The following is a 72,089-nucleotide window of genomic DNA, read 5'->3' on the forward strand; positions in this document are numbered from 1 at the left end:
GTGCGTTATACATGATTACATTGCGAGTGAAATAATAGGCCTTAAAACTATATATACCATACTAAGTCATGCATAAAAAAAGGAATAATACGATATAAATTGAAAACGTTCAAAGTGAACATTAAAAATGAGTAAACTGTCTTTTTTCGGCATCCTGAGGACCTGAATGGCAAGAGACTTTCTGAGAGTGTTGATGTTAGGGTCGTTTTAGGGTGATCTCGAGAATTTCAGCACAATCTAAAACCAAAGGTTATGCGCCGCCAAATGGTACTCCATTTGGCGGCGCATATTAGTGATTTAAAATGCGTATTTAATGAAGTGACACTAGATTCAAAATTATATGCGTTATACATAATTACATTGTGAGTGAAATAATAGGCCTTAAAAAATATGTAGCATGCTAAGTCATGCATACACAAAAGGAATAATATGAAACAAATTCAAAACGGTCAAAAATAGAAAAAGGCAAAATTGAAGGCTTTCGAGGTCTCGTTTAGAAAAATATTTGGGATGAACTGCCTACGGTAGTTTCCCAACGGATAGATCTCGAAAAAATACACTATTTGGAAAAAAACGGTGATTAAATCGGAGGTACGAGTCAAAAGATACGATAGATCTATCATTTTGGCCAAAGACACAAAACACCAAGCACAACGAACCGTCGGTGGTGTTTGGTGCGTGGTGCGAATTTGCGAGGAAAAATGTCTTTTTATGAATCTAGATGACCTCGAATGGCAAGCACGTTCATAGAGTTTTACTCGTTCGACCGTTTTAGGGTGATCTTGAGAATTTCCGCACAATCCGAATCCCAAGGTTATGCGCCGCCAAATGGTACTCCATCTGGCGGCGCATATTAATGATTTAAAAAGTGTGTTTAATGAAGTGCCATTTCATTCACAATTATGTGCGTTATACATATTTACATTGCAAGTGAAATAATAGGCCTTAAAACTATATATACCATGCTAAGTCATGCATACAAAAAGGAATAATACGATATAAATTGAAAACGTTCAAAGTGAACATAAAAAATGAGTAAACTGTCTTTTTTCGGCATCCTGAGGACCTCGAATGGCAAGAGACTTTCCGAGAGTGTTGATGTTAGGGTCGTTTTAGTGTGATCTCGAGAATTTCAGCACAATCTAAAACCAAAGGTTATGCGCCGCCAAATGGTACTCCATTTGGCGGCGCGTATTAGTGATTTAAAATGCGTATTTAATGAAGTGACAATAGATTCAAAATTATATGTGTTATACATAATTACATTGTGAGTGAAATAATAGGCCTTAAAAAATATGTAGCATGCTAAGTCATGCATACACAAAAGGAATAATATGAAAGAAATTCAAAACGGTTAAAAATAGAAAAAAGGCAAAATTGAAGGCTTTCGAGGTCTCGTTTCGAAAAATATTTGGGAAGAACCATCTACAGCAGTTTGCCAATGGATAGATCTCGAAAAAATACACGATTTGAAAAAAAACGGTGACTAAATCAGAGCTACGAGTCAAAAGATACGATAGATCTATCATTTTGGCCAAAGACAAAAAACACCAAGAACAACGAACCGTCGGTGGTGTTTGGTGAGTGGTGAGAATTTGCGAGAATAAATGTCTTTTTATGAATCTATATGACCTCGAATGGAAGGTACGTTCATAGAGTCTTACTCGTTCGACCGTTTTAGGGTGATCTCGAGAATTTCCGCACAATCCGAAACCCAAGGTTATGCGCCGCCAAATGGTACTCCATCTGGCGGCGCATATTAATGATTTAAAAAGCGTGTTTAATGAAGTGACATTACATTCACAATTATGGGCGTTATACATATTTACATTGCGAATGAAATAATAGGCCTTAAAACTATATATACCATGCTAAGTCATGCATACAAAAAGGAATAATATGATATAAATTGAACGTTCAGAGTGAACATTAAAAATGAGTAAACTGTCTTTTTTCGGCATCCTGAGAACCTCGAATAGCAAAAGCCTTTCTGAGAGTGTTGATGTTAGGTTTTAGGGTGATCTCGAGAATTTCAGCAAAATATGAAACCAAAGGTTATGCGCCGCCAAATGGTACTCCATTTGGCGGCGAGTATTAGTTATTTAAAATGCGTATTGAATGAGGTGACACCAGATTCAAAATTATATGCGTTATACATAATTACATTGTGAGTGAAATAATTGGCCTTAAAAAAATATGTACCATGCTAAGTCATGCATACACAAAAGGAACAATATGAAAGAAATTTAAAACGGTCAAAAATAGAAAAAAGGCAAAATTGAAGGCTTTTGAGGTCTCGTTTCGAAAAATATTTGGGACTAACTGCTTACGACAGTTTGCCAACGGATAGATCTCGAAAAAATATACGATTTGAAAAAAACGGTGTCTAAATCGGAGCTACGAGGTAAAAGATACGATAGATCTATCATTTTGGCCAAAGACACAAAACACCAAGCACAACGAACCGTCGGTGATGTTTGGTGCGTGGTGCGAATTTGCGAGGAAAAATGTCTTTTTATGAATCTAGATGACCTTGAATGGCAAGCACTTTCATAGAGTTTTGCTCGTTAGACCTTTTTAGGGTGATCTCGAGAATTTTCGAACAATCCGAAACCAAAGGTTATGCGATGCCAAATGGTACTCCAATCGGCGGTGCATATTAATGATTTAAAAAGCGTGTTTAATGAAGTGACATTAAATTCAAAATTATGTGCGTTATACATAGTTACATTGCGAGTGAAATAATAGGCCTTAAAACAAAATATACCATGCTAAGTCATGCATATAAAAAGAAATAATACGATATAAATTGAAAACGTTCAAAGTGAACAATTAAAATGAGGAAACTGTCTTTTTTCGGCATCCTGAGGACCTCGAATGGCAAGAGACTTTCCGAGAGTCTTGATGTTAGGGTTGTTTTAGGGTGATCTCGAGAATTTCAGCACAATCTGAAACCAAAGGTTATGCGCCGCCAAATGGTACTCAATTTGGCGGCGCGTATTACTGATTTAAAATGCGTATTTAATGAAGTGACACTAGATTCAAAATTATATGCGTTATACATAATTATATTGTGGGTGAAATAATAGGCCCTAAAACCATATGTACCATGCTAATTCATGCATACACAAAAGGAATAATATGAAAGAAATTCAAAACGGTCAAAAATAGAAAAAAAGGCAAAACTGAAGGCTTTCGAGGTCTCGTTTCGAAAAATATTTAGGACAAACTGCCTGCGGCAGTTTGCCAATGGATAGATCTCGAAAAAAATACACGATTTGAAAAAAAAAAACAGTGACTAAATCGGAGCTACGAGTCAAAAGATACGATAGATCTATCATTTTGGCCAAAGACACAAAAAACCAAGCACAACGAAACGTCGGTGGTGTTTGGTGCGTGGTGCGAATTTGCGAGGAAAAATTTCATGTACATAGAGTCTTGCTCGTTAGACCGTTTTAGGGAGATCTCGAGAATTTCCGCACAATCCGAAACCCAAGGTTATGCGCCGCCAAATGGTACTCCAATCGGCGGCGCATATTAATGATTTAAAAAGCGTGTTTAATGAAGTGACATTAGATTCAAAATTATGTGCGTTATACATATTTACATTGCGAGTGAAATAATAGGCCTTAAAACTATATATACCATGCTAAGTCATGCATACAAAAAGAAATAATACGATATAAATTGAAAACGTTCAAAATGAACATTAAAAATGAGTAAACTGTCTTTTTTTTGCATCCTGGGGACCTCGAATGGCAAGAGACTTTCCAAGAGTCTTGATGGTAGGGTCGTTTTAGGGTGATCTTGAGAATTTTAGCACAATCTGAAACCAAAGGTTATGCGCCGCCAAATGGTACTCCATTTGGCGATGCATATTAGTGATTTAAAATGCGTATTTAATGAAGTGACACTAGATTCAAAATTATATGAGTTATACATAATTACATTGTGAGTGAAATCATTGGCCTTAAAACAATATGTACCATGCTAAGTCATGCATACACAAATGGAATAATATGAAAGAAATTCAAAACGGTCAAAAATAGAAAAAAGGCAAAATTGAAGGCTTTCGAGGTCTCGTTTCGAAAAATATTTGGGACGAACCGCCTACGACAATTTGCCAACGGATAGATCTCGAAAAAATACACGATTTGAAAAAAAAGGTGTCTAAATCGGAGCTACGATTTGAAAGATACGATAGATCTATCATTTTGGCCAAAGACACAAAACACCAAGCACAACGAACCATCAGCGGTGTTTGGTGTGTGGTGCGAATTTGCGAGGAAAAATGTCTTTTTATGAATCTAGATGACCTTGAATGGCAAGCACGTTCATAGAGTCTTACTCGTTCGACCGTTTTAGGGTGGTCTCGAGAATTTTCGTAAAATCCGAAACCCAAGGATATGCGCCGCCAACTTGTACTCCATCTGGCGGCGCATATTAATGATTTAAAAAGCGTGTTTAATGAAGTGACATTAGATTCAAAATTATGTGCGTTATACATAATTACATTGCGAGTGAAATAATAGGCCTTAAAACTATATATACCATGCTAAGTCATGCATACAAAAAGTAATACGATATAAATTGAAAACGTTCAAAGTGAACATTAAAAATGAGTAAACTGTCTTTTTCGGCATCCTGAGGACCTCGAATAGAGACTTTTTGAAAGTCTTGATGTTAGGGTCATTTTAGGGTGATCTCGAGAATTTCAGCACAATCTGAAACCAAAGGTTATGCTCCGCCAAATGGTACTCCATTTGGGGGCTCGTATTAGTGATTTAACATGCGTATTTAATGAAGTGACACTAGATTCAAAATTATATGCGTTATACATAATTACATTGTGAGTGAAATAATAGGCCTTAAGAAAATATGTACCATCCTAAGTCATGCATACACAAAAGGAATAATATGAAAGAAATTCAAAACGGTCAAAAATAGAAAAAAGGAAAAATTGAAGGCTTTCGAGCTCTCGTTTCTAAAAATATTTGGGACAAACCGCCTACAGCAGTTTGCCAACGGATAGATCTCGAAAAAATACACGATTTGAAAAAAAAGGTGACTAAATCGGAGATACGAGTCAAAAGATACGATAGATCTATCATTTTGGCCAAAGACACAAAACACCAAGCGCAACGAACCGTCCGTGGTGTTTGGTACGTGGTGCGAATTTGCGAGGTAAAATGTCTTTTTATGAATCTAGATGACCTCGAATGGCAAGCACGTTCATAGAGTCTTGCTCGTTCGACCGTTTTAGGGTGATCTCGAGAATTTCCGCACAATCCGAAACCCAAGATTATGCGCCGCCAAATAGTACTCCATCTGGCAGCGCATATTAATGATTTAAAAAGCGTGTTTAATGAAGTGACATTAGATTAAAAATTATGTGCGTTATACATAATTACATTGCGAGTGAAATAATGGGCCTTAAAACTATATATACCATGCTAAGTCATGCATACAAAAAGGAATAATACAATATAAATTGAAAACATTCAAAATGAACATTAAAAATGAGTAAAGTGTGTTTTTTCGGTATCCCGAGGACCTCGAATGGCAAGAGACTTTCCGAGAGTCTTGATGTTAGGGTCGTTTTAGGGTGATCTCGAGAATTTCAGCACAATCTAAAACCAAAGGTTATGCGCCGCCAAATGGTACTCCATTTGGGGGTGCGTATTAGTGATTTAACATGCGTATTTAATGAAGTGACACTAGATTCAAAATTATATGCGTTATACATAATTACATTGTGAGTGAAATAATAGGCCTTAAAAAAATATGTACCATGCTAAGTCATGCATACATTAAAGGAATAATATGAAAGAAATTCAAAACGGTCAAGAATAGAAAAAAGGCAAAATTTAAGGCTTTCGAGGTCTCGTTTCGAAAAATATTTGGGACAAACCGCCCAGGGTAGTTTGCCAACAGATAGATCTCGAAACAAATACACGATTTGAAAAAAAAGGTGACTAAATCGGAGCTACGAGTCAAAAGATACGATAGATCTATCATTTTGGCCAAAGACACAAAACACTAAGCACAACGAATTGTCGGTGGTGTTTGGTGCATGGTGCGAATTTGCGAGGAAAATTGTCTTTTTGAATCTAGATGACCTCGAATGGCAAGCACATTCATAGAGTCTTGCTCGTTCGACCGTTTTAAGGTGATCTCGAGAATTTCCGCCTAATCCAAAACCCAAGGTTATGCGCCGCCAAATGGTACTCCATCTGGCGGCGCATATTAATAATTTAAAAAGCGTGTTTAATGAAGTGACATTAGGTTCAAAATTATGTGATACATAATTACATTGCGAGTGAAATAATAGGCCTTAAAACTATATATATACCATGCTAAGTCATGCATATAAAAAAGGAATAATACGATATAAATTGAAAACGTTCAAAGTGAACATTAAAAATGAGTAAACTGTCTTTTTTGGGCATCCTGAGGACCTCGAATGGCAAGAGACTTTTCGAGAGTGTTGATGTTAGGGTCGTTTTTCTAACGACCCGTCCTAATCCATTAGGACGAATACATTACATTTGGTTACATCGCGAGGTACTTGACCTCTATATGATACATTTTACAAACATTGCATTCGTTTTTAAAAGAAAAACTTTCATTACATCTAAAGTTGACGGCATGCATACCATTTCCTAATATATCCAACTATAATTGACTTAGAAATAATCTTGATGAACTCAACGACTCGAATGCAACGTCTTTTGAAATATGTCATGAATGACTCCAAGTAATATTCCTAAAATGAGAAAATGCACAGCGGAAGATTTCTTTCATACCTGAGAATAAACATGCTTTAAAGTGTCAACGAAAACGTTGGTGAGTTCATTTGTTTAACATAAATAATCATTTCCATCATTTTAATAGTCCACAAGATTTTCATTTTCAGTTCTCATAAATATACGTCACATGCATAGAGACAAAAATATCATTCATATGGTGAACACCTGATAACCGACATTAACAAGATGCATATAAGAATATCCCCTATCATTCCGGGAAATTCTTCGGACATGATAAAAATAACATCGAAGTACTAAAGCATCTGGTACTTTGGATGGGGTTCGTTAGGCCCAATAGATCTATCTTTAGGATTCGCGTCAATTAGTAGATCGGTTTACTAATTCTTAGATTACCAAGCAAAAAGAGGCATATTCGGCATCGATCATTCACCCATATAATGTAGTTTCAAGTACTTGTGTCTATTTCGTAAAACATTTATAAAAATTGCGCATGTATTCTCAGCCTAAAAATATAAAGGGTAAAAAGGCAAATGAAACTCACCATACTGTATTTTGTAGTAAAAATACATAAGACGATATTGAACAATGCAGGGTTGGCCTCGGATTCACGAACCTATATCAATTGTATATCTATTAAAACATATAATGAAAATCACATAATTTCTTTTATTAATTATATATTATTTATGTGTTTGTAGTTTATATAATTTATATTAAATTCCATTTAAAAATATATACTTATATTATATCTTAAGGTATATGTTTTATGAGTTGTATTCCCTTGAAACCAAACATTTGCTTGAAATTCAATGGACCAATCAGAGCGCGACATGTGGCGCGACAATCACATGTGATTGGAAAAAAAATTAAAAATTTTTTAAAATTTTTTTTTTTAAATTTAAAAAAAAAAATTTCGAAATTTTTTTTTTATGAATTTTTTTTTTTTAAAATTTAGCATGTCAAATTCAATCACATGTGATTGTAAAACCCAATCACATGTGATTGTGGAACTCAATCACATGTGATTCTGCATATCAAATCCAATCACATGTGATTAAAAAAAATTACAATTTTTTAAAAAAAATTTCAACCGGAAACATACTTTAATTTGGTGATTTGATCAAGTTTGTTAGCGTTTCATGATCATTTCTTCAAAATTTTAGACTTTAATTCGGTGATTTAATCAAGTTTTGATCCAAAACTTGGTGTTTGAAGGTTTTAGCACAAATTTAGTGAAATTCGTTATTATTCGTCATTTTACTGAATTTTATTTTTCAATCACATGTGATTGGATTTGACATGCAACAATCACATGTGATTGAGTTTTACAATCACATGTGATTGGCATGCCCAATCACATGTGATTTACTGCATGTTAAATTTAATCACATGTGATAGAAAAAAAAAATTAAAAAGAAAATTTCAAAAAAATTAAAAAAAATTCGAAAAAAAAAAAATTTTTGAAAATTTTTTTTTTGGAAATTATTTTTTTTTTAAAATTTTTTTTCAATCACGTGTGATTATCGCGCCACGTGTCGCAATCTGATTGGTCCCTTAAATCTCAACTTAAAGTTTGGTCTCATTTGAATATTCCTCTATGTTTTATATATATTTAAAATGATTAGAATCAATACATTTAGTTATATATATATATATATATATATATATATATATATATATATATATATATATATATATATATATATATATATATATATATATATATATATATATATATTAGTATTATATTAAAAATATCGACTTTGTTGTATGTAGGTATTTATATAAGAAATGTTAATATGTCTTATATATAGTTATATAGATTAGTAATATAATTGTAGTATATGTAATATGTAGGTTTTATGTACCAAATATCTATTTGTTAAGAATGATAGTTTTGATATTAATGATTCTACTAATAATAAAAATGATAAAGATAATAATGATAATACATATGTTAATAATGATTCTAATAATACTAATAAGTACATAATGATACCAATACTAATATTAATAATAATAATAATAATAATAATAGTTTGTGTTATTTTGATAATAATAATAACCTTAATCATAATAATAGTAATAATACATATATTAGTAATAATAATAATGATAAAAATTATAATTTTAGTAACAATAACATTAATAATAATAATAATAATTTTGGTAATGAAATCTACCTTCCAAAGCTTTTCAAAAAAAAATATGTCCCGAACAGGGTTCGAACCCAAGACCTCTCACTCACTCATCAACACACTTAACCATTCCTCCATTTCAGTTTTTATGATTTATAATACAAACCCAAATACTTATCTATTACATGTTTCAACCCACTTCATCTTCTTCACCAAATCTAAACAATCAAACAACTTCATTCTTAATAGTCAATCATCAAAATGGTTTTAGGACTTATAAACAAACATGAAACAAAAAATAAAAGTGTTCTTGTAATTAAAAATATTCAAAAAAAAAAAAATTAAGAAAAAGCCTACTGCTGAAGCGGGTAGCTTATAAAAAAATTAATGTTTTGAATTTTGAGTTCATTTTGGACAATCTTTACAACTTGAAATATGTTTCAAATCATTCCTAAAAACTATTGGAATCGTCAATTGAACTTAAAACATCAAAACAAGCTCTAATTTCTCGATGAACAAATTAGTTGACTTTTGACAAAATAACTTTGACTCGCAAATTCGAATTCGTTATTAAGAATTGAAACTTGAGATTTTACAGAAAGTTTATGAAAGGACCCGTTCATATACATTATAAACGATTCACAATAGTTGATTACATCGCGAGGTATTTGACCTCTATATGATACATTTTACAAACATTGCATTCATTTTTAAAAGACAAACTTTCTTTACAACGAAAGTTGACGGCATGCACACCATTTCATAATACATCCAACTATAATTGACATAATAATAATCTTGATGAACTCAATGACTCGAATGCAACGTCTTTCAAAATATGCCATGAATGACTCCAAGTAATATCCTTAAAATGAGCTAATGCACAGCGGAAGATTTCTTTAATACCTGAGAATAAACATGCTTTAAAGTGTCAACCAAAAGGTTGGTGAGTTCATAGGTTTATCATAACAATCATTTCAATATATTAATAGACCACAAGATTTCCGTTTATAAATATATGTACACTCGCAAGTGTATAAAAGTATTCTATAAGTTGTAGGCACCCGGTAACAAGCCTTAACGTTCATGTTTTACCCTCTGAAGTACACCAGATCAGGTGTGTTTAAAATAACCTCGAAGTACTAAAGCATCCCATAGTCAGGATGGGGTTTGTCAGGCCCAATAGATCTATCTTTAGGATTCGCGCCTACCTTACATAGACAAGTAGTTTAATGTTACCAAGCTAAGGGTGTATTTCTGGTTTTAACCCACGTAGAATTAGTTTTAGTACTTGTGCCTATTTTGTAAAACATTTATAAAAACAGCGCATGTATTCTCAGTCCCAAAAATATATATAAAAGGGAGCAAATGAAACTCACCATACTGTATTTCGTAGTAAAAATACATATAACGTCATTTAACAAGTGCAAGGTTGGCCTCGGATTCACGAACCTATATTAATTATATATATTTATATGTTGGTCATTATTTGTCTAATAATTTTTGGTCAAGTCATAGTGTACCACAATCCTAATGCTCGAGACTAATATGCAAACGTCAACAAAAGTCAACTTGACCCAAAATGACTTCTAAAATTTATACGTGTTTATTATATAACTTAACTATAGTCGTTTTATATATTTAAATATATTTATTAGATTTTATAATAATAAAAGTCATTTATTAATAAAAATTTATATTAACGTTTATATATGATAAAATATACTTTTATATATTTTAAGTAGTAAAATTTATAAACTTCACTTAATATCGTAAAACTATAGTGGTAAGTATTATTAATGTAATTATATTACGCGTGGTGAAAAATATCTTTGTATCCCCTATTTATTTGATAAAATAATATTGATCATAATAATAATAAGTAAAAGTTGTATTATTTTGTAATAATAATAATTATTATTCTATAAAAAAAACAATATTTATATTTACTAAAAATTTTATTATGATAAAATGATAATAAAATGATAATACTAACATAATAGTAATAATGATATTTTATAATAACAATGATATTTCTATTTTCTATTAAAATAATATCGACGATAGTAATAATAATCATTTTAACAATAATACTAAAATTCAGTTGACTATAACTTCTAAGCCGTTCATCGAAACCATTCGATATCTAAATGAAAAGTTCTTAATTTTTTGCTAGCTTTCCAATGACATACATATCATATACCCTATCTCAGTAGCATATGTATCTAATTCAGGATTCAACAAACATATCTAAGGACAATATCGAATGTACAAGCATGCATAATCCTATATACTCGAGCACTAGTCAGGGATACACTATTGATATATAAAAGTTAAGTTATGAGTGCTCACGTATCAATATTGAGATTCAATATTGCAGGAAAGTACGTAGACGCAACGGAGATGATAAACACTAGATTGACCTCACGAGCATACCCATGAACCATACCCATCACCTCCATAGTTATAACCCATAATTTCCTTAGCTTCGACTCATTCAAAAAACTATTTTGAAATCACTCGGACATCACTCCATCGTAATATTTTATGTATACTAATAATATCTTGAAATAATACAGAGCAAATATATATATATATAGATATATATAAATCGATTGAGAGAGTTTAGAGAAATATATTTTCGAGTTTCTATGAAATAATGAAACCTATTGAATTCTATTTATAATAGATTTTTGAATTATTAAAGTGAATTATTAAAGTATGAATTATTAAAGTGAATTATTAAAGTATGAATTATTAAGGTGAATTATTAAAGTATGAATTATTAAAGTGAATTATTAAAGTATGAATTATTAAAGTATGAATTATTAAAGTGAATTATTAAAGTATGAATTATTAAAGTGAATTATTAAAGTTAAAGTAAAGTAAAAGTAAAGTAAAGGTAAAGTTAAAGTATAGTAAAAGTATAAAAACTATGTATGTATAATATGCGTATAAATATATATAATATTAATTTAAATCGTTATACATATTTAATGAAATAAAATATAAATATCGTTATATTTATTATACTGGTTAAGTAATGAGTTGTCAAAAGTGATTCTAGATATTTATAAAAGTTATATATGTTTTAATAATAAAGTTCTTTTTAAACTGAAAACGTTTTTGTACGTTTGAAAATAGATTAATAAAATATTATGGAAACCAATTCTCCACTAGCTTTTGTCTAACTTTCGTAAATGACACTTTTTATTTTTATTTATAAATAGCTTTACAAATTATTCCGAATATCGTTAAGAGGAATAGATTTTCTCAAATCATAGTGGACCTCTCAAAAGAGACTTGTAATCATAATTCAATGTTTCTGATAATTCAATCATTTAATATATATTTTTTAATTTCATCGATAATCATATTGAAACAAATACGTTCATATAAAGCATTATACGTTTAAATACTTTGTTGACATTTTCAATTTATAACATATACACATATACATACATATTCATATATGTTCATTTAATGGTTCGTGAATCATTGGAATTTGGTCGAGGTTTAAATGAATGTATAAACATAGTTTAAAATCCTTGAGATTTAACTTAACAAACATTGCTTATCGTGTCAGAATAATATAAAGATAAAGTTTAAATTTAGTCGGAAATTTCCGGGTCGTCACAGTTTAAGTAAATGATTCCTAACAACTCTGAATTTTTAGTTTTTGAAATTTGTTTCGAATTCAAGTTTGTGTATCTCACTGTCAAGAACACAAGAACTCAAAAATTGATTTTTAGATTAAGAGTGTTATAGGTTATGATTACACCATGGATTGTGTTGCAAATCATTCCTATATTCTTTATGGATCATCAAATTAGCTGGAGATATCAAAACAAACTCGAATTTGATTCAAGAACACTTGGTTGACTTTTAAAACCAAAACTTTGACTCTCAAATTAGAAATTAATAGAAAGAATTGAGGATTGAAAAATTACAGGTAGTTTAGATAGACGATACCTAACAAGACTGCATTATTACATTTTGAAAATTTGTTATAGATCAAAATATGGTGAAAAAGATGAATGTACAGAGTGTTGAGCTTATTTTTGTGATTTTTCTATTTTTTTTTGCAAATAGCAGTGGATAACTCAATGAATTGGTTGTGGTACTTATAATCAATTGAGTTTGTTGTGTTGTGATTATTTGAAATCGACGTCTAACGGATTACAGACAATCTCTGACAGGAATAAAAATGGAGAAGAAAAAATTATAAAGTTTGGTTATTATTTTCAACTAATTTGTACTATCAATATATGGCTAATGATTTCAGAAGTATGATACAAAATTGTTTACAGTAAATGAGATGTGAAAATTGGTTCCTGATTTGTATCTGTATCTGTATCTATATCAATATGTATATATATATATATATATATATATATATATATATATATATATATATATATATATATATATATCTATTTTATAGTTTTTATATGTTTGTATATATATTTATATATATGTATTTATATATCGTATGTATATATCTGTGTCTATATATATTATAATTCATCTTATTAATTAATTATTACAACTATAATAATAATACTCTTACTATCATAAATAATAGTAATACCAATATAATAGTAATAATAATAGTATTATGACTAATAATAATGATAATAGCTATTATGGAGTATATAACAATAATATTTGTAATAACAATAATACTAATCATACTAATAATATTATTGATAACAAGAATACTAATGATAATATATCAATTTTATATATATCAATTTTATATATATCAACTTTCATATTTATATTTTATCTATTAATAATAATAATATCTAATACTGATTTTAGAATTGATAAAAATAATAATATAGCGATTATACTTAACTTGTATTTAAATTTAATAGGTTACAATTTATTGACTATTTATATATATTATAATATATTTAATATTACATATGTATGTATGTATGTATATATATATATATATATATATATATATATATATATATATATATATATATATATATATATATTACATATATATATATTTTACATATTTATTTACACACACTTGTTCGTGAATCGTCGGGAATAGTCAAAGATCAGATGAATTCATGAAAACAGTTCAAAAATTTTAAGATTCGGTTTAACAGACTTTGCTTATCTTGTCTAAATCATACAAATATTAAGTTTAAATTTGGTCGGAAATTCCCGGATCGTCACAGTACCTACCCGTTACAGAAATTTCGTCCCGAAATTTGAGTGAGGTCATCATTGCTAACAATAAAAATGTTTTCATGACAAATATGAGTTGATAAATAGAGTTTTATCATCATTGAGTAATGTGGATAAAACAATTCGATTATTCGAAGAGTACGAATGAAGCTATCACAAAAGATTGAAATAGGAAAAGTAAAGATTCGTCTTAACTTTTGGCAGGGTTAGGGTTGAATTTCGGAATTCAAGGGATTTAAAGAAAATCTTCGAAATCTAAAAGATTTGGTTTTTCGGCGAATAAAGAAATTAAGATCTCTTTAACTAAATGCGGTCATCTGCTTCGATTGCTTTGTCGGATACTTCCATTATAAATCCACCATCTTCATTTCCTTTATGTTTTTGGTTCCATACTTTTGTTTTCCCTTCTCGACTTTAAGTCAAGCGAATAATGGTCTAGAATTCGTAAGTATAGAGTTTCGAATAGACATGACTAATGTTCTAAGAGAGAAATTGTAATAGCACGATCTTAATTGGTTAAATTACCAGAATTCAAGAGAGAAGATAGAACTATCAGGAAAATAGGTTCTTGATATGTTTATAGAATAGATAGAATGTAAGAGTCGTGTAACATGGCACATGATGACGTTATAGTCTGTGAATCATCATGTATCATTAGAAACTCAGCATGACTTACTGTAATATAATCACGTTGATCAAGTGTCATTATATTATACTAACCCATGCTTCAGTTCCCAACACTACTTCAAAAGCATTCATATTTTAAATTTGAATTTTTCAGAATATAGAAACCAAAACATTTTCCTTTTATGAGATAACACATATAGCGCGGAGAGATAATTAATATCGGATGAGAATATTTATGAAGATATCTTCAGAAATATTGAAGATATTAATAAAGAAAGATACGATGATATCTTAGAATTTTTAATATCGAGGGATGATGATGAAGATTTGTCCATAAAGGTTTAGAGTCAGGAGCAAGATATTCGCTAAAGACTTCAGCAGACACTGAATCAATTGAATTCTTTGAAGGCAGGTTTAGTCTTTGTGATTTGTCCACAGCCTCCTTCATGGTTTGCTTAATCCATTTTCCAGTTTCAACTTTTCTGAGCTTTGTCAACACACTTATTCTTTATCATTATACCTTCGACTGATAAGGTCATGTACAGTTTTTGCTGCTGTATTCAGCTTTTCCAGAATTCGAAGTAGACTGGGTGCTTTTCAAAATTTTAGAATGGATGATCATAATTCTAAGAGATAAATGTTATACTTATAACTGTTGATGTAGACATGCTGCGAGATTTCAAAGTATTGATTGCTGATTTCCGGTAATTGGTATGGCAATTCTCGTTACAATATGCGGATGAGTATATGATAGGGTTTTAGTGAACAAATATAATGGTTCTTCGGAGAGACTTAAGCCAATGAGTAATGCAGTTGCTGGTAAGTTTACTGCTAATGTGGTGGGATATAAACGGTTCTCCGGTAACGATGATGAAAGGCAACTTATATATCGAGGTTATAATAAGGCTAATCCAAATGAAAAGTCAAAGTTGACTTGCTGGAGCTGTGACAAAATTGGCTAATTTGAAAAGGGGTTGCAAAGTTATTTTTTGTAATAACAACGCCAAAGGAGCTAGCACAGATATGTGTTAAATGTTTACTCAGGTTCGAGAGTTTTTCAGGTGCATAACTATATGCATAAATCTTTCCTTCCGTAGATGAAGTGCGGTTGGTTCATCCTCTCGGTTGAGGTGTTTTCAAGAATCATGAAAGGTTTGAACGCAGATTGTAATCGTCAAGATACAAATGAGGTTTAAGATGAATTCAAGTGGCAAGCTTGAAGAAATGTTTAGTTTCATATATTATTATCAATATTTTAATTCATTTTAATTGTCCAATGTTATTAGTCCACAGTTAACAGTCCAATAATTCATATACAGTTTAATATATAATATTCGAATTAATTAATACATATCGTGACCCGTATACATGTCTCAGACTCGATCACAACTCAAAGTATATATATTATTATAGAATCAACCTCAACCCTGTATAGCTAACTCCAGCATTACTGCATATAGAGTGTCTATGGTTATTCCAAATAATATATATCGATGCGTCGATATGATATGTCAAAAATCTTGTATACGTGTCCCGATATTTAAAGTGCGTAAAATAAATAACAGAAATTAAATGACGATAAATAAAGTGCGTAAAGTAAATAACAGAAATTAAATGACGATAAATAAAATTGCGATAATTAAATTGCGATAAATAAACTGCGATAAGTAAAATGTAATCAGTTAGCTAGGAACAGTTAGCTGGAAACAGTTAGCGTGGATTCTTAACAAAAATTTTCATAGTTAATTTGTTTGTTTCTATCAAATTTTTATTTCGTCAAATGTGTTCTTCATTATGCCACTTGTTGGATTCTGATAGGTCAAAATCCAAACATGAAATTGAATGAAAATGGTTATTCTACGGTGAACAGATTCGTATATCTGTAGATGTAAGTAGGATAGTAAATGACTGTTGAATCAGATTGGAAGAATGTACAGTGTAAATTATTAATGTGAAATCTAAATATTCCTCGGGTATTACCTACCCGTTAAAATATTTTCACCATTAACACTTTGTACAAAAGAATTTTTAATTACAATCCTTATGAAAACATATATACATATATATTTTCTTCAGATGTAGTCAGGGATTTTAATGAGTCAATATGATATTAGACTCATTTGATTTACCGTTAGAATAAGAATATATAATCTCTAAAACCTTAGAGATTACATAATTGCATGTCGAACGAAGATAAATGATGTAGAACGATTCGTAGAACGATAATTATACTCGAGGTACAGAATGAGATGTTGAGGCATGGATTGTTGATGGTACTGGTGCTGCTGGTGCTGTTGCTGAAGCTGGTACGTTTTGTGTAGTGACCCGAACTTTTCCATGTTTATATATATTAATTGAGATTGATATTTACATGATTAAATGTTTCCAACATGTTAAGCAATCAAACTTGTTAAGACTTGATTAATTGAAATATGTTTCATATAGACAATTGACCACCCAAGTTGACCGGTGATTCACGAACGTTAAAACTTGTAAAAAGTATATGATGACATATATATGGATATATATATATATATATATATATATATATATATATATATATATATATATATATATATATATATATATATATATATATATATATATATATATATATATATATATATATATATATATATAGTTAACATGATACTATGATAAGTAAACATATCATTAAGTATATTAACAATGAACTACATATGTAAAAACAAGACTACTAACTTAATGATTTTTAAACGAGACATATATGTAACGATTATCGTTGTAAAGACATTTAATGTATATATATCATAATAAGAGATATCCATACATGATAATATCATGATAATATAATAATTTAAAATCTCATTTGATATTATAAACATTGGGTTAACAACATTTAACAAGATCGTTAACCTAAAGGTTTCAAAACAACACTTACATGTAACGACTAACGATGACTTAACGACTCAGTTAAAATGTATATACATGTAGTGTTTTAATATGTATTCATACACTTTTGAAAGACTTCAAGACACTTATCAAAATACTTCTACTTAACAAAAATGCTTACAATTACATCCTCGTTCAGTTTCATCAACAATTCTACTCGTATGCACCCGTATTCGTACTCGTACAATACACAGCTTTTAGATGTATGTACTATTGGTATATACACTCCAATGATCAGCTCTTAGCAGCCCATGTGAGTCACCTAACACATGTGGGAACCTTCATTTGGCAACTAGCATGAAATATCTCATAAAATTACAAAAATATGAGTAATCATTCATGACTTATTTACATGAAAACAAAATTACATATCCTTTATATCTAATCCATACACCAACGACCAAAAACACATACAAACACTTTCATTCTTCAATTTTCTTCATCTAATTGATCTCTCTCAAGTTCTATCTTCAAGTTCTAAGTGTTCTTCATAAATTACAAAAGTTCTAGTTTCATAAAATCAAGAATACTTTCAAGTTTGCTAGCTCACTTCCAATCTTGTAAGGTGATCATCCAACCTCAAGAAATCTTTGTTTCTTACAGTAGGTTATCATTCTAATACAAGGTAATAATCATATTCAAACTTTGGTTCAATTTCTATAACTATAACAATCTTATTTCAAGTGATGATCTTACTTGAACTTGTTTTCGTGTCATGATTTTGCTTCAAGAACTTCGAGCCATCCAAGGATCCATTGAAGCTAGATCCATTTTTCTCTTTTCCAGTAGGTTTATCCAAGGAACTTAAGGTAGTAATGATGTTCATAACATCATTCGATTCATACATATAAAGCTATCTTATTCGAAGGTTTAAACTTGTAATCACTAGAACATAGTTTAGTTAATTCTAAACTTGTTCGCAAACAAAAGTTAATCCTTCTAACTTGACTTTTAAAATCAACTAAACACATGTTCTATATCTATATGATATGCTAACTTAATGATTTAAAACCTGGAAACACGAAAAACACCGTAAAACCGGATTTACGCCGTCGTAGTAACACCACGGGCTGTTTTGGGTTAGTTAATTAAAAACTATGATAAACTTTGATTTAAAAGTTGTTATTCTGAGAAAATGATTTTTATTATGAACATGAAACTATATCCAAAAATTATGGTTAAACTCAAAGTGGAAGTATGTTTTCTAAAATGGTCATCTAGACGTCGTTCTTTCGACTGAAATGACTACCTTTACAAAAACGACTTGTAACTTATTTTTCTGACTATAAACCTATACTTTTTCTGTTTAGATTCATAAAATAGAGTTCAATATGAAACCATAGCAATTTGATTCACTCAAAACGGATTTAAAATGAAGAAGTTATGGATAAAACAAGATTGGATAATTTTTCTCATTTTAGCTACGTGAAAATTGGTAACAAATCTATTCCAACCATAACTTAATCAACTTGTATTGTATATTATGTAATCTTGAGATACCATAGACACGTATACAATGTTTTGACCTATCATGTCGACACATCTATATATATTTCGGAACAACCATAGACACTCTATATGTGAATGTTGGAGTTAGCTATACAGGGTTAAGGTTGATTCCAAAATATATATAGTTTGAGTTGTGATCAATACTGAGATACGTATACACTGGGTCGTGGATTGATTCAAGATAATATTTATCGATTTAATTCTGTACATCTAACTGTGGACAACTAGTTGTAGGTTACTAACGAGGACAGCTGACTTAATAAACTTAAAACATCAAAATATATTAAAAGTGTTGTAAATATATTTTGAACATACATTGATATATATGTATATATTGTTATAGGTTCGTGAATCAACCAGTGGCCAAGTCTTACTTCCCGACGAAGTAAAAATCTGTAAAAGTGAGTTATAGTCCCACTTTTAAAATCTAATATTTTTGGGATGAGAATACATGCAGGTTTTATAAATGATTTACAAAATAGACACAAGTACGTGAAACTACATTCTATGGTTGAATTATCGAAATCGAATATGCCCCTTTTTATTAAGTCTGGTAATCTAAGAATTAGGGAACAGACACCCTAATTGACGCGACTCCTAAAGATAGATCTATCGGGCCCAACAAGCCCCATCCAAAGTACCGGATGCTTTAGTACTTCGAAATTTATATCATATCCGAAGGGTGTCCCGGAATGATGGGGATATTCTTATATATGCATCTTGTTAATGTCGGTTACCAGGTGTTCACCATATGAATGATTTTTATCTCTATGTATGGGATGTGTATTGAAATATGAAATCTTGTGGTCTATTATTATGATTTGATATATATAGGTTAAACCTATAACTCACCAACATTTTTGTTGACGTTTTAAGCATGTTTATTCTCAGGTGATTATTAAGAGCTTCCCCTGTCACATACTTAAATAAGGACGAGATTTGGAGTCCATGCTTGTATGATATTGTGTAAAAACTGCATTCAAAAAACTTATTTTGTTGTAACATATTTGTATTGTAAACCATTATGTAATGGTCGTGTGTAAACAGGATATTTTAGATTATCATTATTTGATAATCTAAGTAAAGCTTTTTAAACCTTTATTGATGAAATAAAGGTTATGGTTTGTTTTAAAATGAATGCAGTCTTTGAAAAACGTCTCATATAGAGGTCAAAACCTCGCAACGAAATCAATTAATATGGAACGTTTTTAATCAATAAGAACGGGACATTTCAGTTGGTATCCGAGCGTTGGTCTTAGAGAACCAGAATTTTGCATTAGTGTGTCTTATCGAGTTTGTTAGGATGCATTAGTGAGTCTGGACTTCGACCGTGTTTACTTGAAAAATGATTGCTTAACAAATTTTGTTGGAAACTATATATTTTTAACATGTGAATATTATGTGATATATTAATCTCTTAACGCGTTTGATATTATGTGATAGATGTCTACCTCTAGAACAAGTCCCATTGACTCACCTAATAATAATGAAGAGTCAAATGTAAATTGGAATGATTCGTGGACTGATTCACAAGTTCCCGAAGAGGAACCGGAAGAAGAGTCGGAACCGGAAGAAGAATCAGAACCGGAAGAAGAATCAGAACCGGAAGAGGAGGAACCGGATGAAGAAATAGAACCGGTGGGGGAAATAATAAAACGGTTAAGTAAAAGAAAATCCTCAACCAACCGACCAAGGTTAATTATGGTCAATGGTGTTTCCGCCAAGGAAGCAAAATATTGGGAGGATTACCAATTCTCCGATGAATCGGATTCCGACGAGAATTCCGATGATGTTATAGAAATTACCCCAACTGAATTTAAAAAGGCAAAAGAAAATAATAAGGGAAAGGGCATAAAAATAGAGAAATCTAATTCCAACAACGATGAACTTTATATGTATCGTCAACCCCCGAAGTCCTTAAGTTGTAACAATGACCCGGGAACCTCTAAACCACCAGGTTTTTCTAAACCAATGTGGAAAATTACGGCTCGTATTAGGGGAACATCATATATCCCTAGAAACCTGGCAAAACGAACCAAAACCGAAGAAGAAGAAACGAGCGAGACGGAATAAGATAGTTGTATTCGTGTGGTGTAATATATGTAATATAGTGTGCTTATGCTTTATGATATATGTAAAAATTGCTTGTATTAATAAGTATTTTTTTATGAATCTAACTCTTGTCTATTTTACAGTTTAAAAACACAAAATGGATAGACAACCCAATATTTTAAGAGACCTACACGGAGACATGATTGATGAAATCTTGTCTAGAGTCGGTCAGAATTCCTCGGCACAACTATTTAAGGCGAGATCAGTTTGTAAGACATTCGAAGAACGTTCCAAGAATGTCTTGGTTTATAAGAGACTTTCGTTTGAAAGATGGGGGATATCACATTGGGAAACCCATAAGTTACGATGTGTTTACTTTGACGCATATATTGCGGGGAACCCAAATGCTATTTTACGCAACGGGTTAAGAAATTATTTTGACTCAATATATCCGAATATTGGACTTCGTGATTTAGAAAAAGCGGCTAACATGCAACATAAAGAAGCATGTTATGCTTACGGATTAGTAATGTTCGCTTCTCACCAAAGTGAGAACAAGAACATCGGGCTACAACTATTAAACAAAACGTTTCCACAAGTGACGGAGTCGGTAATTGGGGTAAGAAATGAGGTTTTTAGATTGTTACGGGACTGTTGGACATTACGTAACCCTCGTCCCTTTGACAACGTTACAACACGCTGTCTTATCAACGGCCATAACGGTTATGTTCCACAAGACCAAGGATGGGAAGTAATCCTAGTAAAACCAGAATGCATGACTTGTTTCTGGACGTATGAATTACGTGTCTTTATTGCCTTTGCTGAACGACTTGTGTACTAGCTAGAATTATCTTCACAACTATCTTGTATCAAAGTTATTGTGTGCTATATTTCATGCTTTATGTAAAATAAGCGGTATTGTAAGTTTGTAAAATATTGTATAAAAGTTTGAACGCGAAATATTATTATAATCAGTTTTTCATATAGAATTGTAGTAGTTGAATTGTATATTAGCTACTAAGTATGAACTTAACGGGTAGGTACTACCCGAATAAACTTATAAAACGCTAATATGAAGAAAAAGCTTTTATAAATGAGTTCATATTATGCAACGAAATACTATTAACTACTTTTAATATTCTGTATGATTAACTTGTTCCATTTGACTATTTTGAAGGAAATGGCACCGACTACTCGACACACCGTGAATATGAATGAAGAGGAATTCCATACTTTTCTAGCTTCAAACATAGCCGCAGTACAGGCTGCGCTACATACCAACAATAACCTTGGATCTAGCAGTACAGGAAATCGTGTAGGATGCACCTATAAAGAATTCACTGCCTGCAAACCTTTGGAATTTGATGGAACCGAAGGACCGATCGGATTGAAACGGTGGACCGAGAAGGTCGAATCGGTGTTTGCCATAAGTAAGTGTACTGAAGAGGACAAAGTGAAGTACGCTACGCATACCTTCACAGGTTCTGCGTTAACATGGTGGAATACCTATCTAGAGCAAGTGGGACAAGATGATGCTTACGCACTACCGTGGTCAGCATTCAAGCACTTGATGAACGAGAAGTACCGTCCCAGAACGGAGGTCAATAAGCTCAAGACAGAACTTAGAGGGTTACGAACCCAAGGATTTGATATTACCACGTACGAAAGACGATTCACAGAATTGTGCCTATTGTGTCCGGGAGCATTCGAAGATGAGGAAGAGAAGATCGACGCGTTTGTGAAAGGATTACTGGAAAGAATCCAAGAAGATATAAGTTCACACGAGCCCGCCTCCATACAACAGGCATGTAGAATGGCTCACAAACTAGTGAACCAGATTGAAGAAAGAATTAAAGAACAGACTGCTGAAGAGGCCAATGTGAAGCAAGTCAAAAGAAAGTGGGAGGAAAACGGTGATAAGAATCACCAATACAACAACAACAGCAATTACAACAATAATCGCAACAATTATCCCAACAATCGCAACATCAATCGTAACTACAACAAACGGCCCAACAACAACAACAACAACAACAACAACTACAACAATCATCCCAACAACAATAATAACCGCAACAACAACAACAACAACAATAATTAGAAGCAGCTATGCCAAAGGTGTGAAAAGAATCACTCGGGGTTCTGCACCAAATTTTGCAACAAGTGTAAAAGAAATGGTCATAGCGCGGCGAAGTGTGAGGTCTACGGACCAGGGGTTAATAGAACGAAAGGAACAAATGGTGTCGGAACGAGTAATGGCGGAGCAAGTAGTGTCGGAGCAAGTTATGCCAATGTAGTTTGTTATAAATGTGGAAAACCGGGCCACATTATTAGAAATTGCCCGAACCAGGAGAACACGAATGGACAAGGCCGCGGAAGAGTTTTCAATATTAATGCGGCAGAGGCACAAGAAGACCCGGAGCTTGTTACGGGTACGTTTCTTATTGACAATAAATCTGCTTACGTTTTATTTGATTCGGGTGCGGATAGAAGCTATATGAGTAGAGATTTTTGTGCTAAATTAAGTTGTCCATTGACGCCTTTGGATAGTAAATTTTTACTCGAATTAGCAAATGGTAAATTAATTTTAGCAGATAATATATGTCGGAATCGAGAAATTAAACTGGTTACCGAAACATTTAAGATTGATTTGATACCAGTAGAGTTAGGGAGTCTTGATGTGATAATCGGTATGGACTGGTTAAAAGAAGTGAAAGCAGAGATCGTTTGTTACAAAAATGCAATTCGCATTATACGAGAAAAAGGAAAACCCTTAATGGTGTACGGAGAAAAGGGCAACACGAAGCTACATCTTATTAGTAATTTGAAGGCACAAAAACTAATAAGAAAAGGTTGCTATGCTATTCTAGCACACGTCGAGAAAGTACAAACTGAAGAAAATAGCATCAATGATGTTCCCGTCGCAAAAGAATTTCCCGATGTATTTCTAAAAGAATTACCGGGATTACCCCCACATCGATCCGTTGAATTTCAAATAGATCTTGTACCAGGAGCTGCACCAATAGCTCGTGCTCCTTACAGACTCGCACCCAGCGAGATGAAAGAACTACAAAGCCAATTACAAGAACTTTTAGAGCGTGGTTTCATTCGACCAAGCACATCACCGTGGGGAGCTCTTGTTTTGTTTGTCAAGAAGAAAGATGGTACATTCAAGTTGTGTATCGACTACCGAGAGTTGAACAAACTTACCATCAAGAACCGCTACCCACTACCGAGAATCGATGACTTATTTGATCAACTACAAGGCTCGTCTGTTTATTCAAAGATTGACTTACGTTCCGGGTATCATCAAATGCGGGTGAAAGAAGATGATATTCCAAAGACTGCTTTCAGAACACGTTACGATCATTACGAGTTTATGGTCATGCCGTTTGGTTTAACTAATGCACCAGCTGTGTTCATGGACCTTATGAACCGAGTGTGTGGACCATACCTTGACAAGTTTGTCATTGTTTTCATTGATGACATACTTATTTACTCAAAGAATGACCAAGAACACGGTGAACATTTGAGAAAGGTGTTAGAAGTATTGAGGAAGGAAGAATTGTACGCTAAGTTTTCAAAGTGTGCATTTTGGTTGGAAGAAGTTCAATTCCTCGGTCACATAGTGAACAAAGAAGGTATTAAGGTGGATCCGGCAAAGATAGAAACTGTTGAAAAGTGGGAAACCCCGAAAACTCCGAAACACATACGCCAGTTTTTAGGACTAGCTGGTTACTACAGAAGGTTCATCCAAGATTTTTCCAGAATAGCAAAACCCTTGACTGCATTAACGCATAAAGGGAAGAAATTTGAATGGAATGATGAACAAGAGAAAGCGTTTCAGTTATTGAAGAAAAAGCTAACTACGGCACCTATATTGTCATTGCCTGAGGGGAATGATGATTTTGTGATTTATTGTGACGCATCAAAGCAAGGTCTCGGTTGTGTATTAATGCAACGAACGAAGGTGATTGCTTATGCGTCTAGACAATTGAAGATTCACGAACAAAATTATACGACGCATGATTTGGAATTAGGAGCGGTTGTTTTTGCATTAAAGACTTGGAGGCACTACTTATATGGGGTCAAAAGTATTATATATACCGACCACAAAAGTCTTCAACACATATTTAATCAGAAACAACTGAATATGAGGCAGCGTAGGTGGATTGAATTGTTGAATGATTACGACTTTGAGATTCGTTACCACCCGGGGAAGGCAAATGTGGTAGCCGATGCCTTGAGCAGGAAGGACAGAGAACCCATTCGAGTAAAATCTATGAATATAATGATTCATAATAACCTTACTACTCAAATAAAGGAGGCGCAACAAGGAGTTTTAAAAGAGGGAAATTTAAAGGATGAAATACCCAAAGGATCGGAGAAGCATCTTAATATTCAGGAAGACAGAACCCGGTATAGGGCTGAAAGGATTTGGGTACCAAAATTTGGAGATATGAGAGAAATGGTACTTAGAGAAGCTCATAAAACCAGATACTCAATACATCCTGGAACGGGGAAGATGTACAAGGATCTCAAGAAACATTTTTGGTGGCCGGGCATGAAAGCCAATGTTGCTAAATACGTAGGAGAATGTTTGACGTGTTCTAAGGTCAAAGCTGAGCATCAGAAACCATCAGGTCTACTTCAACAACCCGAAATCCCGAAATGGAAATGGGAAAACATTACCATGGATTTCATCACTAAATTGCCAAGGACTGCAAGTGGTTTTGTTACTATTTGGGTAATAGTTGATCGTCTCACCAAATCAGCACACTTCCTGCCAATAAGAGAAGATGACAAGATGGAGAAGTTAGCACGACTGTATTTGAAGGAAGTCGTCTCCAGACATGGAATACCAATCTCTATTATCTCTGATAGGGATGGCAGATTTATTTCAAGATTCTGGCAGACATTACAGCAAGCATTAGGAACTCGTCTAGACATGAGTACTGCCTATCATCCACAAACTGATGGGCAGAGCGAAAGGACGATACAAATGCTTGAAGACATGCTACGAGCATGTGTTATTGATTTCGGAAACAGTTGGGATCGACATCTACCATTAGCAGAATTTTCCTACAACAACAGCTACCATTCAAGCATTGAGATGGCGCCATTTGAAGCACTTTATGGTAGAAAGTGCAGGTCTCCGATTTGTTGGAGCGAAGTGGGGGATAGACAGATTACGGGTCCGGAGATTATACAAGAAACTACCGAGAAGATCATCCAAATTCAACAACGATTGAAAACCGTCCAAAGTCGACAAAAGAGCTACGCTGACATTAAAAGAAAAGATATAGAATTTGAAATTGGAGAGATGGTCATGCTTAAAGTTGTACCTTGGAAAGGCGTTGTTCGATTTGGTAAACGAGGGAAATTAAATCCAAGGTATATTGGACCATTCAAGATTATTGATCGTGTTGGACTAGTAGCTTACCGACTTGAGTTACCTCAACAACTCGCGGCTGTACATAACACTTTCCACGTCTCGAATTTGAAGAAATGTTTTGCTAAAGAAGATCTCACTATTCCGTTATATGAAATCCAAATCAACGAAAAACTCCAATTCATCGAAGAACCCGTCGAAATAATGGATCGTGAGGTTAAAAGACTTAAGCAAAACAAGATACCAATTGTTAAGGTTCGATGGAATGCTCGTAGAGGACCCGAGTTCACCTGGGAGCGTGAAGATCAGATGAAGAAGAAATACCCGCATCTATTTCCAGAAGATTCGTCAACACCTTCAACAGCTTAAAATTTCGGGACGAAATTTATTTAACGGGTAGGTACTGTAGTGACCCGAACTTTTCCATGTTTATATATATTAATTGAGATTGATATTTACATGATTAAATGTTTCCAACATGTTAAGCAATCAAACTTTTTAAGACTTGATTAATTGAAATATGTTTCATATAGACAATTGACCACCCAAGTTGACCGGTGATTCACGAACGTTAAAACTTGTAAAAACTATATGATGACATATATATATATATATATATATATATATATATATATATATATATATATATATATATATATATATATATATATAGTTAACATGATACTATGATAAGTAAACATATCATTAAGTATATTAACAATGAACTACATATGTAAAAACAAGACTACTAACTTAATGATTTTTAAACGAGACATATATGTAACGATTATCGTTGTAAAGACATTTAATGTATATATATCATAATAAGAGATATCCATACATGATAATATCATGATAATATAATAATTTAAAATCTCATTTGATATTATAAACATTGGGTTAACAACATTTAACAAGATCGTTAACCTAAAGGTTTCAAAACAACACTTACATGTAACGACTAATGATGACTTAACGACTCAGTTAAAATGTATATACATGTAGTGTTTTAATATGTATTCATACACTTTTGAAAGACTTCAAGACACTTATCAAAATACTTCTACTTAACAAAAATGCTTACAATTACATCCTCGTTCAGTTTCATCAACAATTCTACTCGTATGCACCCGTATTCGTACTCGTACAATACACAGCTTTTAGATGTATGTACTATTGGTATATACACTCCAATGATCAGCTCTTAGCAGCCCATGTGAGTCACCTAACACATGTGGGAACCATCATTTGGCAACTAGCATGAAATATCTCATAAAATTACAAAAATATTAGTAATCATTCATGACTTATTTACATGAAAACAAAATTACATATCCTTTATATCTAATCCATACACCAACGACCAAAAACACCTACAAACACTTTCATTCTTCAATTTTCTTCATCTAATTGATCTCTCTCAAGTTCTATCTTCAAGTTCTAAGTGTTCTTCATAAATTACAAAAGTTCTAGTTTCATAAAATCAAGAATACTTTCAAGTTTGCTAGCTCACTTCCAATCTTGTAAGGTGATCATCCAACCTCAAGAAATCTTTGTTTCTTACAGTAGGTTATCATTCTAATACAAGGTAATAATCATATTCAAACTTTGGTTCAATTTCTATAACTATAACAATCTTATTTCAAGTGATGATCTTACTTGAACTTGTTTTCGTGTCATGATTTTGCTTCAAGAACTTCGAGCCATCCAAGGATCCATTGAAGCTAGATCCATTTTTATCTTTTCCAGTAGGTTTATCCAAGGAACTTAAGGTAGTAATGATGTTCATAACATCATTCGATTCATACATATAAAGCTATCTTATTCGAAGGTTTAAACTTGTAATCACTAGAACATAGTTTAGTTAATTCTAAACTTGTTCGCAAACAAAAGTTAATCCTTCTAACTTGACTTTTAAAATCAACTAAACACATGTTCTATATCTATATGATATGCTAACTTAATGATTTAAAACCTGGAAACACGAAAAACACCGTAAAACCGGATTTACGCCGTCGTAGTAACACCACGGGCTGTTTTGGGTTAGTTAATTAAAAACTATGATAAACTTTGATTTAAAAGTTGTTATTCTGAGAAAATGATTTTTATTATGAACATGAAACTATATCCAAAAATTATGGTTAAACTCAAAGTGGAAGTATGTTTTCTAAAATGGTCATCTAGACGTCGTTCTTTCGACTGAAATGACTACCTTTACAAAAATGACTTGTAACTTATTTTTACGACTATAAACCTATACTTTTTCTGTTTAGATTCATAAAATAGAGTTCAATATGAAACCATAGCAATTTGATTCACTCAAAACGGATTTAAAATGAAGAAGTTATGGGTAAAATAAGATTGGATAATTTTTCTCATTTTAGCTACGTGAAAATTGGTAACAAATCTATTCCAACCATAACTTAATCAACTTGTATTGTATATTATGTAATCTTGAGATACCATAGACACGTATACAATGTTTCGACCTATCATGTCGACACATCTATATATATTTCGGAACAACCATAGACACTCTATATGTGAATGTTGGAGTTAGCTATACAGGGTTGAGGTTGATTCCAAAATATATATAGTTTGAGTTGTGATCAATACTGAGATACGTATACACTGGATCGTGGATTGATTCAAGATAATATTTATCGATTTATTTCTGTACATCTAACTGTGGACAACTAGTTGTAGGTTACTAACGAGGACAGCTGACTTAATAAACTTAAAACATCAAAATATATTAAAAGTGTTGTAAATATATTTTGAACATACTTTGATATATATGTATATATTGTTATAGGTTCGTGAATCAACCAGTGGCCAAGTCTTACTTCCCGACGAAGTAAAAATCTGTAAAAGTGAGTTATAGTCCCACTTTTAAAATCTAATATTTTTGGGATGAGAATACATGCAGGTTTTATAAATGATTTACAAAATAGACACAAGTACGTGAAACTACATTCTATGGTTGAATTATCGAAATCGAATATGCCCCTTTTTATTAAGTCTGGTAATCTAAGAATTAGGGAACAGACACCCTAATTGACGCGAATCCTAAAGATAGATCTATCGGGCCCAACAAGCCCCATCCAAAGTACCGGATGCTTTAGTACTTCGAAATTTATATCATATCCGAAGGGTGTCCCGGAATGATGGGGATATTCTTATATATGCATCTTGTTAATGTCGGTTACCAGGTGTTCACCATATGAATGATTTTTATCTCTATGTATGGGATGTGTATTGAAATATGAAATCTTGTGGTCTATTATTATGATTTGATATATATAGGTTAAACCTATAACTCACCAACATTTTTGTTGACGTTTTAAGCATGTTTATTCTCAGGTGATTATTAAGAGCTTCCGCTGTCGCATACTTAAATAAGGACGAGATTTGGAGTCCATGCTTGTATGATATTGTGTAAAAACTGCATTCAAGAAACTTACTTTGTTGTAACATATTTGTATTGTAAACCATTATGTAATGGTCGTGTGTAAACAGGATATTTTAGATTATCATTATTTGATAATCTACGTAAAGCTTTTTAAACCTTTATTGATGAAATAAAGGTTATGGTTTGTTTTAAAATGAATGCAGTCTTTGAAAAACGTCTCATATAGAGGTCAAAACCTCGCAACGAAATCAATTAATATGGAACGTTTTTAATCAATAAGAACGGGACATTTCATTTTGCACCATATGTTCCAAGGCTATAACTCGGACGCGAAGCTCGTTGACTCATTTCTCCGGGATGATTGTTGGTAGAAACGAGCGAATGAATAAGGTTTAGAATTGTGGATAGAATATAATCGTCGCGAGATATTCGGGAAATGAGAGAGAAAATGGTGTTTCGGATTGGTTCGCCGGTAAGTACTTCAGGTTCTTCACCAAGAGGGGAATGTGGTGGATGGAAGGGATCGCCTTCTTCTTGTCTCCAATGGTTTAATAGACTATGAACCCATCAGATGAATTAGGGATGACTGATTGGTTGATTCATTCTGGTGACGCTGCTTCCGGAGCTTAGGTGAATATCCATGTCGGAATAGCTGTCGGAATAACTATCGGAATAGCTGTCGGAATCTGAGGGACTCGAACTGGTTGAGGGATTCATCTCGTACGATTAGATGAAGGATTTTCGATAAGAAATAGATTATAGGATGTAGATTAGTACCCTACAATACATAGTTTACATATGCATATATAATACTAAAATCCCATAAGTTACGGAGGAATCTACGAAAGCTGTTAGGAAAAGGTAACAATAACATATACGCTAAGATATGAATTTATCTATACGCTGTCTGTGCAATAGAGGCAGTAAGACGTGTCTAGACTTTAAGGATGATAAGCAAATAATTTCCTAAGGATAATAAGTAGATGATTTTCGACACGAATGATAAGCAAAACGTTTGACATGCAGACACGGTCGAAGTCCAGACTCACTAATGCATCTTAACGACTATCTGTTAGACACACTAATGCAAGACCTGGTTTGCTAAGACCACCACTCTGATACCAACTATAATGACCCATCCTAATCCATCAGGACGAATACATTACATTTGGTTACATCGCGAGGTACTTGACCTATATATGATACATTTTACAAACATTGCATTCATTTTTAAAAGACAAACTTTCATTACATCGAAAGTTGACGGCATGCATACCATTTCCTAATATATCCGACTATAATTGACTTAGCAATAATCTTGATGAACTCAACAACTCGAATGCAACGTCTTTTGAAATATGTCATGAATGACTCCAAGTAATATCTCTAAAATGAGCAAATGCACAGCGAAAGATTTCTTTCATACCTGAGAAAAAACATGCTTTAAAGTGTCAACCAAAAGGTTGGTGAGTTCATTAGTTCAACATAAATAATCATTTCTATCATTTTAATAGACCACAAGATTTTCATTTTCAGTTCTCATAAATATACGTCCCATGCATAGAGACAAAAATATCATTCATATGGTGAACACCTGGTAACCGACATTAACAAGATGCATATAAGAATATCCCCTATCATTCCGGAAAATCCTTCGGACATGATAAAAATAACATCGAAGTACTAAAGCATCCGGTACTTTGGATGGGGTTCGTTAGGCCCAATAGATCTATCTTTAGGATTCACGTCAATTAGTAGATCGGTTTACTAATTCTTAGGTTACCAAGCAAAAAGGGGCATATTCGGCTTCGATCATTCACCCATATAATGTAGTTTCAAGTACTTGTGTCTATTTCGTAAAATATTTATAAAAATTGCGCATGTATTCTCAGTCAAAAAATATAAAGGGTAAAAAGGCAAATGAAACTCACTATACTGTATTTTGTAGTAAAAATACATATGACGATATTGAACAATGCAGGGTTGGCCTCGGATTCACGAACCTATATCAATTGTATATCTATTAAAACATATAATGAAAGTCACATAATTTCCTTTATTAATTATATATTATTTATGTGTTTGTAGTTTATATAATTTATATTAAATTCTATTTAAAAATATATACTTATATTATATCTTAAGGTATATGTTTTATATATATTTAAAATGATTAGAATCTATACATTTAGTTATATTAATATATACATATATATATATTTAGTATTATATTAAAAATATCGACTTTGTTGTATGTAGGTATTTATATAAGAAATGTTAATATGTCTTATATATAGTTATATAGATTAGTAATATAATTGTAGTATATGTAATATGTAGGTTTTATGTACCAACTATCTATTTGTTAAGAATGATAGTTTTGATATTAATGATTCTACTAATAATAGTCCTACTAATAATAACTTTATTAATAACGATAATACTAATAATAAAAATGATAAAGATAATAATGATAATACATATGTTAATAATGATTCTAATAATACTAATAAGTACATAATGATACCAATACTAATATTATTAATAATAATAATAATAATAATAATAATAATAATAATAATAATAATAATAATAATAATAATAATAATAGTTTGTGTTATTTTGATAATAATAATAACCTTAATCATAATAATAGTAATAATACATATATTAGTAATAATAATAATAATGATAAAAATTATAATTTTAGTAACAATAACATTAATAATAATAATAATAATTTTGGTAATGAAATCTACCTTCCAAAGCTTTTCAAAAAAAAAATATGTCCCGAACAGGGTTCGAACCTAAGACCTCTCGCTCACTCATCAACACCCTTAACCATTCCTCCATTTCAGTTTTTCTGATTTATAATACAAACCCAAATACTTATCTATTACATGTTTCAACCCACTTCATCTTCTTCACCAAATCTAAACAATCAAACAACTTCATTCTTAATAGTCAATCATCAAAATGGTTTTAGGACTTATAAACAAACATGAAACAAAAAATAAAAGTGTTCTTGTAATTAAGAAAATTCAAAAAAAACTAAGAAAAAGCCTACTGCTGAAGCGGGTAGCTTCTAAAAAAAATTAATGTTTTCAATTTTGAGTTCGTTTTGGACAATCTTTACAACATGAAATATGTTTCAAATTATTCCTAAAAACTATTGGAATCGTCAATTGAACTTAAAACATCAAAACAAGCTCTAATTTCTCGATGAACAAATTAGTTGACTTTTGACAAAATAACTTTGACTCGCAAATTCGAATTCGTTATTAAGAATTGGAACTTGAGATTTTATAGAAAGTTTAAGTAAATGATTCCTAACAACTCTGAATTTTTAGTTTTTGAAATTTGTTTCGAATTCAAGTTTGTGTATCTCACTGTCAAGAACACAAGAACTCAAAAATTGATTTTTAGATTAAGAGTGTTATAGGTTATGATTACAACATGGATTGTGTTGCAAATCATTCCTATAATCTTTATGGATCATCAAATTAACTGGAGATATCAAAACAAACTCGAATTTGATTCAAGAACACTTAGTTGACTTTTAAAACCAAAACTTTGACTCTCAAATTAGAAATTAATAGAAAGAATTGAGGATTGAAAACTTACAGGTAGTTTAGATAGACGATTCCTAACAAGAATGCATTATTACATTTTGAAAATTTGTTATAGATCAAAATATGGTGAAAAAGATGAATGTACAGAGTGTCGAGCTTATTTTTGTGATTTTTCTGTTTTGTTTTGCAAATAGCAGTGGATAACTCAATGAATTGATTGTGGTACTTATAATCAATTGAGTTTGTTGTGTTGTGATTAATTGAAATCGACATCTAACGGATTACAAACAATCTCTGACAGGAATAAATATGGAGAAGAAAAAATTATAAAGTTTGGTTATTATTTTCAACTAATTTGTACTATCAATGTATGGCTAACGATTTTAGAAGTAGGATACAAAATTGTTTACAGTAAATAAGATGTGAAAATTGGTTCCTGATTTGTATCTGTATCTATATCAATATGTATATATATATATATGTATATATATATTTGTGTATATATATATATATCTAAATCTATTTTATAGTTTTTATATGCTTGTATATATATTTATATATATGTATTTATATATCGTATGTATATATCTGTGTCTATATATATTATAATTCATCTTATTAATTAATTATTACAACTATAATAATAATACTCTTACTATCATAAATAATAGTAATACCAATATAATAGTAATAATAATAGTATTATGACTAATAATAATGATAATAGTTATTATGGAGTATATAACAATAATATTTTTAATAACAATAATACTAATCATACTAATAATATTATTGATAACAAGAATACTAAAGATAATATATCAATTTTATATATATCAACTTTCATATTTATATTTTATCTATTAATAATAATAATATCTAATACTGATTTTAGAATTGATAAAAATAATAATATAGCGATTATACTTAACTTGTATTTAAATTTAATAGGTTACAATTTATTGACTATTTATATATATTACAATATATATAATATTACATATGTATGTATATATATATATATATATATATATATATATACATATTTATTTACACACACTTGTTTGAGAATCGTCGGGAATAGTCAAAGGTCAGATGAATTCATGAAAACAGTTCAAAAATTTTAAAATTCGGTTTAACAGACTTTGCTTATCTTGTCTAAATCATACAAATATTAAGTTTAAATTTGGTCAGAAATTTTCAGGTCGTCACAGTTTTAGGGTGATCTCGAGAATTTCAGCACAATCTAAAACCAAAGGTTATGCGCTGCCAAATGGTACTCCATTTGGCGGCGCGTATTAGTGATTTAAAATGCATATTTAATGAAGTGACACTAGATTCAAAATTATATGCGTTATACATAATTACATTGTGAGTGAAATAATAGGCCTTAAAAAATATGTAGCATGCTAAGTCATGCATACACAAAAGGAATAATATGAAAGAAATTCAAAACGGTTAAAAATAGAAAAAAGGCAAAATTGAAGGCTTTCGAGGTCTCGTTTCGAAAAATATTAGGGATGAACCGCCTACGGTAGTTTACCAACAAATAGATCTCGAAAAAATACACGATTTGAAAAAAAACGGTGACTAAATCAGAGCTACGAGTCAAAAGATACGATAGATCTATCATTTTGGCCAAAGACACAAAACACCAAGCACAACGAACCGTCGGTGGTGTTTGGTGAGTGGTGAGAATTTGCGAGGAAAAATGTCCTTTTATGAATCTAGATGACCTCGAATGGCAAGCACGTTCATAGAGTCTTACTTGTTCGACCGTTTTAGGGTGGTCTCGAGAATTTCCGCACAATCCGAAACCCATGGTTATGCGACGCCAAATGGTACTCCATCTGGCGGCGCATATTAATGATTTAAAAAGCCTGTTTAATGAAGTGACATTACATTCACAATTATGGGCGTTATACATATTTACATTGCGAGTGAAATAATAGGCCTTAAAACTATATATACCATGCTAAGTCATGCATACAAAAAGGAATAATATGATATAAATTGAACGTTCAGAGTGAACATTAAAAATGAGTAAACTGTCTTTTTTCGGCATCCTGAGAACCTCGAATAGCAAGAGACTTTCCGAGAGTCTTGATGTTAGGGTCGTTTTAGGGTGATCTCGAGAATTTCAGCAAAATCTGAAACCAAAGGTTATGGGCCGCCAAATGGTACTCCATTTGGCGGCGCGTATTAGTTATTTAAAATGCGTATTGAATGAGGTGACACCAGATTCAAAATTATATGCGTTATACATAATTACATTGTGAGTGAAATAATAGGCCTTAAAAAAATATGTACCATGCTAAGTCATGCATACACAAAAGAAACAATATGAAAGAAATTTAAAACGGTCAAAAATAGAAAAAGGCAAAATTGAAGGCTTTTGAGGTCTCGTTTCAAAAAATATTAGGGACGAACCGCTTACGGCAGTTTGCCAATGGATAGATCTCGAAAAATACACAATTTGAAGAAAAACGGTGTCTAAATCAGAGCTACGAGTTAAAAGATACGATAGATCTATCATTTTGGCCAAAGACACAAAACACCCAGCACAACGAACCATCGGTGGTGTATGGTGCGTGGTGCGAATTTGCGAGGAAAAATGTCATTTTATGAATCTAGATGACCTCGAATGGCAAGCACGTTCATAGAGTTTTGCTCGTTAGACCATTTTAGGGTGATCTCGAGAATTTTCGAACAATCCGAAACCCAAGGTTATGCGTCGCCAAATGGTACTCCATCTGGCGGCGCATATTAATGATTTAAAAATCGTGTTTAATGAAGTGACGTTACATTCACAATTATGTGCGTTATACATAATTACATTGCGAGTGAAATAATAGGCCTTAAAACTATATATACCATGCTAAGTCATGCATACAAAAAGGAATAATACGATATAAATTGAAAACGTTCAAAGTGGACATTAAAAATGAGTACATTGTCTTTTTTCAACATCCTGAGGACCTTGAATAGCAAGAGACTTTCCGAGAGTCTTGATGTTAGGGTCATTTTAGGGTGATCTCGAGAATTTCAGCAAAATCTGAAACCAAAGGTTATGCGCCACCAAATGGTACTCCATTTGGCGGCGCGTATTAGTGATTTAAAATGCATATTTAATGAGGTGAGTGAAATAATAGGCCTTAAAAAAATATGTACAATACTAAGTCATGCATACACAAAAGGAACAATATGAAAGAAATTTAAAACGGTCAAAAATAGATAAAAGGCAAAATTGAAGGCTTTCGAGGTCTCTTTTCGAAAAATATTTGGGACGAACTGCCTACGGCAATTTGCCAATGGATAGATATCGAAAAAATACACGATTTGAAAAAAAACGGTGACTAAATCAGAGCTACGAGTTGAAAGATACGATAGATCTATCATTTTGGCCTAAGACACAAAACACCAAACACAACGAACCATCGGTGGTGTTTGGTGTGTGGTGTGTGGTGCGAATTTGCGAGGAAAAATGTCTTTTTATGAATCTTGATGACCTCGAATGGCAAGCACGTTCATAGAGTCTTACTCGTTCGACCGTTTTAGGGTGATCTCGAGAATTTTCCTAAAATCCGAAACCAAAGGTTATGCGCCGCCAAATGGTACTCCATCTGGCGGCGCATATTAATGATTTAAAAAGCATGTTTAATGAAGTGACATTAGATTCAAAATTATGTGCGTTATACATAATTACATTGCGAGTGAAATAATAGGCCCTAAAACTATATATACGATGCTAAGTCATGCATACAAAAAGTAATACGATATAAATTGAAAACGTTCAAAGTGAACATTAAAAATGAGTAAACTGTCTTTTTTCGGCATCCTGAGGACCTCGAATAGAGACTTTCCGAAAGTCTTGATGTTAGGGTCATTTTAGGGTGATCTTGAGAATTTCAGCACAATCTGAAACCAAAGGTTATGCGCCGCCAAATGGTACTCCATTTGGGGGCGCGTATTAGTGATTTAACATGCGTATTTAATGAAGTGACACTAGATTCAAAATTATATGCGTTATACATAATTACATTGTGAGTGAAATAATAGGCCTTAAGAAAATATGTACCATGCTAAGTCATGCATACACAAAAGGAATAATATGAAAGAAATTCAAAACGGTCAAAAATAGAAAAAAGGAAAAATTGAAGGCTTTCGAGGTCTCATTTCAAAAAATATTTGGGACGAACCTCTTACGGCAGTTTGCCAACGGACAGATCTCAAAAAAATACACGATTTGAAAAAACGGTGTCTAAATCGGAGCTACGAGTTAAAAGATACGATAGATCTATCTTTTTGGCCAAAGACACAAAACACCAAGCACAACGAACCGTCAGTGGTGTTTGGTGCGTGGTGCGAATTTGCGAGGAAAAATGTCTTTTTATGAATCTAGATGACCTCGAATGGCAAGCACGTTCATAGAGTTTTGCTCGTTAGAACATTTTAGGGTGATGTCGAGAATTTTCGCACAATCCGAAACCCAAGGTTATGCGACGCCAAAAGGTACTCCAATCGGCGGCGCATATTAATGATTTAAAAAGCGTGTTTAATGAAGTGACATTATATTCAAAATTATGTGTGTTATACATAATTACATTGCGAGTGAAATAATAGGCCTTACAACAATATATACCATGCTAAGTCATGCATACAAAAAGAAATAATACGATATAAATTGAAAATGTTCAAAGTGAACATTAAAAATGAGTAAACTGTCTTTTTTTGGCATCCTGAGGACCTCGAATGGCAAGAGACTTTCTGAGAGTCTTGATGTTAGGGTTGTTTTAGGGTGATCTCGAGAATTTCAGCACAATCTATAACCAAAGGTTATGCGCCGCCAAATGGTACTCAATTTGGCGGCGCGTATTACTGATTTAAAATGCGTATTTAATGAAGTGACACTAGATTCAAAATTATATGCGTTATACATAATTACATTGTGAGTGAAATTATAGGCCTTAAAACCATATGTACCATGCTAAGTCATGCATACACAAAAGGAATAATATGAAAGAAATTCAAAACGGTCAAAAATAGAAAAAAAGGGCAAAATTGAAGGCTTTCGAGGCCTCGTTTCGAAAAATATATGGGACAAACCGCCTAAGGCAGTTTGCCAACGGATAGATCTCGAAAAAATACACGATTTGAAAAGAAAACGGTGACTAAATCGGAGCTACGAGTCAAAAGATACGATAGATCTATCATTTTGGCCAAAGACACAAAACACTAAGCACAACGAAACGTCGGTGGTGTTTGGTGCGTGGTGCGAATTTGATATGAAAAATGTCTTTTTATGAATCTAGATGACCTCGAATGGCAAGCACGTTCATAGAGTCTTGCTCGTTATATCGTTTTAGGGTGATCTCGAGAATTTCAGCACAATCTGAAACCAAAGGTTATGCGCCGTCAAATGGTACTCCATTTGGTGGCGCGTATTAGTGATTTAAAATGCGTATTTAATGAAGTGACACTAGATTCAAAATTATATGCGTTATACATAATTACATTGTGAGTGAAATAATAGGCCTTAAAACAATATGTACCATGCTAAGTCATGCATACACAAATGGAATAATATGAAAGAAATTCAAAACGGTCAAAAATAGAAAAAAAAAGGCAAAATTGAAGGCTTTCGAGGTCTCGTTTCGAAAAATATTTGGAAAAAACCGCCTACGGCAGTTTACCAACGGATAGATCTCGAAAAAATCCATGATTTGAAAAAAAACAGTGACTAAATCGGAGCTACGAGTCAAAAGATACGATAGATCTATCATTTTGGGCGAAGACACAAAAAACCAAGCACAACGAAACGTCGGTGGTGTTTGGTGCGTGGTGCGAATTTGCGAGGAAAAATGTCTTTTTATGAATCTAGATGACCTCGAATGGCAAGCACGTTCAAAGAGTCTTGCTCGTTAGACCGTTTTAGGGTGATCTCGAAAATTTCCGCACAATCCGAAACCTAAGGTTATGCGCCGCCAAATGGTACTCCAATCGGCGGCGCATATTAATGAATTAAAAAGCGTGTTTAATGAAGTGACATTAGATTCAAAATTATGTGCGTTATGCATAATTACATTGCGAGTGAAATAATACGCCTTAAAACTATATATACCATGTTAAGTCATGCATACAAAAAGGAATAATACGATATAAATTGAAAACGTTCAAAGTGAACATTAAAAATGAGTAAACTGTCTTTTTTCGGCATCCTGAGGACCTCGAATGGCAAGAGACTTTCCGAGAGTGTAGATGTTAGGGTCGTTTTAGGGTGATCTCGAGAATTTCAGCACAATCTAAAACCAAAGGTTATGCGCCGCTAAATGGTACTCCATTTGGCTGCGCGTATTAGTGATTTAAAATGCGTATTTAATGAAGTGACACTAGATTAAAAATTATATGCGTTATACAGAATTACATTGTGAGTGAAATAATAGGCCTTAAAAAAATATGTAACATGCTAAGTCATGCATACACAAAAGGAATAATATGAAAGAAATTCAAAACGGTCAAAAATAAAAAAAAGGCAAAATTGAAGGCTTTCGAGATCTTGTTTCAAAAAATATTTGGGATGAACCGCCTACGGCAGTTTGCCAACGGATAGATCTCGAAAAAATACACGATTTTGAAAAAAAAAAAGGTGACTAAATCGGAGATACGAGTCAAAAGATACGATAGATCTATCATTTTGGCCATAAACACAAAACACCAAGCGCAACGAACCGTCGGTGGTGTTTGGTGCGTGGTGCGAATTTGCGAGGAAAAATGTCTTTTTATGAATCTAGATTACCTAGAATGGCAAGCACGTTCATAGAGTCTTACTCGTTCGACCGTTTTAGGGTGATTTCGAGAATTTTCGCATAATCCAAAACCCAAGGTTATGCGCCGCCAAATGGTACTCTATCTGGCGGCGCATATTAATGATTTAAAAATCGTGTTTAATGAAATGACATTACATTCACAATTATGTGTGTTATATTAATTACATTGCGAGTGAAATAATAGGCCTTAAAACTATATATACCATGCTAAGTCATGCATACAAAAAGGAATAATACGATATAAATTGAAAACGTTCAAAGTGGACATTAAAAATGAGTAAACTGTCTTTTTTGGCATCCTGAGGTCCTTGAATAGCAAGAGACTTTCCGATAATTTTAGCAAAATCTGAAACCAAAGGTTATGCGCCACCAAATGGTACTCCATTTGGCGGCGCGTATTAGTGATTTAAAATGCGTATTTAATGAGGTGATACCAGATTCAAAATTATATGTGTTATACATAATTACATTGTGAGTGAAATAATAGGCCTTAAAAAATATGTACAATGCTAAGTCATGCATACACAAAAGGAACAATATGAAAGAAATTAAAACGGTCAAAAATAGAAAAAGGCAAAATTGAAGGCTTTCGAGGTCTCGTTTCAAAAAATATTTGGGACGAACTGCCTACCGCAGTTTGCCAACGGATAGATCTCGAAAAAATACACGATCTGAAAATAAACGGTGACTAAATCGGAGCTACGAGTTGAAAGATACGATAGATCTATCATTTTGGCCAAAGACACAAAACACCAAGCACAACGAACCATCGGTGGTGTTTGGTGTGTGGTGGGAATTTGCGAGAAAAAATGTCTTTTTATGAATCTAGATGACCTCGAATGGCAAGTACGTTCATAGAGTCTTACTCGTTCGACCGTTTTAGGGTGATCTCGAGAATTTTCGTAAAATCCGAAACCCAAGGTTATGCGCCGCCAAATGGTACTCCATCTGGCGGCGCATATTAATGATTTAAAAAGCGTGTTTAATGAAGTGACATTAGATTCAAAATTATGTGCGTTATACATAATTACATTGCGAGTGAAATAATAGGCCTTAAAACTATATATACCATGCTAAGTCATGCATACAAAAAGTAATACGATATAAATTGAAAACGTTCAAAGTGAACATTAAAAATGAGTAAACTGTCTTTTTTCGGCATCCTGAGGACCTCGAATACAGACTTTCCAAATGTCTTGATGTTAGGGTCGTTTTAGGGTGATCTCGAGAATTTCAGCACAATCTGAAACCAAAGATTATGCGCCGCCAAATGGTACTCCATTTGGGGGCGCGTATTTAATGAAGTGACACTAGATTCAAAATTATATGCGTTATACATAATTACATTGTGAGTGAAATAATAGGCCTTAAGAAAATTTGTACCATTCTAAGTCATGCATACACAAAAGTAATAATATGAAAGAAATTCAAAACGGTCAAAAATAGAAAAAAGGAAAAATTGAAGGCTTTCGAGGTCTCGTTTTGAAAAATATTTGGGACAAACTGTAATGACCCGCACTTTTTCGATCATTCTATACTTGTAAGATTAATATTTACATAAATTAAACCTTACCAACATGATAAGCAATCCAAATTGTTGAGATTTATGTTTTTGAAAAGAGTTTTACACAACGTTTGACCGTCTAGTTTGACCGATGATATCACGAACTATATAACATATGATAATTATACGTTTGTGTATATATATGTATATATACATATTTAACATGATCTAAGAATGTTTTAATATCTCATTTTGTATTAATAACAATAATTTATAAGTATATTTTGAAACTACTAACTTAAGTTTTCAAAACGATAACCATACGTAACGTTATTTGACTTAAATACTTATGACTTATAATGTTTATACATATATCGTATAAGTAATGTATTTAATCACTTTTAATAACTTAAATACATAAAACAATATAAGTGTATTTACAAAAGATAGCTATATTTGAATCCTCGTTCCGTTTTCTCAAAGATTTCTATACGTATACCTAGGGTATATGTACCCGTATCATACGCAGCTTCTAGATGTATTTACTATTGGTATATACCAATAAAAATCTGCTCCTTAGCAGCCTTAAATGATTAAGAAACATGTGGAACCAACCATTTGTCAAGTAGCATGAATTATTTAGCAAGAAAACAAAGTTAGGTATCTTTTTTTTCCTTTATAACCTAAAAACGTTTTTATGCATGCACACCATTTCTTTACCCCATTTTCTCATACTTACACTTCCATTTCTCTCTTAAAATACTCTTAACATCATACTTGATCATCTCCAAGCATTTTCCCCATGAATTAGCTTCAAAAACCTTACTTAAACACCATAAGAAAACCATACAAAAACACTTCAAGAAATCCTTCCAAGAACACAAACTTACTTCCAATCTTTCATCCAATTCCATCACCCTTTTGGTTCTAGGTTTTTACTCCTCTTTTACAGCAACCTTGTCCAAGGAACTTGAGGTAGAATCTATGTTTATAACCTTATTCGATTCATATATATATAGCTATCATATTTTGTGGTATACAATTTTAACAACAAGAACATAGTTTGAAAGTTTTCAAACTTGTTTGCAAACTAAATAGATCCTTCTAACTTAACTTTTAAAATACTTCAAGACCTGTAATATAACTTAAATATATGCTAATTTAACAAGGTATAACTTGGTTTTTCAAAGAATATCTTAAAAACTGTTTTTACGACGTCGGAGTGTCACCGGGGACTGTTTTGGGTTGGATAATTAAAAACCATCTTAAACTTTGAATTGGAGGTTTATGTTCTAGAAAAATGATTTTTACTATGAATATGATAACACATAAAAATTTCATGATTTAATTCAAAGTATAAGTATTTTTAGAAAAATAACCATTTAAGGTTGTTTACATGATGGAAAATGATTAACTTCATAAGTTTCACTAAAGTTTGACCTATGACCTGTGATTTCGAATACAAACTAAGGTATTTACAGTTAATAGTCTTAAAGAGGGACTCGATCCAAGGAAGTGGCAAGTTGAATCAACGAAAACGGAGTTGTAACGAAGAAACTATGACCAAAACGAGATCGGATATCTAAGACTAGTTTGGCTACGAAAATAATTGGAGAAAATTAAATAAATCACATCTTTTTAAAATAACATGATATTTTATATATATGTACTCATAATTTAATTTTATATGGTTCAGGATCACCCGTAAACAATACGAGAAGATTAATCATAAGATCCCATGATTGTACGCAACACGTCATTTGACAACACCGGTACTTTATGTACGCAACACGTCATTTGACAACACCGGTACCATGGGTCAAGATTAATCTCGACCAATACATATACGATGGGGGTTTTTATTTATTTCATTGGGGGTTTATTAAACACCTAAAAATGAACCATTAAAATTGAATTACTAACATCGGACTGCTAACTACGGACTAAGAAATTATTAAAACTATTAAAAGTATAAAAAGTATATATATGTGACGATTGTTTAAAATAGAAATATATTGATAAACTATATATGGATAGGTTCGTGATATCAATCGGAGACCAAGTCTAAATTACATATCTTCAAGACGAAAGTGAGTATATAGTCCCACTTTTAAACTCTAAATATTTCGGGATGAGAATACATGTATTTTATGTTTTACGTTATGGACACAAGTAACTGAAAAATATATATTCTACGTTGAGTTGTACCACTGGCATACTTCCCTGTAGCTTGGTAACTAATATTTACAGCGGTATTGTAAACGCGAATCCTGTTGATAGATCTATCGGGCCTGACAACCCCAACCGGACTGGACGACCAGTATTCAACGGTTGCACAGTACTTCGTTTCGTGACTACACTTGGTACGGTGTAGTAAGATTTCATAATAAAGGGAATATGCGACGTGATTAAATGTTAAGTATGGTTACCAAGTGCTCAACCACTTAGAATATTTTTATTAAACTGTTTATATATGAAATCTTGTGGTCTATATATATATTGCTGCCGGCACTAAACCTATATCTCACCAACTTTATGTTGACGTTTTAAACATGTTTATTCTCAGGTGATAATTAGAAGTTTCCGCTGCATTATGTTGAATTTGAGCAGGATCTTGCGTACGCATATTTGTGTCAAAAATAAAACTGCATACCCGAGGATTTGTGTTGTAAAATATACTAGAAATCGTGTTGTTATCATTATTTGTAAAGTTTGTAAGTCGAAGATTATCGCTAAACGATAATCATCTTTCTATCGTCTAAAGCTTGTATCAAAAATAAGATTTGTGGTTTGTAATGTAAAATATATGCAGTTTTCTTTTAAAAATGTCTCATATAGAGGTCAATACCTCGCAATGAAATCATACGTTATCTAACTCGTTCTTAGGGTTAAGGACGGGTTATGACATGTGGTATCAGAGCGGTGGTCTTAGCGAACCAGGTTTGCATTAGTGTGTCTAACTGATAAGTCGTTAGGATACATTAGTAAGTCTGGACTTTGACCGGGTCTGATTTCAAAAACCATTGCTTATCACTGTTGGTTAAAATTTATATGTAAATATTATGTAGTACTAATGAGTTAGTTGTGGTGTGATAGATTTCGGGCTCAAAACTTATTATCACATTCAGCGACTCCGAATCAGAATCTTCAGATGGTGTTCCAGTCATTAACCTATCCGATGACGAAAATAATATCTTTGGGGAAGACTCACAAATTCCGGATGAACCGACTATAGAGAACCCGGAAAGTGAACCCGAGGAGGAAAGTGAACCCGAGGAGGAAAGTGAACCCGAGGAGGAAAGTGAACCCGAGGAGGAAAGTGAACCCGAGGAAGAAATACAGGAAATTACAAAAGACGAGTTCGAACTAGGAAAGAAACGAAAGGCTAATGAATTAGAAAATTCAAATCCCGAGTTTAGGGAGGATGATGTGGCACCAACTCCACTAAACACTACCACCCCTATTCCCGCTATTCCTATTCGTGCTGTCCCGGCATCTAGTTCTTCAGCCCCACCGCCAAAATATAGGCAGACAGCTAGGATAAGCGTTAGGCCATTCATTGGAACTAAACGTCCTAGAAAATAGACCAAACGATGCGCTGCCGTATTAAACCATGGGATCATATAATGTTTTGTATAATATTATTAGTGTGGTTTGCTTAATGTTCGATGTAAGATAAGCATATGTAAAATAGTGAAGTGTGAAATGCAATAATTTTCCATGGTTAAGTATTATTTAGATTGTAGTAATTGGTTCGGTACTAAGCTATTAAGTATGAACATTAACGGGTAGGTACTACCCTAGATATAATTATAAAACGCTAATAAGAAGAAAAGGCTTTTATAATAATACCTGGTTCATATTATTAATAAGCTATAATGTACTGTAAATATACACTACATCTATAATATTCCATGTGAATAATTATTTTCTTTTCATTCTTATAGAAGAATATGGCGCGATTGAACCGAATGACGGAACAAGAAATCCAGGAACTCATCAATCAGCGAGTGAACGACAGAATGTTATGGGTTGAGGCTGCAAGAGGTGCTGCAGTTAACCCAAATCCTCGTGTGGGGTGCACTTACAAAACTTTTCAAGCTTGCAAGCCCTCATCATTCAGTGGAACAGAAGGACCGATCGGTTTAACCCGGTGGATAGAAAAGATGGAAACTGTGTTCAAAATCAGTGGTTGTGTTGAAAAGGACATGACCAAATACGCATCGTGCACTTTACAAGATAGTGCACTCACGTGGTGGAAAAATTATGTGAAGGCTGTAGGAGGAGATGTAGCTTATGATACTCCGTGGGAAGAATTCAAAAGAATGTTAATCAATGAATATTGTCCAAGGAACGAGGTTAGGAAGTTGGAAGATGAGTTACGAAGTCTGAAGGTTATTGGTACTGAAATCACCAACTACAATCAGCGATTCATGGAATTAGTTTTGCTATGTCCTGAATTGGTCCCAACCGAAGAACGGAAGATTGAAATGTACAAAGATGGTTTGCCCAAAAAGGTCAAGGCAAATGTTACAGCATCGAAACCTAAGACAATTCATGAAGCTATAACTATGGCAAACGAGCTAATGGATCAGGTCATCATGGATAAGAAAGTATCCAATACTGATGTGAAGGTATCAGGTAACAAAAGAAAGTGGAATGGAAATTATGATCGAGGTAACCAACAACAATCTTTTAAGAAACAAGAAAACACGCAAGGTGCGGGTAGTGGTTTAAGCTTTGGTTATAAAGGACAAAATCCTTTATGCAACCGATGCCACAAACATCACTCTGGTTACTGTAATGTGGTATGCAACAAATGTAATCGAAAGGGTCATCTTGCTGAAGATTGTAGGGCTCTCATTACAAATACAAATGGTACCAAGACTCCTGCCACCAATGCAAATAGAACTGCTTTGGCTACCATTACTTGTTTTGGGTGTGGAAAACAAGGTCACTATAAGAGCCAGTGCCCAAATCCAGAGAAGAATATCGGACCTGCACGTGGGAGAGCATTTGTTATTAATACTAGAGAGGCATGTGAAGACCCGGAGCTTGTTACGGGTACGTTTACCATTAATAACTTATCCGCATCTATTATATTTGATACTGGTGCTGATAGAAGTTACGTGAGTAGAGGTTTTTACGCTAAATTGAATTGTTCATCATTACCTCTAGATGCTAAGTACATGATTGAGTTAGCTAATGGTAAACTAATTAAAGCCGATAAAATTTGCCGTGATTGTAAAATAAATTTAGCCGGAGAAACATTTAAAATTGACTTAATACCCGTAGAATTAGGAAGTTTTGATGTAATAGTCGGCATGGACTGGATGTCCAAAGTAGGAGCTGAAGTTGTGTGTGCCAAGAAGGCAATTCGCATTCCTTGTAAGGATAAAATGCCGGTGATGATTTATGGAGAGAAGGGTAACTCAAAGCTAAAACTCATTAGCTGTTTGAAAGCCAAGAAGTGTTTAGAAAAGGGATGTTATGCTATTCTAGCACATGTTAATAAAGTCGAAAAGAAAGAAAAAGAGAAGTGCATCAACGACGTGCCTGTGGCAAGAGATTTTCCTGAAGTTTTTCCGGAAGAGTTGCCGGGACTACCTCCATTTAGATTTGTAGAATTTCAAATAGATTTAGTACCAGGAGCTGCACCAGTTGTCCGTGCTCCATATAGACTTGCACCGTCCGAGTTAAAAGAACTTCAGAGTCAGTTAAAAGAATTACTGGATCGTGGATTCATACGACCAAGTACTTCACCGTGGGGAGCTCCAATTTTATTCGTCAAGAAGAAAGATGGATCTTTCCGAATGTGTATAGATTATCGAGAATTAAATAAGTTAACTATCAAAAATCGGTATCCACTACCGAGAATTGACGACTTATTTGATCAACTTCAAGGATCATGTGTTTATTCGAAAATTGACCTAAGATCAGGCTATCATCAACTACGTGTCAAAGAAGAGGACATTCCGAAAACTGCTTTTCGGACACGTTATGGTCATTACGAATTTTTGGTCATGCCGTTTGGATTGACGAATGCGCCAGCTGTATTCATGGACCTCATGAATCGAGTTTGTAGTCCGTATTTAGATAAGCTTGTTATCGTTTTCATTGATGACATTCTTATCTATTCCAAGAGTGAGCAAGAGCATGAGCAGCATTTAAGGTTGATATTAGAGTTGTTGAGAAAAGAACAGCTATACGCTAAATTTTCTAAGTGTGCTTTCTGGTTGAAAGAAGTGCAATTTCTTGGCCACGTTGTTAGTAACAAAGGAATTCAGGTTGATCCAGCAAAAATTGAAGCCATTGAAAAATGGGAGACTCCTAAAACACCAATGCAGATACGCCAATTTTTGGGTTTAGCCGGTTATTATAGAAGGTTTATTCAAGATTTTTCCCGAATAGCTAAGCCGTTGACAGCATTAACGCAAAAAGAGAAGAAATACGAATGGACCTCGGAGCAGGAGAACGCATTTCAATTACTGAAGAAGAAGTTAACTACGGTGCCTATTTTATCGTTACCTGAAGGGAACGATGATTTTGAAATATATTGTGACGCTTCGCGACAAGGTTTTGGTTGTGTTCTTATGCAACGAAAGAAAGTTATTGCATACGCATCCCGACAATTAAAGATTCACGAGCGGAATTATACGACGCATGATCTAGAACTGGGAGCAGTCGTGTTTGCATTGAAGATATGGAGACACTACTTGTATGGGGTTAAATGCACTGTGTTTACTGATCATAAAAGCCTTCAACATATTTTCGATCAAAAACAGCTGAACATGAGGCAACGTAGGTGGGTTGAGTTAATAAATGACTATGATTGTGAAATTCGTTATCATCCCGGGAAAGCGAACGTGGTGGCCGACGCTCTAAGCAGAAAGGAACGAGAACCAATTCGAGTACGAGCGATGAACATAAAAATTCGCATGAATCTCAACTCACAAATCAAAGAAGTTCAACGAGAAGCACTTACTAAAGAAAATATAGGAAATGAAATAATGAAGAAGTATGAGAAGCAACTCGTTATACGGGAAGATGGAATTCGATATTTTGCAAATCGTATTTGGGTACCGAAGTTGGGTGGATTAAGGAAGTTGATATTGAACGAGGCACATAAGACAAGATACTCGATACATCCTGGAGTTGGAAAGATGTACCAAGATCTTAAGACACGTTATTGGTGGCCTAATTTAAAGACAGACGTTGCAACATATGTTGGGGAGTGTTTAACTTGTTCTAAGGTCAAAGCAGAACACCAGAAGCCGTCAGGGTTACTTCAACAACCAGAAATCCCAGAATGGAAATGGGATGGTATTACCATGGATTTCATCACGAAGTTACCAAAGACTGCCTGGGGATACGACACCATTTGGGTGATTGTTGATCGTCTCACCAAGTCTGCACACTTCTTGCCTATAAAGGAAACGGATAGAATGGAGAAACTATTACGATTGTATATAAAGGAAGTTGTTTCAAGGCATGGAATACCTATTTCCATTATATCCGATCGTGATAGTAGATTTACATCAAAGTTCTGGCAATCACTACAGGAGGCCCTAGGAACTCGTTTGGATATGAGTACCGCGTATCATCCGCAAACCGACGGGCAGAGTGAAAGAACAATTCAGACTCTTGAAGACATGCTCAGGGCATGTGTGATTGATTTTGGAAACGGATGGGATAAATATCTACCATTAACAGAATTCTCGTATAATAATAGTTATCATGCGAGCATTAAAGCTGCGCCATTCGAAGCATTGTACGGAAGGAAGTGTAGATCTCCTATTTGTTGGAATGAAGTAGGAGATCGACAATTAACTGGTCCCGAGATCATACACGAAACGACTGAGAAGATAGTACAAATCAAGGAGAGATTGAAAACAGCCCGTAGTCGCCAAAAGAGCTACGCCGATGTTCGAAGGAAACCATTAGAGTTTCAGATCGGTGACATGGTTATGTTAAAGGTGTCACCTTGGAAAGGTGTAATACGTTTTGGAAAAAGGGGTAAACTAAACCCAAGGTATGTAGGCCCGTTCAAGATCATCGAACGCATTGGACCGGTAACTTATCGACTCGAGTTACCGCAACAACTCGCCGGAGTACATAATACCTTTCACGTCTCAAACCTTAAGAAGTGTCTTGCAAAGGAAGACCTCACCATTCCTCTTGAAGAAATCCATGTCGACGAGAAACTACAATTCATCGAAGAACCAATCGAAATCATGGATCGTGAAGTTAAACGGCTCAAGCAGAGCAACATACCGATCGTTAAGGTTCGTTGGAATGCTCGAAGGAGTCCCGAGTTTACTTGGGAACGAGAGGATCAAATGAAACAAAATTATCCACACTTGGTTTCTGATGACGCAAAATAGGTACAATTTTAAAATTTCGGGACGAAATTTATTTAACGGGTAGGTACTGTAATGACCCGCACTTTTTCGATCATTCTATACTTGTAAGATTAATATTTACATAAATTAAACCTTACCAACATGATAAGCAATCCAAATTGTTGAGATTTATGTTTTTGAAAAGAGTTTTACACAACGTTTGACCGTCTAGTTTGACCGATGATATCACGAACTATATAACATATGATAATTATACGTTTGTGTATATATATGTATATATACATATTTAACATGATCTAAGAATGTTTTAATATCTCATTTTGTATTAATAACAATAAGTTATAAGTATATTTTGAAACTACTAACTTAAGTTTTCAAAACGATAACCATACGTAACGTTATTTGACTTAAATACTTATGACTTATAATGTTTATACATATATCGTATAAGTAATGTATTTAATCACTTTTAATAACTTAAATACATAAAACAATATAAGTGTATTTACAAAAGATAGCTATATTTGAATCCTCGTTCCGTTTTCTCAAAGATTTCTATACGTATACCTAGGGTATATGTACCCGTATCATACGCAGCTTCTAGATGTATTTACTATTGGTATATACCAATAAAAATCTGCTCCTTAGCAGCCTTAAATGATTAAGAAACATGTGGAACCAACCATTTGTCAAGTAGCATGAATTATTTAGCAAGAAAATAAAGTTAGGTATCTTTTTTTTCCTTTATAACCTAAAAACGTTTTTATGCATGCACACCATTTCTTTACCCCATTTTCTCATACTTACACTTCCATTTCTCTCTTAAAATACTCTTAACATCATACTTGATCATCTCCAAGCATTTTCCCCATGAATTAGCTTCAAAAACCTTACTTAAACACCATAAGAAAACCATACAAAAACACTTCAAGAAATCCTTCCAAGAACACAAACTTACTTCCAATCTTTCATCCAATTCCATCACCCTTTTGGTTCTAGGTTTTTACTCCTCTTTTACAGCAACCTTGTCCAAGGAACTTGAGGTAGAATCTATGTTTATAACCTTATTCGATTCATATATATATAGCTATCATATTTTGTGGTATACAATTTTAACAACAAGAACATAGTTTGAAAGTTTTCAAACTTGTTTGCAAACTAAATAGATCCTTCTAACTTAACTTTTAAAATACTTCAAGACCTGTAATATAACTTAAATATATGCTAATTTAACAAGGTATAACTTGGTTTTTCAAAGAATATCTTAAAAACTGTTTTTACGACGTCGGAGTGTCACCGGGGACTGTTTTGGGTTGGATAATTAAAAACCATCTTAAACTTTGAATTGGAGGTTTATGTTCTAGAAAAATGATTTTTACTATGAATATGATAACACATAAAAATTTCATGATTTAATTCAAAGTATAAGTATTTTTAGAAAAATAACCATTTAAGGTTGTTTACATGATGGAAAATGATTAACTTCATAAGTTTCACTAAAGTTTGACCTATGACCTGTGATTTCGAATACAAACTAAGGTATTTACAGTTAATAGTCTTAAAGAGGGACTCGATCCAAGGAAGTGGCAAGTTGAATCAACGAAAACGGAGTTGTAACGAAGAAACTATGACCAAAACGAGATCGGATATCTAAGACTAGTTTGGCTACGAAAATAATTGGAGAAAATTAAATAAATCACATCTTTTTAAAATAACATGATATTTTATATATATGTACTCATAATTTAATTTTATATGGTTCAGGATCACCCGTAAACAATACGAGAAGATTAATCATAAGATCCCATGATTGTACGCAACACGTCATTTGACAACACCGGTACTTTATGTACGCAACACGTCATTTGACAACACCGGTACCATGGGTCAAGATTAATCTCGACCAATACATATACGATGGGGGTTTTTATTTATTTCATTGGGGGTTTATTAAACACCTAAAAATGAACCATTAAAATTGAATTACTAACATCGGACTGCTAACTACGGACTAAGAAATTATTAAAACTATTAAAAGTATAAAAAGTATATATATGTGACGATTGTTTAAAATAGAAATATATTGATAAACTATATATGGATAGGTTCGTGATATCAATCGGAGACCAAGTCGAAATTACATATCTTCAAGACGAAAGTGAGTATATAGTCCCACTTTTAAACTCTAAATATTTCGGGATGAGAATACATGTATTTTATGTTTTACGTTATGGACACAAGTAACTGAAAAATATATATTCTACGTTGAGTTGTACCACTGGCATACTTCCCTGTAGCTTGGTAACTAATATTTACAGCGGTATTGTAAACGCGAATCCTGTTGATAGATCTATCGGGCCTGACAACCCCAACCGGACTGGACGACCAGTATTCAACGGTTGCACAGTACTTCGTTTCATGACTACACTTGGTACGGTGTAGTAAGATTTCATAATAAAGGGAATATGCGACGTGATTAAATGTTAAGTATGGTTACCAAGTGCTCAACCACTTAGAATATTTTTATTAAACTGTTTATATATGAAATCTTGTGGTCTATATATATATTGCTGCCGGCACTAAACCTATATCTCACCAACTTTATGTTGACGTTTTAAACATGTTTATTCTCAGGTGATAATTAGAAGTTTCCGCTGCATTATGTTGAATTTGAGCAGGATCTTGCGTACGCATATTTGTGTCAAAAATAAAACTGCATACCCGAGGATTTGTGTTGTAAAATATACTAGAAATCGTGTTGTTATCATTATTTGTAAAATTTGTAAGTCGAAGATTATCGCTAAACGATAATCATCTTTCTATCGTCTAAAGCTTGTATCAAAAATAAGATTTGTGGTTTGTAATGTAAAATATATGCAGTTTTCTTTTAAAAATGTCTCATATAGAGGTCAATACCTCGCAATGAAATCATACGTTATCTAACTCGTTCTTAGGGTTAAGGACGGGTTATGACACAAACTACCTACGGCAATTTGCCAACGGATAGATCTCGAAAAAATACACGATTTGAAAAAAAAGGTGACTAAATCGGAGATACGAGTCAAAAGATATGATAGATCTATCATTTTGGCCAAAGACACAAAACACCAAGCGCAACGAACCGTCGGTGGTGTTTGGTGCGTGGTGCGAATTTGCGAGGAAAAATGTCTTTTTATGAATCTAGATGACCTCGAATGGCAAGCACGTTCATAGAGTCTTGCTCGTTCGACCGTTTTAGGGTGATCTCGAGAATTTACGCACAATCCGAAACCCATGGTTATGCGCCGCCAAATAGTACTCCATCTGGCAGCGCATATTAATGATTTAAAAAGCGTGTTTAATGAAGTGACATTAGATTCAAAATTATGTGCGTTATACATAATTACATTGCGAGTGAAATAATGGGCCTTAAAACTATATATACCATGCTAAGTCATGCATACAAAAAGGAATAATACGATATAAATTGAAAACGTTCAAAATGAACATTAAAAATGAGTAAACTGTGTTTTTTCGGTATCCCGAGGACCTCGAATTGCAAGAGACTTTCCGAGAGTCTTGATGTTAGGGTCGTTTTAGGGTGATCTCGAGAATTTCAGCACAATCTGAAACCAAAGGTTATGCGCCGCCAAATGGTACTCCATTTGGGGGCGCGTATTAGTGATTTAACATGCGTATTTAATGAAGTGACGCTAGATTCAAAATTATATGCGTTATACATAATTACATTGTGAGTGAAATAATAGGCCTTAAAAAAATATGTTCCATGCTAAGTCATGCATACATTAAAGGAATAACATGAAAGAAATTCAAAACGGTCAAGAATAGAAAAAAGGCAAAATTTAAGGCTTTCGAGGTCTCGTTTCAAAAAATATTTGGGACAAACCACCCACGGTAGTTTGCCAACAGATAGATCTTGAAACAAATACACGATTTGAAAAAAAGGTGACTAAATCGGAGCTACGAGTCAAAAGATGCGATAGATCTATCATTTTGGCCAAAGACACAAAACACTAAGCACAACGAATTGTCGGTGGTGTTTGGTGCATGGTGCCAATTTGCGAGGAAAAATGTCTTTTTTTGAATCTAGATGACCTCGAATGGCAAGCATGTTCATAGAGTCTTGCTCGTTCGACCGTTTTAAGGTGATCTCGAGAATTTCCGCCCAATCTGAAACCCAAGGTTATGCGCCGCCAAATGGTATTCCATCTGGCGGCGCATATTAATGATTTAAAAAGCGTGTTTAATGAAGTGACATTAGGTTCAAAATTATGTGATACATAATTACATTGCGAATGAAATAATAGGCCTTAAAACTATATATATATATATATATATATATAACATGCTAAGTCATGCATACAAAAAGGAATAATACGATATAAATTGAAAACGTTCGAAGTGAACATTTAAAATGAGTAAACTGTCTTTTTTCGGCATCCTGAGGACCTCGAATGGCAAGAGACTTTCCGAGAGTGTTGATGTTAGGGTTATTTTAGGGTGATCTCGAGAATTTCAGCACAATCTAAAACCAAAGGTTATGCGCCGCCAAATGGTACTCCATTTGGCGGCGCGTATTAGTGATTTAAAATGCGTATTTAATGAAGTGACACTAGATTCAAAATTATATGCGTTATACATAATTACATTGTGAGTGAAATAATAGGCCTTAAAAATATGTAGCATGCTAATTCATGCATACACAAAAGGAATAATATGATAGAAATTCAAAACGGTTAAAAATAGAAAAATGGCAAAATTGAAGGCTTTCGAGGTCTCGTTTCGAAAAATATTTGGGACGAACCGCCTACGGCAGTTTTCCAATGGATAGATCTCGAAAAAATACACGATTTGAAAAAAAAGGTGACTAAATCGGAGATACGAGTCCAAATATACGATAGATCTATCATTTTGGCCATAAACACAAAACACCAAGCGCAACGAACCGTAGGTGGTGTTTGGTGCGTGGTGCGAATTTGCGAGGAAAAATGTCTTTTTATGAATCTAGATGACCTCGAATGGCAAGCACGTTCATAGAGTCTTACTCGTTCGACCGTTTTAGGGTGATTTCGAGAATTTTCGCATAATCCAAAACCCAAGGTTATGCGCCGCAAAATGGTACTTTATCTGGCGGCGAATATTAATGATTTAAAAATCATGTTTAATGAAGTGACATTACATTCACAATTATGTGCGTTATACATAATTACATTGAAAGTGAAATAATAGGCCTTAAAACTATATATACCATGCTAAGTCATGCATACAAAAAGGAATAATACGTTATAAATTGAAAACGTTCAAAGTGGACATTAAAAATGAGTAAACTGTTTTTTTTTTTTGCATCCTGAGGACCTTGAATAGCAAGAGACTTTCCGAGAGTCTTGATGTTAGGGTCCTTTTAGGGTGATCTCGAGAATTCAAGCAAAATCTGAAACCAAAGGTTATGCGCCACCAAATGGTACTCCATTTGGTGGCGCGTATTAGTGATTTAAAATGCGTATTTAATGAGGTGACATCAGATTCAAAATTATATGTGTTATACATAATTACATTGTGAGTGAAATAATAGGCCTTAAAAAATATGTACAATGCTAAGTCATGCATACACGAAAGGAACAATATGAAAAAATTTAAAACTGTCAAAACTAGAAAAAAGGCCAAATTGAAGGCTTTCGAGGTCTCGTTTTGAAAAATATTTGGGACGAACTGCCTACCGCAGTTTGCCAACAGAGAGATCTCAAAAAAATACACGATCTAAAAATAAACGGTGACTAAATCGGAGCTACGAATTGAAAGATACGATAGATCTATCATTTTGGCCAAAGACACAAAACACCAAGCACAACGAACCATCGGTGGTGTTTGGTGTGTGGTGCGAATTTGCGAGGAAAAATGTCTTTTTATAAATCTAGATGACCTCGAATGGTAAGCACATTCATTGAGTCTTACTCGTTCGACCGTTTTAGGGTGATCTCGAGAATTTTCGTAAAATCCGAAACCTAAGGTTATACGCCGCCAAATGGTACTCCATCTGGCGGTGCATATTAATGATTTAAAAAGCGTATTTAATGAAGTGACATTAGATTCAAAATTATGTGCGTTATACATAATTACATTGCGAGTGAAATAATAGGCCTTAAAACTATATATACCATGCTAAGTCATGCATACAAAAAGTAATACGATATAAATTGAAAACGTTCAAAGTGAACATTAAAAATGAGTAAACTGTCTTTTTTCGGTATCCTGAGGACCTCGAATACAGACTTTCTGAAAGTCTTGATGTTAGGGTCGTTTTAGGGTGATCTCGAGAATTTCAGCACAATCTGAAACTAAAGGTTATGCGCCGCCAAATGGTACTCCATTTGGGGGCGCGTATTTAATGAAGTGACACTAGATTCAAAATTATATGCGTTATACATAATTACATTGTGAGTGAAATAATAGGCCTTAAGAAAATATGTACCATTCTAAGTCATGTATACACAAAAGTAATAATATGAAAGAAATTCAAAACGGTCAAAAATAGAAAAAAGGAAAAATTGAAGGCTTTCGAGGTCTCGTTTCGAAAAATATTTGGGACAAACCGCCTACGGCTATTTGCCAACGGATAGATCTCGAAAAAATACACGATTTGAAAAAAAAGGTGACTAAATCGGAGATACGAGTCAAAAGATACGATAGATCTATCATTTTGGCCAAAGACACAAAACACCAAGTGCAACGAACCGTCGGTGGTGTTTGGTGCGTGGTGCGAATTTGCGAGGAAAAATGTCTTTTTATGAATCTAGATGACCTTGAATGGCAAGCACGTTCATAGAGTCTTGCTCGTTCGACCATTTTAGGGTGATCTCAAGAATTTACGCACAATCCGAAACCCAAGGTTATGCGCCGCCAAATAGTACTCCATCTGGCAGCGCATATTAATGATTTAAAAAGCGTGTTTAATGAAGTGACATTAGATTCAAAATTATGTGCGTTATACATAATTACATTGCGAGTGAAATAATGGGCCTTAAAACTATATATACCATGCTAAGTCATGCATACAAAAAGGAATAATACGATATAAATTGAAAACGTTCAAAATGAACATTAAAAATGAGTAAACTGTGTTTTTTCGGTATCCCGAGGACCTCGAATGGCAAGAGACTTTCCGAGAGTCTTGATGTTAGGGTCGTTTTAGGGTGATCTCGAGAATTTCAGCACAATCTGAAACCAAAGGTTATGCGCCGCCAAATGGTACTCCATTTGGGGGCGCGTATTAGTGATTTAACATGCGTATTTAATGAAGTGACACTAGATTCAAAATTATATGCGTTATACATAATTACGTTGTGAGTGAAATAATAGGCCTTAAAAAAATATGTACCATCCTAAGTCATGCATACATTAAAGGAATAACATGAAAGAAATTCAAAACGGCCAAGAATAGAAAAAAGGCAAAATTTAAGGCTTTCGAGGTCTCGTTTCAAAAAATATTTGGGACAAACCACCCACGGTAGTTTGCCAACAGATAGATCTCGAAACAAATACACGATTTGAAAAAAGGTGACTAAATCGGAGCTATGAGTCAAAAGATGCGATAGATCTATCATTTTGGCCAAAGACACAAAACACTAAGCACAACGAATTGTCGGTGGTGTTTGGTGCATGGTGCCAATTTGCGAGGAAAAATGTCTTTTTTTGAATCTTGATGACCTCGAATGGCAAGCATGTTCATAGAGTCTTGCGCGTTCGACCGTTTTAAGGTGATCTCGAGAATTTCCGCCCAATCCGAAACCCAAGATTATGCGCCGCCAAATGGTACTCCATCTGGCGGCTCATATTAATGATTTAAAAAGCGTGTTTAATGAAGTGACATTAGGTTCAAAATTATGTGATACATAATTACATTGCGAATGAAATAATAGGCCTTAAAACTATATATATACCATGCTAAGTCATGCATACAAAAAGGAATAATACGATATAAATTGAAAACGTTCGAAGTGAACATTTAAAATGAGTAAACTGTCTTTTTTCGGCATCCTGAGGACCTCGAATGGCAAGAGACTTTCCGAGAGTGTTGATGTTAGGGTCATTTTAGGGTGATCTCGAGAATTTCAGCACAATCTAAAACCAAAGGTTATGCGCCGCTAAATGGTACTCCATTTGGCGGCGCGTATTAGTGATTTAAAATACGTATTTAATGAAGTGACACTAGAATCAAAATTATATGCGTTATACATAATTACATTGTGAGTTAATAATAGGCCTTAAAAATATGTAGCATGCTAATTCATGCATACACAAAAGGAATAATATGATAGAAATTCAAAACGGTTAAAAATAGAAAAAAAGGCAAAATTGAAGGCTTTCGAGGTCTCGTTTCGAAAAATATTTGGGACGAACCACCTACGGCAGTTTGCCAATGGATAGATCTCGAAAAAAATACACGATTTGAAAAAAAACGGTGACTAAATCAGAGCTACGAGTCAAAAGATACGATAGATCTATCATTTTGGCCAAAGGCACAAAACACCAAGCACAACGAACCGTCGGTGGTGTTTGGTGAGTGGTGCGAATTTGCGAGGAAAAATGTCTTTTTATGAATCTAGATGACCTCGAATGGCAAGCACGTTCATAGAGTCTTACTCGTTCGACCGTTTTAGGGTGATCTCGAGAATTTTCGTACAATCCGAAATCCAAGGTTATGCGCCGCCAAATGGTACTCCATCTGGCGGCGCATATTATGGATTTAAAAAGCGTGTTTAATGAAGTGACATTACATTCACAATTTTGGGCGTTATACATATTTACATTGCGAGTGAAATAATAGGCCTTAAAACTATATATACCATGCTAAGTCATGCATACAAAAAGGAATAATATGATATAAATTGAACGTTTAGAGTGAACATTAAAAATGAGTAAACTGTCTTTTTTAGGCATCCTGAGGACCTCGAATAACAATAGACTTTCCGAGAGTCTTGATGTTAGGGTCGTTTTAGGGTGATCTCGAGAATTTCAGCAAAATCTGAAACCAAAGGTTATGCGCCGCCAAATGGTACTCCATTTGGCGGCGCGTATTAGTTATTTAAAATGCGTATTGAATGAGGTGACACTAGATTCAAAATTATATGCGTTATACATAATTACATTGTGAGTGAAATAATTGGCCTTAAAAAAATATGTACCATGCTAAGTCATGCATACACAAAAGGAACAATATGAAAGAAATTTAAAATGGTCAAAAATAGAAAAAGGCAAAATTGAAGACTTTTGAGGTCTCTTTTCGAAAAATATTTGGGATGAACCGCCTACGGCAGTTTGCCAACGGATAGAGATCTCGAAAAAATACACGATTTGAAAAAAACGGTGTCTAAATCGGAGATACGAGTTAAAAGATACGATAGATCTATCATTTTGGCCAAAGACACAAAACACCAAGCACAACGAACCGTCGGTGGTGTTTGGTGCGTGGTGTTTGCGAGGAAAAATGTCTTTTTATGAATCTAGATGACCTCGAATGGCAAGCACGTTCATAGAGTTTTGCTCGTTAGATCATTTTAGAGACCTCGAATGGTACTCCAATCGGCGGCGCATATTAATGATTTAAAAAGCGTGTTTAATGAAGTGACATTATATTCAAAATTATGTACGTTATACATAATTACATTGCGAGTGAAATAATAGGCCTTAAAACAATATATATCATGCTAAGTCATGCATACAAAAAGAAATAATACGATATAAATTGAAAACGTTCAAAGTGAACAATAAAAATGAGTAAACTGTATTTTTTTGGCATCCTGGGGATCTCGAATGGCAAGAGACTTTCCGAGAGTCTTGATGTTAGGGTTGTTTTAGGGTGATCTTGTAACATCCCGCCTTTTTCCATTTACTTTTCCGTTATACTAATTTAAACTCCGTTATATGTTTATAACATCTCCCATTAATACGCGTTTTAAATTATCTCGTTTAGGTAATTCACGCACCCGATTCAAATTAGAGGGACTAAACTTGCCAAGAGGCCAAAGATTTGACTAGGTCAACTAGTCAAACCTTCAACCTCATCCTCTCATCTCAACATCTCCATCTTTCTTCTACTCCCTTTTTCTCTCAAGAACACCAACAAGAATTCATCATCTAAATTCGGATTAGGAAGCTAGCAACAAAACAAATTACAAATTCGTGATCCTTGCATCTTTCTCTTCGATTCCATACCGATTTCATTACATTTGGGTAACTTTCTAAAATCACTAGATTTTGTGTTCTTTATGTTTTTAACTTATAAAAGTGTTAATTAGTGTCTCTGGCTCAAGTCTAACATGATTATATGATTTATATGCTCGATCTCGTTGTTTTTGTGTAACTAGCATGAACTTGAATTTTGGTGTGTTGTTCTTGAATTTTGGATGATCATATGTTGTTAGATGTTAAAAGTTCATGTTCTAATTGTGTTCCTAGTATCACTAGCTTCAATTTGATGTGTAGGTTGCTTTAGAAAAGTTCATGAACTTGATTTATGATTTTGGTGAATTTGGGTTAGGGTTTGATGAACTTGAAATGGACTTTTGATGCATTGAATGCCAAGGATTATTGTTGGTAAGTGTTTAGTTGGATTGTATGCTTGATTACCTTCGAAACGGCATATCATTCATGTAAATTGGTTGCCCGAATCATTGAATTGCATTTATGAACTTGTATGCGATTAATGTTGAGCATTAGATGCGGTTTTGGTTGTTATAATAGGTAGATTGATTGATGAAATGTGTTTAGTTGTCTTCCTCGTCAAATTACCTTCCTAACGGTATAAAATACTTGACTTGATTGTTTGCGGATCATAAATTGTGTTTATTTGGTTTTTGGTTCGTGCACTTAGAAGGTTTCTGCATCAGACTTGAATACCAATCTGGACGCCGTCCAGACCCTTGGACGCCGTCCCAGATTTCAAGGCTGGACGCCGTCCAGATACTTGGACGCCGTCCCAGTCTTCAAAGCTGGACGCCGTCCAGACAATCTGGACACCGTCCAGATACACTGGCAGGCTTCTGTCTTCGCTGGTCATTTTACGGAAAATGTTTGCTATGCTGTGGACCTCCGATTCACATGTAACTTATTCTAACATGCTCATACATGATTAAAAACCTCAGAAAAATAGTTCGGGACCCGACCCGAACGTGTTGACTTTTTCGTTGACTTTGACCGACTAAAGTTTGACTTTTTGTCAAACTTAACCAAATGATTATGCAACCTTCCTAACTTGTTTCTATACTTGTATCTTGCATGAAACTTGACAATTTGATTTCACATGCTACATAATCGAGTCGTAACGAGCCGTAGGACTAATTGAACATCTTTGACCTATCGTGTTTACCGTTATTGATACGACCTATTTGTTTAGGTCAAGACTAGCATTGTTCTTTGCACACGTTACTTGTCGAAGTACTTATTTACTCTTCCGCTCAAGGTGAGATCATAGTCCCACTTTTACTCTTTTGAAACTTACATTTGGGATGAGAAAACATAAACGTTCCTTTTTAACTAAGTGAACACAAGTACAGGAAAACAAACATTCTACATACGAGTTTGAACAAAAATCCTCAATTCGATTATCATTAGTTACACTTGCCGGGTGTAAGCGAGAACTTATGTTATATGGCCATATGCGTTTGACAAACCCTCATTCAAACGGTTCGCTACCGTTTACGAATGAAATGTATTTTCGAGAAACAGTGTATGTTCTAACACTATTGTGATGGGGTTCTATGGAAGGAATGTTAAGCATTGATAATTGGGTGCTCGTGAAACAAACTTTTGGAATGTATTACTATTATCTCATTGTTGCAAATCTTGTGGTTCACTTGTACTTACTTACTCAAACCTATGATTTCACCAACGTTTTCGTTGACAGATTTCTATGTTTTTCTCAGGTCCTTGAACGATACATGATCCATGCTTCCGCTCATTATTTTGATACTTGCATTGGATGTCGAGTATATATGCATACATGGAGCGTCTTTTGGCTACTTTTAAATTGTGTCGCATAAGTTTCATTTGTACTTATAACTTTGTAACGTAACTTGTGGTGGAACTATTCTTGTAAACTTTGAACAATCTTTACATTTGAAATGAATGCGACATATCTTTTGGTCAAACGTTGTTTTAAAGACTTCTAACCACGTAACGGGACCTAAGTAGACGGCGCCGTCAATGACGATTTTGTCGGGTCGCTACAGATGGTATCAGAGCGTTGGTTGTAGGGATTTAGAGTTCATTGGTGTCAACCTCGAGTCATAGGGTACATTGGTGAGTCTAGACTACAACCGGCATATAGACTTAAAGTAGGAATTACTTGACTACTTGTGCATTTATACTCGAACGCTTCTACTCATATCTACTCTTAGTTCATCTTAATCTCACGTTGTTTAATTTGATTGACACGCCACCTTGACTATATGAAATGATGTCGAATGCACATATGAATCAGGGTAATATAATTTCCGGGATTATATTACGGTGACTCATATGAACGTTCCGACATTGTGGCATAAAGAATTTAAGGCGAGTCAAGGAAAATTTTCTCTCTATCATTATTCCATATCACGGTTAGTGTTATTTAGAATACTAACCAACGGTATTCTTATGTCTTGAAGGAACAATGGCTCGTCGACGCGCTCCTCCCGAAACTCCCGAACAAGCTCTACAACGAATGATAGCCACCTCCGTGGATGCGGCCATGGCCGGTCACTCTTCCAACAACAATAATAATAACAACCACAACAACAACAACAACAACAACAATGGAGCCGGTAACTCAAACGAAGAGTGCTCCTATAAATCCTTCATGGGGTGCAAACCTCACACTTTTGATGGAACTGGGGGACCGGTCGTGCTCACCCGATGGTTTGAGCAAACGGAAGCCGTCTTTAGCATAAGCAGTTGTCGGGACCAAGACAAAGTCAAATACTCCACTCACACCTTCGCCGGTGTCACTCTTACATGGTGGAATACTTATGTACAATCGGTGGGTACCGATAAAGCTCACGCCCTCTCTTGGGCCGACTTGAGGGAAAAGATGATTGTCGAATATTTCCCTCGTGAAGAAACCCGAAGGCTCGAACAAGAGCTAAGAACTTTAAAGGCGATCGGAAATGATCTCAAGGCTTATAATCAACGATTTTCCGAACTAGCCTTGATGTGCCCAAATCTTGTGAACCCCGAAGCTTTAAGGGTTGAACTTTACATGGATGGTCTTCCAAAGAGTATCAAACACGGAGTAATGTCATCCAAACCCACTAATCATCAAGAAGCTTTGAACATGGCCCGCAAATTGATAGAAACGGTTGATGAAATCGTAGTTCCGGGACCTAAGGCCGAGGATAAATCGGGCGGCAACAAAAGAAAGTGGGAACCCTCCCAATCAAGCAACAACAACTTTGCTAAGAAGCCTTACACCTCCGACGGCAAGAAGGGTTATACCGGGAACCTACCTCTTTGCAACAAATGCAACAAACATCACATTGGTGAATGTGGCAAGTTAATTTGCCACCGGTGCCAAGGAGTTGGTCATAAGGCCAATGAGTGTAAAAGTGTTGCCCCCATCGCTCGAAAGGGGCCCAATGCACCAAAAAAGGGCACTTGTTATGAATGTGGCCAAACGGGCCATTATAGAAATGCATGCCCGAAGAGGAAAGATAACCCCAATACGCGAGGCCGATTTTTCAACATCAACACCGAGGAAGCCCGAGATGATAATGAATTAGTCACGGGTACGTTTCTTCTCAACAACACTTATGTTACTTGTTTATTCGATTCGGGTGCCGATAAGAGTTTTGTATCCAAGACTTTGACTCATTCTTTTAATACTCCACCACGTCCACTAGATACCACTTATACCATTGAAGTGGCCAACGGAAAACTATTGAGTGCCGACGCATATTACCGGGGGTGTACGTTAAACATTTTGGGTAATGAGTTTGAAATCGACTTGATACCCATGGAACTAGGTAGCTTCGATGTAATAATCGGTATGAATTGGCTAGCTAAAACGAAATCTCACATCCTTTGTGATCTTAACGCAATCCGAATCCCTATCGAGAATGGTGAACCTTTGATCGTCTATGGCGATAAGAGTTGCACCGGACTCAACCTCATTTCGTGTATTAAAGTTAGAAAACTACTCCGTAAGGGTTGTTTTGCGATCCTTGCTCACGTTAAGAAAGTCGAGTCCGATGAGAAGCACATCGATGATGTGCCAATTGTTAGTGACTATTCCGATGTATTTCCCGACGAATTGCCGGGTCTTCCACCTCATCGACCGGTTGAATTCCAAATCGATCTTATTCCGGGAGCCGCACCCGTAGCACGTGCACCATATAGACTCGCTCCATCCGAAATGCAAGAATTGCAAAGTCAAATCCAAGAACTACTTGATCGTGGTTTTATCCAACCTAGCCATTCACCTTGGGGCGCTCTGATTTTGTTTGTTAAAAAGAAAGACGGATCCCTACGAATGTGCATTGACTATCGTGAACTAAACAAATTGACGGTTAAGAACCGATATCCTCTTCCTCGCATCGATGACCTCTTTGATCAATTACAAGGGTCTTGTGTATATTCAAAAATAGATCTCCGCTCGGGTTATCATCAATTGAGGGTTAAGGGAGAAGATGTCTCCAAGACCGCTTTCTGAACTCGTTATGGTAGTTATGAATTTCTTGTAATGCCATTTGGTCTCACTAATGCACCGGCGGTGTTCATGGATCTTATGAACTGCGTGTGCAAACCGTATCTTGACAAATTCGTTATCGTGTTCATCGATGATATTTTAGTCTATTCAAAAAGCGAAGAAGAACACGAGGAACACCTCCGACTTGTGCTTGAACTTTTAAGACAAGAACAACTCTATGCCAAATTCTCCAAGTGTGAATTTTGGTTAAAGGAAGTTCAATTTCTTGGTCATGTTGTAAGTGACCAAGGTATTAAAGTCGATCCAACGAAAATCGAAGCCATTAGTAAATGGGAGACTCCTACTACTCCTACTCATATCCGTCAATTCTTGGGTCTCGCCGGATACTACCGTAGATTCATCAAGGATTTTTCTTTGGTTGCTCGTCCTCTAACCACGTTAACTCATAAGGGAAGAAAATTCTTTTGGGCAACCGAACATGAATCCGCATTCCAAATCTTGAAAACGAAGCTAACCACCGCTCCTATCTTGTCACTTCCCGAAGGCAATGATGACTTTGTTGTATATTGCGATGCCTCGAAACATGGTTTTGGGTGTGTATTGATGCAATGAACGAAAGTCATTGCTTATGCTTCTCGACAACTCAAAATTCACGAACGAAACTACACGACGCATGATTTCAAACTCGGAGCCGTTGTCTTTGCACTTAAAATGTAGAGACACTATCTTTATGGAACCAAGAGTACTATCTTTACCGACCACAAAAGTCTCCAACACATTTTTGATCAAAAGCAACTAAACATGAGACAACGAAGGTGGATTGAAACCTTAAACGATTACGATTACGAGCTTCGTTACCATCCCGGGAAGGCAAATGTAGTAGCCGATGTCTTAAGTCGAAAAGAAAGAGCGGTGCCTCTTCGTGTCCGAGCCTTAAACATCACCATCCACACAAACCTTAATAGCCAAATTCGGGTAGCCCAAGATGAGGCTCTCAAGGATGAAAACCTTTCACACGAGCTCTTGAACATTCTCGTCTCTCGATTCGAAATTAGGGAGACCGGACTCCGATATTACGCCGGAAGGATTTGGGTGCCTAGTTATGGGGACCTACGAAGCCTTATTTTAGATGAAGCCCATAAGTCACGATACTCGATTCACCCCGGTGCCAATAAGATGTACCACGACCTTAAACAACTATATTGGTGGCCGAACATCAAAAGGGACGTAGCTACTTATGTTTCCAAGTGTTTGACATGTTCCAAAGTCAAAGCCGAACACCAAAGACCGTCCGGACTACTTCAACAACCCGAGATCCCGCAATGGAAGTGGGAAAAGATAACGATGGATTTTATCACCAAGCTACCAAAAACGACGGGCGGTTATGATACCATTTGGGTTATTGTTGACCGTCTCACCAAATCCGCACACTTCCTTGCCATGAAAGAAACGGACAAAATGGAGAAACTTGCACAACTTTACATTAAGGAGATCGTAGCCCGACACGGTGTACCTTTATCGATTATCTCCGACCGAGATGGCCGTTTCGTTTCTAGATTTTGGCGTACATTGCAAGAAGCGTTGGGAACGCGTTTAGACATGAGCACCGCATATCATCCTCAAACCGATGGACAAAGCGAACGTACAATTCAAACCTTAGAGGACATGTTACGAGCTTGCATGGTTGATTTTGGAAAAGCTTGGGACAAGCACTTACCTCTCGCCGAGTTCTCTTATAACAATAGTTATCACGCGAGTATTAAAGTCGCACCTTTTGAAGCGCTATATGGCCGAAAATGTCGTTCACCTCTTTGTTGGGCCGAAGTAGGCGACGTACAAATCACCGGACCCGAACTCATTCACGAAACCACCGAGAAGATCGTTCAAATCCAAGATAGGCTTCGGACGGCCCGAAGTCGTCAAAAGTGCTATACCGACAAAAGACGCAACGACCTTGAATTTCAAGTCGGTGACCGCGTCATGTTAAAAGTCGCACCTTGGAAGGGTGTAATCCGTTTTGGGAAACGCGGGAAGCTAAATCCGCGGTATATTGTTCCTTTCGAAATCTTGGAGCGTATTGGAACCGTTGCTTATCGTTTAGATCTTCCGCCTCAATTGAACTCCGTTCATCCTACCTTCCATGTATCTAACTTGAAAAAGTGTCTTGCCGAACCCGATATCGTCATCCCTCTCGAGAAACTTACTATTGATGACAAACTTCATTTTGTGGAGGAACCGGTTGAAATTGTGGACACCTCCGTCAAGACATTGAAACAAAGCCGAATCCCGATTATTAAAGTCCGTTGGAACGCCAAAAGGGGACCCGAGTTTACTTGGGAAAGACAAGATCAAATGCAAAGGAAGTATCCTCATCTATTCGTGAATTTGGAAACGCAAGATCTCGAGGAAGAAACAACGACTACTACGCCTACTTAAATTTCGGGACGAAATTTCTTTTAAGGAGTAGGTAATGTAACATCCCGCCTTTTTCCATTTACTTTTCCGTTATACTAATTTAAACTCCGTTATATGTTTATAACATCTCCCGTTAATACGCGTTTTAAATTATCTCGTTTAGGTAATTCACGCACCTGATTCAAATTAGAGGGACTAAACTTGCCAAGAGGCCAAAGATTTGACTAGGTCAACTAGTCAAACCTTCAACCTCCTCCTCTCATTTCAACATCTCCATCTTTCTTCCACTCCCTTTTTCTCTCAAGAACACCAACAAGAATTCATCATCTAAATTCGGATTAGGAAGCTAGCAACAAAACAAATTACAAATTCGTGATCCTTGCATCTTCATCTTCGATTCCATACCGATTTCATTACATTTGGGTAACTTTCTAAAATCACTAGATTTTGTGTTCTTTATGTTTTTAACTTATAAAAGTGTTAATTAGTGTCTATGGCTCAAGTCTAACATGATTATATGATTTATATGCTAGATCTCGTTGTTTTAGTGTAACTAGCATGAACTTGAATTTTGGTGTGTTGTTCTTGAATTTTGGATGATCATATGTTGTTAGATGTTAAAAGTTCATGTTCTAATTGTGTTCCTAGTATCACTAGCTTCAATTTGATGTGTAGGTTGCTTTAGAAAAGTTCATGAACTTGATTTATGATTTTGGTGAATTTGGGTTAGGGTTTGATGAACTTGAAATGGACTTTTGATGCATTGAATGCCATGGATTATTGTTGGTAAGTGTTTAGTTGGATTGTATGCTTGATTACCTTCGAAACGGCATATCATTCATGTAAATTGGTTGCCCGAATCATTGAATTGCATTTATGAACTTGTATGCGATTAATGTTGAGCATTAGATGCGGTTTTGGTTGTTATAATAGGTAGATTGATTGATGAAATGTGTTTAGTTGTCTTCCTCGTCAAATTACCTTCCCAACGGTATAAAATACTTGACTTGATTGTTTGCGGATCATAAATTATGTTCATTTGGTTTTTGGTTCGTGCACTTAGAAGGTTTCTGCATCAGACTTGAATACCAATCTGGACGCCGTCCAGACCCTTGGACGCTGTCCCAGATTTCAAGGCTGGACACCGTCCAGATACTTGGACGCCGTCCCAGTCTTCAAAGCTGGACGCCGTCCAGACAATCTGGACGCCGTCCAGATACACTGGCAGGCTTCTGTCTTCGCTGGTCATTTTACGGAAAATGTTTGCTATGCTATGGACCTCCGATTCACATGTAACTTGTTCTAACATGCTCATACATGATTAAAAACCTCAGAAAAATAGTTCGGGACCCGACCCGAACGTGTTGACTTTTTCGTTGACTTTGACCGACCAAAGTTTGACTTTTTGTCAAACTTAACCAAATGATTATGCAACCTTCCTAACTTGTTTCTATACTTGTATCTTGCATGAAACTTGACAATTTGATTTCACATGCTACATAATCGAGTCGTAACGAGCCGTAGGACTAATTGAACATCTTTGACCTATCGTGTTTACCGTTATTGATACGACCTATTTGTTTAGGTCAAGACTAGCATTGTTCTTTGCACACGTTACTTGTCGAAGTACTTATTTACTCTTCCGCTCAAGGTGAGATCATTGTCCCACTTTTACTCTTTTGAAACTTACATTTGGGATGAGAAAACATAAACGTTCCTTTTTAACTAATTGAACACAAGTACAGGAAAACAAACATTCTACATACGAGTTTGAACAAAAATCCTCAATTCGATTATCATTAGTTACACTTGCCGGGTGTAAGCGAGAACTTATGTTATATGGCCATATGGGTTTGACAAACCCTCGTTCAAACGGTTCGCTACCGTTTTCGAATGAAATGTATTTTCGAGAAACAGTGTATGTTCTAACACTATTGTAATGGGGTTCTATGGAAGGAATGTTAAGCATTGATAATTGGGTGCTCGTGAAACAAACTTTTGGAATGTATTACTATTATCTCATTGTTGCAAATCTTGTGGTTCACTTGTACTTAGTTACTCAAACCTATGATTTCACCAACGTTTTCGTTGACAGATTTCTATGTTTTTCTCAGGTCCTTGAACGATACATGATACATGCTTCCGCTCATTATTTTGATACTTGCATTGGATGTCGAGTATATATGCATACATGGAGCGTCTTTTGGCTACTTTTAAATTGTGTCGCATAAGTTTCATTTGTACTTATAACTTTGTAACGTAACTTGTGGTGGAACTATTCTTGTAAACTTTGAACAATCTTTACATTTGAAATGAATGCGACATATCTTTTGGTCAAACGTTGTTTTAAAGACTTATGACCACGTAACGGGACCTAAGTAGACGGCGCCGTCAATGACGATTTTGTCAGGTCGCTACAGATCTCGAGAATTTCAGCACAATCTGAAATCAAAGGTTATGCGCCGCCAAATGGTACTCAGTTTGGCGGCGCGTATTACTGATTTAAGATGCGTATTTAATGAAGTGACACTAGATTCAAAATTATATGCGTTATACAAAATTAAATTGTAAGTGAAATAATAGGCCTTAAAACCATATGTACCATGCCAAGTCATGCATACACAAAAGGAATAATATGAAAGAAATTCAAAACGGTCAAAAATAGAAAGAAAAAAAAAAGCAAAATTGAAGGCTTTCAAGGTCTCGTTTCGAAAAATATTTGGGACAAACCGCCTACGGCAGTTTGCCAACAGATAGATCTAGAAAAAATACACGATTTGAAAAAAACGGTGACTAAATCGGAGCTACGAGTCAAAAGATACGATAGATCTATCATTTTGGCCAAAGACACAAAATACCAAGCACAACGAAACGTCGGTGGTGTTTGGTGCGTGGTGCGAATTTGCGAAGAAAAATGTCTTTTTATGAATCTAGATGACCTCGAATGGAAAGCACGTTCATAGAGTCTTGCTCGTTAGACCGTTTTAGGGTGATCTCGAGAATTTTCGCACAATCCGAAACCCAAGGGTATGCGCCGCCAAATGGTACTCCAATCGGCGGCGCATATTAATGATTTAGAAAGCGTGTTTAATGAAGTGACATTAGATTCAAAATTATATGCGTTACACATATTTACATTGCAAGTGAAATAATAGGCCTTAAAACTATATATATCATGCTAAGTCATGCATACAAAAAGAAATAATACGATAAAAATTGAAAACGTTCAAAGTGAACATTAAAAATGAGTAAACTGTCTTTTTTTGGCATCCTGAGGACCTCGAATGGCAAGAGACTTTCGAGAGTCTTGATGGTAGGGTCGTTTTAGGGTGATCTCGAGAATTTCAGCACAATCTGAAACCAAAGGTTATGCGCCGCCAAATGGTACTCCATTTGGCGGCGCGTATTAGTGATTTAAAATGCGTATTTAATGAAGTGACACTAGATTCAAAATTATATGCGTTATACATAATTACATTGTGAGTGAAATAATAGGCCTTAAAACAATATGTACCTTGCAAAGTCATGCATACACAAATGGAATAATATGAAAGAAATTCAAAACGGTCAAAAATAGAAAAAAGGCAAAATTGAAGGCTTTCGAGGTCTCGTTTCAAAAAATATTTGGAAAAAACTGCCTACAGCAGTTTACCAACGGATAGATCTCTAAAAAATACACGATTTGAAAAAAAATAGTGACTAAATCGGAGCTACGAGTCAAAAGATACGATAGATCTATCATTTTAGCCGAAGACACAAAACACCAAGCACAACGAAACGTCGGTGGTGTTTGGTGCGTGGTGCGAATTTGCGAGGAAAAATGTCTTTTTCGAAATCTATATGACCTCGAATGGCAAGCACGTTCATAGAGTCTTGCTCGTTAGACCGTTTTAGGGTGATCTCGAGAATTTCCGCACAATCCGAAACCCAAGGTTATGCGTCGCCAAATGGTACTCCAACCGGCGGTGCATATTAATGATTTAAAAAGCGTGTTTAATGAAGTGGCATTAGATTCAAAATTATGTGCGTTATACATAATTACATTGCGAGTGAAATAATAGGCCTTAAAACTATATATACCATGCTAAGTCATGCATACAAAAAGGAATAATACGATATAAATTGAAAACGTTCAAAGTGAACATTAAAAATGAGTAAATTGTCTTTTTCGGCATCCCTAGGACCTCGAATGGCAAGATACTTTGTGTGAGTCTTGATGTTAGGGTCGTTTTAGGGTGATCTCGAGAATTTCAGCACAATCTGAAACCAAAGATTATGCGCCGCCAAATGGTACTCAATTTGGTGGCGCGTATTAGTGATTTATTTAATTAAGTGACACTAGATTCAAAATTATATGCGTTATACATAATTACATTGTGAGTAAAATAATAGGCCTTAAAACCATATGTACCATGCTAAGTCATGCATATACAAAAGGAATAATATGAAAGAAATTCAAAACGGTCAAAAATAGAAGAAAAAAAAAAGCAAAATTGAAGGCTTTCGAGGTCTCGTTTCGAAAAACATTTAGGACAAACCGCCTACGGTAGTTTTCCAACGGATAGATCTCAAAAAATACACGATTTTAAAAACACGGTGACTAAATCGGAGCTACGAGTCAAAAGATACGATAGATCTATCATTTTGGCAAAAGACACAAAACACCAAGTACAACAAAACGTCGGT

Source organism: Rutidosis leptorrhynchoides, chromosome 1 (assembly GCF_046630445.1).
Source record: "Rutidosis leptorrhynchoides isolate AG116_Rl617_1_P2 chromosome 1, CSIRO_AGI_Rlap_v1, whole genome shotgun sequence".
Lineage (NCBI taxonomy): Eukaryota > Viridiplantae > Streptophyta > Magnoliopsida > Asterales > Asteraceae > Rutidosis > Rutidosis leptorrhynchoides.